At 31.2% G+C, this 72,089-nt stretch overlaps 1 protein-coding gene across 1 annotated transcript; it reads right to left on the reverse strand.

Annotated features, from left to right (window-relative positions):
• Positions 1 to 16,579: 16,579 nt before the first annotated feature.
• Positions 16,580 to 47,594, reverse strand: LOC148277480 (uncharacterized). The gene is made up of 2 exons (XM_088232837.1): positions 45,839 to 47,594; positions 16,580 to 17,885 (listed from the first exon to the last, which is right to left on the reverse strand). Exons 1-2 carry the CDS (start codon positions 46,936 to 46,938, stop codon positions 17,492 to 17,494), a joined length of 1,494 nt encoding a protein of 497 aa, XP_088088963.1. The 5' UTR covers positions 46,939 to 47,594; the 3' UTR covers positions 16,580 to 17,491.
• Positions 47,595 to 72,089: the final 24,495 nt, after the last annotated feature.

Here is a 72,089-nt window from a genome sequence, read left to right on the forward strand (position 1 = left end):
AACTTATATAATTACTGCATAATATTTTTTGTTAAACAGTATATAAAACAGTTATTAAAACTGGATGTTTTTTTTGTATTACTTAATGTGTTTTGGAAGCATGTTGCGAAGGTAGGTGCCCAATCGCTAATTAGTTAGGTAGACATGAATTGATCCCCAGCAAAAAATCGATCAAGGTTGCAAGGATGCAAATTTGTGCATCGTTGAAATTGATTTAGGTTTAGGAATGAGTGACATAACCAAATTACTAATGAGAAATAAAAATACCACCCTTGAATTCGACTCGATAAACACTAAGATTCTTCAATTAGCATATAACATTATGATCGATTTAAAAAGGTTGTTTGGTTACTAATTATAATAATTATAAGAAATACAACCATTATTAAAATGGAAAAATCGTGTATCTTTTTGCATGATTTTTTTATTGTTGATTCAGTGACAGCCTACCCCAGTGTGGGATGACAGGAGAAAACTATGTCGATGCTTTACGGAAACCGAAACTAGATTTTACCCTTTATTGTAGTTTAAACATAGGCTTTAATTATTTTAAGTGACTGTTACATAGTGTGAAAGGGGCCACTTAAACCAGCCGATGACAGATCACAAGCCATGTAAAGGTAAATGCTTTAGTAATTTGTTTATATTTTTATAATATCATATCAATTAATATCGTGTTTTTTGTTGTTTTATTACAATATTTATGTATATTATTAGATTTCAAAAAGTGCACACACATGCCTACATTCAAAATATATTAAGTTTTAAGTTATTCGATTTTTGAAAATGTTTAACTCTGATTCCTGAATATAGACTTAGTAGAGATTTCGAAATTATAATTTCTGAATAATGTTATTTTTAAGTTGAAAGCAATTACGTTATAATAAGAATAATCTTGTTTTTTTTTCTCCATTTCTAAAAAAACAGTGGTACAAGATTGTACCGTCAGAAAAAAGTAACATAAAAAAGTTGTATTTTTTTCAATATCTACGATAAATTTACAAAAACAAACGAAAAATCAACACAACAATCAATCAATAGAAATACTGGGAAAAAAAGAGCTTGCTGGCTATCACCATAATAATATTGAAGTTTGTAAAGTAGTAATTTTATACAACCAAACGGGTGACAGCTCTGCGCAAAACTGATCCCCAGGTGTCATTTTTTTAAATTAATTTCTTTGAAATTGCCGAAACTCTCCAAAAACGTCCATATATGTACCAACAGTAGTTACATCAAATTCAATCTCATATATGAGTTAGTTTGCACCAGGAAAAATTCGTACCGTCAGAGAGCAAAGGGTTAATCCACATTTTTTTTTATCAGACGTTTTTAAATCTCTAACAATTCAAAACATTCAAACCGTCAAATCGGTTTAATTAAACAGTCACATCAGACCGTATCAATAAGTTCCTTGTCCGCCGACTGGGCGGGGCCTATCCCGTCTCGACCAATCAAAAGCCTGCCTACCAAATGGGCGGGGGGCGGGATGAAAATAGGCGGGACAGTGATTCTTCATGAGACTCCTCTCCTAAATGTCAACTGAATAATAGAAGATCTATCGCCGATCAAATGCGAAGCTGTCTGGTTCTATTTTTGAATTTACGGTGCTCAAAGAGCGGGCTAATCTACGGACGGGAGAGTAAAATAAGCCTCGGCGTAGAAAGGAACACATTTGTGAAGGGATTTGAAATGTGATTCGATATAAATGAAACGTTTCTATTTTGTAAGTCAAACCGGTTTCCGAGTTTTTGTCGTGAGATATAAATAATGATTACGCATAAAAACCCGAATTAACAATGCAAAGAAAAAGGTTTAAAGATTAAATTCTGTCTTGAAAAAAATATATCTTATGGTCGCTTAAGTGTATTCATTTTTGTTATAGATGAACAAAAGTGAACAAGCATGTGCTTGCACATATATTAAGCTTTATCTATCAGTGGCGAGCCGTGATTTATTTTATGGGTAATCTAAAAAAATGATAATTTATTTATACCTACATATAAGTGCCTACATAATATATTGAGTTTTTCTACTGACATTTCTTGGTGGAACTGCATTTTAATTATAATGATAAAAATACGTAGATAGATTTATTCCAATTTTATTTATAATTTTTTACCAGTGAACGGGTTTCGTCGTGACCGACATCGTCAGACTAGTAGAAGACTAAACAAATACATTTTCATTATTATATTAAAACATCATAAAAATTATATAATTTTCACCAGTTTTTATTATATACATTCAAACAAAACTTATATTCTTATAATTCTTTTAACCTTATATTTAAATGATTTTAATTTCAATTCTTTTATTTCCATAATTATCTAAAATCATGATTTACAACCCCCGCTTGCTCTTGTATATAACATGGAAATTCGTTTAGTCTCCTACCAGTCCGACGATGTCATTCACGACGAAACTCGGTCACTGGTAAAAATTTATAAATAAAAGTGGAATAAAACTGTATACGTATTTTTATTATTATAATTGATATAAAAAAGTAATATAATTATAAATGGCTATTTTTTTCGTTGGTTCTGTGAAAACCAACTCAAATAACAATTAATATTTTAATATATACTTGTACAAAAGTTAATTAAAAATACCATAATGACATTCAGCAGATATTTCAATTATGATTTCAATGTCAACACTGAGCACTGGTCAATTACTTTTAAAATGAATGATGCCAAAAACGACCACTGCAAACGCCACATGTCCTATGTGAAACATGCCAACGGTATCCTATCAAAGAAAAATAGTCATTCGGAAATAATGTTTGAAATACTTGTTTCCAAATAGAGATTTATATATTTTAGACATTAAAATTTTTGAATAGTTTTAAATACAAATTTAAAATACACATTAGGTCTTACATAGCCTAAAATACACATTAAGTCTTAGGGTTTAATCCAGCATTTATCGTGGCAGTACCTAGATGTTAAGGACTTGCGCATCTAAAGGTTCAATCTCCGCTCTGCCACAACTTTTTTGTTATATTATGTAAATAAGTTATTGACAAGTCATAAATCCGAAATCACAAAAAAACTTTTTAATAAGATACAAATTCCCGTTATGTCATTTTCAGACATTAATGTTTCATATTAATTTGACGCCTCAACGTAACCGAGACATTAATAAGTCCTTTATGAATCTCTCGGGATCAAAGTATACACAGCTTCATATATTATGATACCCTGATCCACGGGATCATACGGGGTCTAATTTATCAAGCCCCAGCCACAATGGAGTGGGTTATTAGTCTCCATCAGTAGTCATCTTTGTGAAGATCCTCGTTCCTTTCTGCCTTCTGAACTCCTGATAGCATGACATTAGTCAGATTGTCTTTCTAGCGGGGTCGAGAGCGTATTAGTGCGAGGGTCGCGGGTTCTACACCCAGGCTAGGAATAAATTAATTAACAATACGAACATTTTCACAATAAAATAAATATCTGTTACTTTTGCTGAGATACAATATGTTAACCCATGCTCCGTCTCATTTTATTAAATTTTTCGCTAAGATATTTATTTATTACGTGTTTCATAGTTATAAACGTTTGTATCATTGGGATATTTTTTTCTCTGTGTCAAAACGAATAAAAATTACAGTTCTGCTAGTGAAACAGAATCAAAACCCTGGACGGTCGATTTTGACTCGATGGCAACTCTGAGGTTAAAATTCAGAAAAAGGAAATTGAGTGGAGATACGTTTGCCTCTTACTGTAGCGGTTGCTTGAGGTCCCAGATTCGATTCCAGGCAGGGTCAATGTGTTATACTTATTATAAAAGTATTGCTTTATGCACCAATACGAATGTATTGGAATACCAAATCATTTGCCCCATGCATCATTAGGTAAGTATAAGATTTAAAAAATATTTATTGAAATGCATATTATTGAAATATATCCATTAAAGTTATTTTCAAAATGCCGAAAGTCTCATGTCCAAGTTGTATGAATGTTTTTTGTAAATAATCCTATGCAAATTACATTTTTTAGTATTTGAAATAACAGTCTTTGATGAGCAAAAACGTTTCTTTTATTTATATTTACGCTAACTTTCTTTTCAAACACTGTTGACAAACAAACTGATTTGAAAGGTCCTTAATGTGACATTGAAAAGGATACCCCTTATAATATTTTAAAAGGATGCTCATCTTTCAATGTTCGCGCTAATCCCAGCATCCTTGCTACCATCTACTGCCTTGTGAGAAGTGAGTTACCATGCTTATCCATTGGACCGGAGAAATTCCAGAGCGAGCCAGACACTAAAAGAAAATACGGGGGACAAAAAAGACACGCTGAGATAATCTGCACAATGTGAATATATTTAATTAGTTTTCGTTGAAAACGCTGCACAAGAAACTCGCCAATATTGTGACATTGTATTTTTTTTCTCAAAACACTCGTTCGTAACTTACCTAACTAGGAAGTTGAATTGTGGTTTCGTGGTACTGTCGCTGTGTTCGAATCAGGACTACGAAGATCACGTCCCATAACAAAAACAAACAAACCATTCCAAAAAAAAACCAACGCAGCACTATATTCTTAATTTTGTTTAATCCTGGCAGAGTGGACGTGAAATATTGACCCTAATCGTGCGACTGATCAAATTACCTTTCATGCGACATTTCAGCGCCCTTAAGGAGATTTTCACAGAACTGGCGCTTTATAAATTATCTAACTATAATATATTATATAAATAAAAGATGAGTGATACTATAATCGACAAATTTGGAAGTATCACTCGTCTTTTATTCATATAATAAATTACAATGAACTTCCATCAAGAATTTTCACTTACAAACTTAAATGTTTTTTTTTCTAACTATTATAATAATAAGCGATCCAGATTTCGCTGCATTTGGTACACCGATGCAGTGTCCTATACACTTTTAGATGCCAAAAGGGTGGTGGTAATAAAAAGGCGATAAAAAAATCATTTAGGGGTATGGTAATTGAATAATTAAATGAAAACTGATAAGTATACAAATCTCCCTAATGAATGAAAAACTATTACAACTAATGTAAGATCAGTAAATGAATACAAAATAAATTGAAAAATTTTTTTTGATCCTAAGTAAAAATAGTTTTCTATTTTAATTAGTATTACTTTATTACTATTTTCTTTTTATTTCGTGTAATTTTAATTATTTTCTCATGTGTATTCGAAAATGTATAATTTCAAATTACTAAATAAATATAACAGTGTAAGGCACAGTCCGCGCACAAGAGTTAGTCTCTTTTTTGAAAAGTAACAGCTAAAACATTAAATAATAAAATGAGATTGTAAAAAAAAACATGTATCAGTTGTTTAATTATATTAATCAATAAAAAAAATTTAAAAAAACATTAATTATACTTAAAACTAGCATATGTTTGTGTAATAAAATGTAAAACTAAAAATAAAATATAATTTTCAATTTGGATTCAGAAAATAACTATAAATGAGCTAAATAAAATGAAAAATACAAATGAAAACACAATGAAACTAAAGAAAAAAAAGATTACCAACAAGGTAAACATAATCTCACCGACACGGGGTTACATTTGTATTATTGATTGATTTGGTGTTTATTTTGTAGAACTCTATGTAAAACTTATAATTTAAGAAATCAAACACTGATTTGAGTCTACTGAACACTTTCAATTATACAAAGATAGAAAACTATGAAGCTTCATAAAATATCTCACAATACATACAAGTATGTCAATAAATACTAACTTTGTTATAATTTTTTTCTCGAAATTAAAATATAAATACCTAATTTCCCCATTACCTTTTTAACTCTGAGCCTTGCCCTTAACTATTGGTTTTTCCCACAATTATGATTAATGTTCGTAAGATTGTTTTTATTTTTGACTTAAGTACTTTTAATTAAATAACAAAATAAGGACATTCAATCCATATAATCTTCATATTCGTTTGAAAATGTCCTAACAATGCGAAACAATTGTCACGAAATTTTCGTTTTTATATTTGTAAAAATTAAATAAAGTTTTTAATATACTCAAATCGTGTTTGATTTCTTATATTATGAGTTTAAAATTGTACAATGAGTTACATAAAGAAATAAGAATGTTAAATTTTTATATTAATTTCTATGTAATTAAACATATTTTTATGTACCCACGTATGAAAATATATTAGTAACTTTAGTCTTAGAAAACATTGAAACTAAAGCTCATTTTTTTTTTGTTTTTTTTTGGTATTCAAATTGTTTGCATCTTATCTGCGACCAATATAAATGAACGTGTCTAACAATACCTTTCTTGTGTACCTGTATATTGTATCGGATGTATTGTATTGTATTTTGGCGAATAAAGCTGTGTTACCATGAGACCACACGCGTGAGACAGCATGGCGTCTGTATACCATCACCATGGGGAATTAACACCATAGACTTTTCTTTTATTTATGAGGATTTAATTTCTCTCTCGTCGGGTGATAATGCCATCATGGTTATTTTACTTTCCAACTTCACCCTACCTTTGGGACTAAGATGGTGACACTATTGAGGTCTCGATGGATTCAATTCTTCTACAAGAGTAATTTGTGCAATCCGTCAGAAAATTTGCGAATACATTTTTTAGACTCCCATTTTAAGGGGCATTATTGTTACGAGTATTTAGCTCTTTATATGAATTTGGGAGGAATTTCTTAGAAAAAGTTTATTGAATTCATAATAATAATTTATTACGAGTAAACGCGTTTTTTGATTATTATTTATGTTTAAATTCAAGAAAAATATCAAATTAAATTCTGAATAACATATCAATTTTTCTAACTTAATATAAAAAAATACGTAAACTGCAAAAAATACTTTCAAAAATTCAGTAACATAAAAATAAGTTACCTAAGTATTAGTTAGAGTTACTTTTACAATAGTATTTTTCTTTTCTAGTATATATAGGTAATTGAATAAAAAATTAAAAAAAACTTTTACATAATTATGTGAAGTTTTACAAATGGAAAAAATAATAAAACCATTTCGAATGGTAAATCAAAGTCAAAGTCAAATATACTTTTTTATTTGATTTAACATTACACATGTTCAAAAGTTTCAATAAATCACTTTTGAGTTATAAGTTAGATAATGTTAAAATAATTCTTAAATACTGCTATAAATATATGAATAAAAAAATTATATTAAACAATATATATAAAAAATGATCTAGATACACTGCGATTGGTTGACCAATGTCGTAGTCTATGCATCATTAGATGCGAAAAGGGAATGATGATGATATAATTACGTTGTAAATTGCCCTTGAGGTATTGTATTATGAAAATGGCGATACATAAGTTATGTTTATAATAATAATTATATCGTAGACAAATTTTATTGAAATTAAAAATCACCTGATGATTCCTTTAACCACACAAGATAATATAGTACATTTTAACAAAATACTTATATTATCTTATACTCTTACTACAATATACTTTAAAAATATATTTTCAAACCATATTTTAAAATTTTACTTAAAAAAACAAATTTTATATTGTATTTTGTATTTCACCATTTTGTAATAAGACAAAAAAATTTTTTTTTCAAAAAATATTTTGTCTTTTTTGTTTACTTATAATTTCATTTTTAAGTTTTTTTTTTTATAGTTAACATTTTTTTCACTCTTTTTTAAAAAACATTGAATTTCACATTTTATTTGCACTATCCTCTGCATCTTGGTTCCTACACATATTTTAAAATTATTACTTACTGTATTTGTACTTAGCTTATATTAAAAAAAAAATAAATTCAGGCCTTTTTTCTTAAATAAAATAAATAAACAAATAATACGTGCATATAAATTAAAACGTTTTTTTTTTAAACTTTGAAATACCAAAATGTGCAACATTGCCGATAACATCTGCCATTTCCTTAATCCTCTGAGTGGCAAAAGCTCTGATGTGATTGTGATATCATTATTGCCTCTATCCAAGCACATCAGGCTTACGCCGAATCCCTCTTCAGACGATCACTTCTCTTGCGATTCAGGTAGGAGCCAAATGGGGTGTGAAGAACGTTTACCTTGCTGAAATTACTACAGCCTTCAAAGGCTTAATCCCTTAGCCCACCGTAATGTAAGTGCGAATAATACGTGTGACTGAATTTTACGGAGGTAGATTAGTAGTTGGTAAGTGACACATTGGAAGTTATGTCACTTGACAGTTGTCGTAAACCGTGGTTTAAAACGAAGCATTCTGGGAAATAATATTTTGTTAATTTACTCATTTAAACCGAAGATTTCAAGAAACTAACATTTGATTCACTAACTTTGTTTTTAAGTCCTAATTTTTTTTTTCTACTTACAAGTTTCAAAGCTATTCATCATTCTTTATCATGGTGAAATTAACTCATGAAATTTATCCTATTTTATTTGTAAAGTCACAGGGACAATGAAATATTCGAGTGTAAAAACACCTTAGTAAATAAATATTTCATGTCAACCATGTCTGGAATAGAACCATGCCTCATGCAAGGCAATTTCGCTTTTCATTCACTTAATTACGAAGCGGACGTTTTCGATACTTATGTACATAATGCTTTTCTAATGAATGAAGAACTCTCGTTGAATCTTTCATTATCATTATTTATTGATTTGAAAGATAATAAAAGAATACATCTTATAATGCAAATAAGAAGCACTACTTGAGAAACTTACAATCTCAAAGGACAAAATCACATTAAAACTATTAATAAAAATAATCATATTTGGCTGATTTATCAAACGCTATTTTTGTAAAAAATCACCTCAAGGACGTTTTACAATTTTATACGTAAGCTTACATTCTAATTAAGCAAAAATTTCAAATGATATTTTCTAGTTTTAAAATTGATGGACGAAATAAGTAAGACTTCAGTTGAGATTTGAACTGACTGGGACTGTTGACGGTTTGCAAGTATGAAGGCAATGAGGCAGTTCAGCCCTACGGGAAATCGGATACAAAAAATGTTTTCTCGCGCGTGGTAAAAATTAGAGCCCTAAATTGTTTGTAAGTTTCTTTAAAATGTATGAAAAAAATTATAGAAAATATTTTGATTAAAACGCATGACTTTGAATAATGTCACTGATTCATATGAATCAAGCAATGATAAGAGAGCTGCGAAGGATATCCGGTTTACTTACCGTTAACTGAACTGACATAAAAAAACCTCTGATGTCACTCACAGAGTTATTTCAGAAATGCGAAACTTTAAAAAATCAAAGCGCTGATAATACGATGTATAAAATAAAATGAACAAATTTTGGCTTATTTAAATAATCTATTAACTAATAACAAAAGCTGATCTTCCTCATTGGTTCCAGGCAGAGGAGCCGATCTCCGATCCTGACATGTATTTTCCCTAATACGAGTACAGAGTTCCGATAGGCATCTTGGAGTCATTTCATGAAGATATGCTACTTAATAAGTACGTGTATATAATTTAAATTTTAGAAATAGAGAGTTGTGAGAGAAACATGAGTTTAACATGATTGATCACCACTGAAAAAGTGCAATGCAAATACGCACATTTTACGTTGCAGCTCTTTAGAGTCTGAATGAAACTCTTCCATTTTAGGTTCAAACGAAAAAGACCACCCAGACATAAATTCATTTTACCAATAAATAAATGAAAATTTGTCGATAAAACCATATGGATATACAAATAAAAGCCCACTATTATGTTCATAATTAGTCAATTATTATACTTTTCGCTATTAAAATTTGATTACTGAGTATTTTTACATGATTTTCTTTCTCGATTCGTTAATTAGTTATTTTATTTTAATCACAGTAATACTTTCAAAGTGCGTTTTTGTTATTTATCGGTCATAATACAAGTGTTTAAGTCGGAAAATAATAATTAATTTGGCTCTATTGAATGGCTGGCAGGAATGCGGGGTCAGATGGCAACGCCTACAACTTCTTTGCTCATTAAACTCTTTTTTTCTCTTCCTTTTTTCTTAAATAATACTTACATCATCACCTCTTCTTCTTGGTCGTAAATCTGCCTCGACGCTTACATATTATTAAAATATTAAGTATGTATCCACACGGTGGAGAAAAAAACATGGCAACGAACAATTTTTTTATGTTTCAAAAATCGTCCGATTAAGACGATTAGAACAAGACTGTAGAATCATCTCCCACCCACCATCAAAGATGTTACTACGGTATCTCTGTTTAAATCATGTCTGTAAAAACATCTCTTTTCTTCTCTTAAAAAAGTCTTACGAAATATGACCACATTTCCAATTATCGTAGGCAACTGAAATAGCTTAAAATTAGACAGCGGACAGCATCACTCCTTCTCACTTCTGTTCAATGAACTTCATAGTCCTAACGCTCCTATATACATATATGTTCTTGAATAAATTCAACGCTTATCAGTTCACGGTTTACCTCTTCGTTCTAATTCTAAAAGCATTCTCTTAATACTCATTCACAATTCCTCTTTCTTCTCTAAATCACATATTATCTATGCGACTCGACTGTGCAATCTCCCATCCACCATCAAAGATGTTACTACAGTATCTCTCTTTAAATCACATCTGAAAAAATATCCCTTTCTCTTCCTTAATCTCTCTTTTTTTCCTGTTTCCTTTTTTTCCTTTTTCTCATTGAGTAATGGTATTGGTTTAAGATAGTTTTTCATGTATTTATTTATTTTTATTTTTATGTACGTATCTGTAGCTTTTTTTTCTAGTAAATATGTTTTGTAACTTGACTTAAAAAAAAACTTTTATTTTATTGGTTAGTTGGAAGAAATTGGCATTAAGCAATAAGCTTGCTAATTAAAAATTTATGTTTTGTACAAATTGTTAAATAAAAATAAAAATAAAACGTTAAAAAAGAATTATCCATTGCATTTCCGAATACAGACTCAATCTTCCATTACAGTTGTAAAATTAATAATTTATATTTTAATGAAAATATTAAATGGTGCAGAGAAAATTTTATCACGAAACCAAAAATATTTCTGTTGACTAACAATTTATTTATTTTATTTTATATACAATATATTTATAATAAACACTGTCGCAAAAAGAAACAAATTGCTTGAGAACATTTTTTTTTCATAGAAAATTTTAATCAATAATGATAAAAAATAACGACCGTACGGTGGTCTCAGTATTTAAATTGCTCTATCCATCATTGGGTGTAGAAGAGGTGATGAGAATATATGAGCATTTAACTATTGTTTCTTTTTGATGGTGATACTTTCTTTCATAAATTTCACCCAGTGGTGCAAAGGCACTGAATTGGTACTCGCAGTGTTTAAGCGATCTTTTGAATTCTATATAAAGGCAAGATGATCAGTCTCATGCGTCAGGTGGAATGCTCTAGTCCAGGAAATACGAAATATTAAATTAAGGCATGGCAGGCAAAAAACCGGGTTGTGGTCCTGTGACTAGTGTCTCGGATTCACAGACCAAAGGTCTGTGGTTCGAATCCCACTCTATCCCAACTCGATTTCCATTTTCTAATAGTGAGTTATTTACAACTCATTGACAATGGCCCTCAAAATGAAATATTTGGGTAAATTATAAGAACGCAAATATTTATTTTTTAAAAAAAGCCAAGTACACTCAGTTTCACTTTTATGAATTTAAGTTGTTATCAAGTCAAAAACATTCGTCCAAGATTATTTTTTATGTATTTATTAAAAGAAAACAACAGCTATTACAACAACAAAAAAATTACAAATAAACCAAAATTATAGGCCAATTATAGTTTCCTATACATTACTAAATACAATGTCAAAAATAGAAGAACAAAAGCGTACATTGAAATAGCCACTCCGCATCATTCCACACGTAAAAAATAAATAAAACATAAGAATAATAATGAAATAATAAAAAAAAATAAAAGAAAATTTTTTTGTTTACTCTGGCTTAAAAATCCTTTTGCCGGCGGATCCATACGGAGCTTTTAGTCCTCCCTTCTTTCAAATAAGAGAAAATAATTACAATATTCAAGTTATGGTTTTATTTCAAAAAGAATTGTATTCTTCTTTTGTTAATAATGCTTGAAATCTAAATATAACAATATGTCATCAAAACATAAGATTTTTACTATCTTTGAATTTCATGGCACCGTGTATACATATGTCCAACTCATTACCACTCCTTATTTAGCCTTTGGCGTTTCTGATCCAAATAGTGCCAACACAACATAACATTACAGACCATAAGTTTGTGACTAATTCTATAAGATTACAAGTCTTAATACATCAGGGGACCGGATGCATTTAGTTTGTGTGTTGTGTAAATTATTACTTACTATAAAACCATTCATTCAAGTCATTGAAAGGAAAAGTGCACCGTTATCCACGCGATAGCAATAAATATTATTCGAATGTATCAAAGCAATTATTTTTGCAATCTTAATGTTAGGAAACTACTACAACCATCAACACATTTCTTTATAAAAATAGGCAGAAAAGATGGAACGCCACACGCTTCTGTCAAATCCATCCTCAAACATGCTCCTTTGCGTCTGATTTTGGCATAACCAGACTTGAGATTTGGTTTACCTGAACGTACCATATCTTCCTTGGTCTCCCTTGTCCTACGTTGCTATTCGTTTTTGATACATATATCTTAACCATTCTTTCATCACACTTTTTTTTACGAATAACTGTAAAACCATAACATATACATAAAAAAAAACACCGTTAGAAACCCTTAAAAATCACGTATCCAACGATGTATAACACTTGTACACTAACAAAAAAAAATTATCGTTGTTTTAATTTTTTGAACGTACGGAGCTCACAAAGTGTGACCTCCTTAGGGAAATATTTAACTGTAACTCCGGAATCTAGCCTAGTCTTCACACTTTTAGACGTGTTCGAAATCTTTTCGTAAATATTTTTTGCAATGTGGTGAATTGCAGCATAAAGCAACCAGGCTTGAGAAAACATAGCATTCGATTTTTGTGATCTCAGCGGGAATCAAACCCAGATCCATATGTGTATGAGGCCCCGTGATTTGCATGAGCTATTATACCACAGGGGTAACCAATTATTACCTTTTCATTTATTCTTTATTTTTAAGGCGGGTAGGAAAGACGGGATATGGAAGGAATTGATGAAAAACACACCACTCAGAGACTGTCTTATTTAGATCCAAAATAACTGTCTCAACATATTACAACATAAGCAAAGAACTCTTTAGGGAAGGGAATGTAGAAGTCTAGGCATCCACAGGGCTTATGACCTGTCATTGGCTGGTTTATGTGGCCACTTTACACGTTGTGTAACATTCACCATTCTGCCTATATTTGACATCTATATTCCCTCGATTCTTCCATCTGTTGACATTTATGAAATAAGAGAGTTGAAACCTTTATTGTTGCGGGTGTGATTCATATGATTGAATTATTTTACCTACATACTAGGCAACGCCTGAAAATATTTTTAATTTTTATATTACTTCTTGGACCAGGTGAATTTATCAGCAATGTTTTGATTTTGTACAAATTTTTGTATTCAAGGACTGGATTCAACCCCCCTGGGAGCTGTTAAAATTAACATATTACAACAGAGATGAAAAAATCTTTAGAGAAGATAATATAGATGTCTAGGCATCCACATGGCTTATGATCCATCATTGGGTGGTTTAAGTGGGCAATTTACACACTGTGTTAATATTAACAGCTCTCTTGGGAGTTGAATCCAGTCCTTGTCAACAAAAAAATATACAAACTCAAAACATTGTTGATAACTGTCTCAGATTTGCAATTCCGTCTTATTTTATTATTCGTAACCCCACCAAACATCGATTTCTCACGACCGCATTTTAAAAGAGTTCATTTTTCCTCTGCTGATTCAACGTTTCACTTTAATAAATGTATGTCGGAACTTATTCTGTTTTGTGCTGAGCTTAGTTTAAAGGTTACAAATAAAAATAATGGTATGAGAATATGCATTATTCAACGTGATCAAAATAAAATATGAAATATTTGAACATACTCCTTTTATGGAATTAAAAATAATGGTATTTTATCGTCACAATTATTCCATATCTGTCCCTAACTGGATCTTACAGCGCTCACAAATAGCCTCCGGCGATTTTGTGCCAAAGCCTAGTGTTGCTGTATTGAAAAAAACTTTTCTTGAGCTCACATGCAGCAATATTTGCCAGAGTGCAATGGTTTTTTTCTGTGTCCGGGTAGAATAAATAATACACTTCTGTGTGTAAAACAAAAGCACACATTTTTGACTCGATGGCAATTAAATATAAGGTAAAAATCCTAAATAAGGAAATTGAGCGGATATTTGAGATAAATTCGCCCCATAGTGTTCTGGTTAGTGCATTTGCCAGCCATGCCTGGAGTTCCGAATTAGTTTTCCGGTAAGATTGACGGTGAATACATTTTTTACCAATTTTTTTATTTATTTAACTTCATAGTCTTCGGACTTGAAATAAGTTGATTCACTGCAATATTTAATAGTTTCGTATATTTTTAACAAATAACTAACTATCTTTTTTGAGTCGATATAAAAACTTTCGGCATCAAATTATGCCCCCCTAAAACTATAAGCACTATTATGCACCCATATTATTAAACAGAAATTACTGTTACTATTTTTAGGAACGTTTGTAAATATTTAAGTTAATTTAATAATGTCACAACAAGACGAAACGTGTCACATTATACACTCTTGTATATTTAAAATATACAAGTAAAATAAAATTCAATAAAAGTATATTATTTTATTAACCTTACAAAACTTCAATAATATTGTGTTTAATTTAATTAAATTAGAATTAAATCAGTATTTAATTTTTATATTAAAATAATCGTTTTATTAATCATTTTAAAAGTAAAGGCATACAGTTTGAAATAAAAAAACCATAATATTTTATAAACTTCTTTATTTTTCAAGGACGGAATGTTTTCAATGAATAAATTTAAAAGCTACACTTAATTGCGAACAGTAAATTTATATCAAAATACAGATTTTCTTATGTTAAATATTAACATTTCAATAAAAATTCAAACTTTTCTTCTAAAATTTACATATAATAAAGATTTAAAGTGAACATAATCAGATCACAGAATTATAATTCTTACTTAAATTTTGTACAACTTTTTACAAAACGTACACAATAATATTTCAAACAAAACGTGTTATACAGAAAATCAATACAGTTTTTGACAGCGATGACGGTTCTTCTTAAAAATTTGTAAAATTAAGAAATGAAAACAATGTTTATTTCCTGACAATATGGCTATGTGGATAAAAATGTGTATAACCATTAAATGATTCTTCAAATTTTGAAGTTGAGTCATTGTTGCGTTTATGTCTATGGACAAAAACAATTTGAAATAATACGATTTTACCATTTAGACGTATCTAAACGTTACTACTTATTTCATTTTTTACGATTCGATTCATCCGACTCTTGGAGGCCCGCCATTTTAAATAGTAATAAATTCTTATATTATAACACAAGGCGAGAGAAAAATTATATTTATTAAAAAAATGGACAAAACAATAACACTTTGAATTACTAATTTTGTAAAAATTTCAATTTTAATGTCGCTAATTTATTCAAATAAAATAAATTGAGAATTTGATAAAAAGCACAGAAAAGGAACTTGTTAAAAATAAAATAGCTGTACATTTGTTGCCACAGAGTAGGATTTTTTTTTTAAGAGGTAATAAGGAAGTCTAGGCATTTACATGACTTATGACCTGTCATTGGCTGGTTTGAGTGGCCACTTTACAGACTGTGTAACATTCACCATTCTGACACCAATAAAAGGTCATAAGTCCTGTAAATGCCTGGACTTTTCTCTATTCCCTTCTCAAAAATATTTTTCCTCTCGGAAGAAATCCAGCCAGTCTGCAAACATTTGGGCATATTCAAAACATTGTTGAATTAACTAACTGGTAAAAGAAGATGTACAAAAACTGGAAAATTGTTTCCAGGCGTTGCCTAGTGGGTAAATTGGTTCAGCCGGATGAATCTCATCAACAGGATAAAGGTTTCGGCTCTTTTACTTCATAAAAGTTAACGGATGGAAGATTTGAAGAGATGTGGATATTCAAACATAGGCAGAATGGTGAATGTTACACCCCTTGAACCAGCCAATGACAGGTCATAAGCCTTGTAAATGCTTAGACTTCCATATTCCCTTCTCAAAAATGTTTTCCCTCTCTGTTGCAACAAATGTTGATCTAAATTACTCCTTAGGGAGGAAATCCAGCCAGTCTGTAAACATTTAGACATACTCAAAACATTGTTTTAAATAGGTGTTACCATTGGACCTGTTAACTGTCAGTAGCTGGTGTAAGCATTTACACATCGTGCAACATTATTGTTATGTTTGTACGAGAAAAAGGTACACCACTATTATTTTCTGTTTTTTTTTTTATTATTAACAAAAAAAATTAATAAAAAACAATCCGACTGCAATTATTTAAAATGAATATGCAGTAGAAGACCACTAATAATAAATTATGAAGTGAATTAAATATGTACTTGCAAAATGTAAATGCAACATATTGATAATATCTATTTACGTTTGTATTTTTAAAAATACGATTTTTCATGCGAAATGTTAGTGAATATTTATTTTTTTAATTGTTGATAAAAATGTTTTTCTTTCTTAATTTTTGACCAATATTTTTTTACAGTTTCACAAAAAACATGTTTGGAAAAAATCCTATGCTGGGGTATTAAACCCTCATTTTAGAGACTTGCAAATATTGAAAATTAATTTGATATGAACATGTTTGAGATCCTGACTTCGATTCCTGAGAAGGTGGAGAAATATTGGTTTTAAAGCTAGTAATACTCCGCAACATTTTATTATTTTTCGCTGGCACACTGATAGCCTTATTTTACTTGTTGCAAAAGGGATACAGATACGCTACAATGAGGAAGTTCAGTGATTTTTAATTGAAAAATTGTCAATCAACTATTACTAAGCAAAAAAAAATTTTTTTTTATGTATCGTTTAAGAAGGATTATTTTTCAAAGGGACGTTTCAAGTTCTTTCCACCTCTTCTCGGTCAGTTTTACCGATTGGTCCGTTTACGGTAAGTTAATCGAAAATCTTCACTCTCTTATGATTGGTTGATTCATATGAACTAGTGGCGTCGTCAAAAGTAGTTAGTTTTCGATAAAATATTTTTTAATATATTTTTGAACATTTTCAAAAAACTTTTCTGCATAATTAAATGCTCTACTTTTTACCATGAGTTAGAAAACATTTTTTATAATCAGATTTCCTGTAGGGCTAAAGTTTCCCATTGGAATGTCAATGCAGTGCCCTATGCATTACAAGGTGCAGATAGGAAAATTGTGATGATTTTGATATTAAAATAATAGAGAGATCAAGAAAAATACAATTAGGTCTAAAATTAGCGGAGTTACCATAAAAATTGCTTAAGTATTAAAAACATATATATTTTACATCGTAAAATATTAACCATAAATCACAGAATAAAAAACTAAAAGGAATACAATTGTTCACTTGTTTATTTGTCCAGATCATTTCTGCTTGCAAGGGTGTCTATAGGGTAGTTAGAACTTATAATGTCGTGAATGGAACTGACAGTATTCACGTTCACTATTCCAGTACCGGAGATAGGGAGAGACCCCCCGAGGTTATGGGTCAAGCTGTGTCTCCTGAGGTCGCAGTTTCTCCGGAAGACCTTGCCGCACGAGGAGCAGTTGTACGGTTTGATGTCCGTGTGGGTGAGGAGGTGCGTCTTGAGGTTGGAGCGCTGGTTGAAGCTGCGGCTGCAGACTGGACACTTGTGGGGAGATTCTTCCATATGGAGGATCTTGTGGACCGCTAGGGTTCTGGACTGGCAGAAACCTTTGCCGCATTCTGTACACTTGAACGGCTTTTCCTTCGAGTGAATATATCTGTGAAATAAAAAAAAACTCAAATTAGTTTTTTGAACAGAACCAACCTCTCATTAACCTAATACATTTTTAATTATATTTTAGAATTCGTTCAATAATGGTTAGTTGACAATTGATTCACTGCGCTTAAAAAGGACTTATTTTACTTTATTTTGACTAAATTTATCATATTCATATTATAAATGATGGTAAAATTAATTTTCTTAAATTTTCTAAAAATTTTGTGTAAGCCATTTTTTTTTCTTCTTAATTCAGAGAATAAAATTATTCAACAACTATTTAAATATTAAGGCCTTCTAAGAAAAATAGGTGCGTAAATCAAAGTAATTATAATGTAAACATTTTCTCGTGTCCATATTTTTTTTGTATTATCCAACTTTTAGTCCATAGAATTATTATTTATTTTGGATAAGTTGAGCTTTGTGAATATAATATTTTTTAAATGTGAAATGCAGTCATTCAAAAATGTTTATAGATGTGAACTTCCTAGTTTATATAAAAAAGAATAAGTCGTGATACGCTTTATGCACAAACTTATTTTTAATATAATCCAATTTTAGAAAATATGAAACTCGGTTGATGTGATTTGGTAATGTAATTTTAGAAAAATTAATTTGATTGACTTAATTTTCATTTTATTTAGAAATAATGAAACATTTTTTTACTGAGTATTAGAACATTTAAGTTACAAAAACAAAAATCGACTAAGTCATAAACTTAACGGAATTACAACGTGCACACATAAAAATCTATATTTTATTACTTCATTGTGCACGGAGATCATAACATATTAAGTCATAATATTCTGTACCTTTCAAGAGAAGGATGTGCATAAAATAAAGAAGATATCGCTGAAGAAATACCAGGGTCAAAGAATGTAACAAGAGGTCAACTAGCGGTGATGGATTGACACGACCGTCAATAAACACATCAGTAAAAATAGACACAATGAAAGCGTTCAGATGAATTACGAGCGTTCAGAGCTCATTCGAAGAATTAGATATGGTTTTGTAAACGTCACTTATAATTTAGAATCAGATATTATTACTATATCATAAATTAAACCTACCTATGGATGTAACTACTTCAAACTTTTTTGTAGATTCGTTTGCATATTTAACTGGTATTTTTTTTATTTGCATAATTTATTTTCCAGTATGCATCTTAATTTTCTTAATAACGCTCACTCACGCCCTTTTTGCACAAAAAAGGGGTTTTAGTATCATTATTGTGCAATTATTTATACTTGTTATTTGTATGCAGTATTAAGAATGTAAATCATTTTAAAAAAATGTTTTTTTTTAATTTTGAAATTAATTTTATTAGAAGTTTATTTCTTTTCTTTTTCAAAGATTTGCAGCATTTAAAATTGTTTTTATATGATTAATAAGCATAAAATTGTGTGATTAATTAAAGGTATACAAAATAATAATAACAAACAGTAATTATTATAAAAAACCAAAATATATATTTTTTTAAAAACAGAATAAAACAGAGTAAAAACAATTTGATTTTAAAAAAAACGACAAAATTTATAATATGAAATGATTATTATAAAAATTGGAACTGAAATAAAAGTGGGATACTTGCTTTATCGAGACAGATCGATATATCGTCGTTTCAATTCATTTTTATACAACAGACCAAAACACAAATCTTACGAAAATGAGCTTTAAAGTTTTTTTTAAGAAAACAGGCATAAATAATGACTACAACTAAAGAAAGAAACTCGTTTAAAAAACCCCTAAGTTTAACAAAAATAATATTTCCCTTATTTGAATTTTATAAATAAAAGTTTTCTCAAAATTTCGGTACACTTAACTCAATTTCTATAATATGGCCTGTTGGACAAAAACGAATTAAAGCGACGATATTCCAACAAAATATGATAGATGTTATTTCGTTCCGCAATGTGTCCATCACGGATATGTGGGGTAGGTGTATAATACGTAAAAAAAGCATATTTTATTTGACTCAGACCTACGTTTTTTATTTAAAATAAAATATTTATGATTTACTCAAATATTTTAATTTTTGAGGCAATTTTTAACGAGTCCCACTTAAATAACTCTTAGAAACTAGCCACAGGACCACAACGCGGCTCTATTTCTGATTATGATTACGTCTTTTTATCGTTAAAGTTTAACTTTTGATTCTACCAGGTAAGTATTTATAAATTTGTATTTTTAGTGAGTATAATATATCAACTAATAAATTTAAACTGCCGTTTGAGAATTTTATGTTAGGTATTTCTATTTATTTATGTTGACATTGATACTTGCCAAAAAAAAAAGATATCCCATTTTTTATGAGTACGGATGGCTTTAGAGGCATCTAACCCTTAAAATATTGGCATTGAATTTTATTTTTCTTCTGTCCCGTAATGAGTGGGCAGAATAATCTGTAACAGATCATTATCATTCCACGTCTATTTCCGAGTTGGAGTAAATGGTGTCCACAAGAAGCTTCCAGTCATCTCTCTCGGCTGCCAGCTCCAATGCGCCTAAACGGGTTCGCGTCCCGTAGTTCTGACATAAACTGCCCAAGAACAGTAACAGAACACAGAACCTGATGTTTCGTAAAGTAGGCAAGCGGGGCGAACTTCCAAGAGATTGTTTCATGGACATCGAGAAAAATGTACAATGCAGTAAATAATTATCACGACGATACAGGATTTCATCAAGAATTCTTAGGAGATTGTAAGCAAAGAAATATAACCAAAAATTAAAAATTAATGTTTTCAGCTAATCCAAAGGTTTGAAATTAGAATCAGAAATAAGAAAAATGCACATGAAAAAGATTTTAGACGTATCTAGAGTTATACTTGCCAGCTTATATTATAATTATTTGAATCAGATGATAAACCAGAAAATAACTACGTTTATACGGAGTGTTTGAAGACGTATCAGAAAACAAAATGGAAAATCGATCTGGTACAATACATCATGTGCAAAAATTAGGTGATCAAATATTGTATTATTTATGGAAATTATTGCAATAAATGGGAACGTGAAAAAATATTTGGTAAAAAAAATGTAATTCATACCAAACAATGACAGAGTCATTTATGCCCAAGAATAACTATCCCAAATAGTAAAATTAAACAGGGTCAACTATTCCACACAGTAGGCATCTACTGTCGCAAATACAACTTGTTTTTAAAACGTATGGAGCCTTACTCATAAACTTGGTGCAAAGTTAAGCCCTGGCAAAGTGGTAGAATATGGATGGGAATACCATTCTTGATATACTGATAGAATAAGGATAATATTCCTATCCTTTATCTGTCACTATGCCTAAGATTAATTTTAAACCAGGTTTATAAGTAATGCCAATCGTAAAATAAATCAAATAGGTAAGATCGATATGTTTTATTTGATACTATGGTATATAGTACTATGGTATAGTAGTAAATTAATACATTATTCATATAAAAAATGGGGTTTTAACTTATTGCTTTCTCTAACCAAATATAAAATTCAGAAAGTGGAGCAACTATCTCACTTTTACCCAAGTAAAAAGATGTAGATCAATAATTTTAACGTTGATAAGTCGGAAACTAGAAATAATAATAAAAAAATATAAATATAAATATGTTTCGTTTCGTTAAAATTCATAAAATATTTCAACAAATATTCTGAACGCTTGCGGCCAAAACACAAATTGAAATGAACGACTTGTTTGTTGAGTCTTAGAAAGATAAAAATAGAACAAAGTAGTGGTATTATCGTGGGGTTGATAGAAAAAGTAAAACAGAAAGGCCATTTAAATTCTTATTTGCTGGAAGGAAAATCACACTTTATTAAGGTGCCGTTATATTGTGTTCATTTTACGAATACTTTCGTGTTTTAACACGTGACTGGCCTTATTTCCGTGGGAGGTTTGAGTTCGAAGAGGAATGAGAAACCTTTGTAAAATAAAAGTGATTATTAATTTTTATACCAAAAAATATTTGCTTCCTTACGATTTACCAAATATTTGAATTTGTTTGCCATTTTCTGTTAATTATTATAAATGACCATAAAATAAAATGGATTATATTTTTTAGAGCGGGGTTCAAACCTCAGACCTCTTTATTCGGAGTCAACGACACTATCAATAGACCGCAACCCGGCTATAAAATTATAATCCGATACAATGTATTATTCTATACTTTCCTTATGTGCTCTCAGTAATATACAATAAACATGCTACCAAATCAAAATATATATGTTTTATCTAAATGTCACAAAAAAGTTTAATCATGATCAGACGAAGAAGAAAGATTTCTTAGAGAAGGAAATACATTGTAAATTCAATTATAAAATGTATTCTGGTGAAGTATTTGATTTATAAATTTTAACAAAAAAGGAAATACGCTAACATCTTAAGAGGAAACGCGATCTGAATTTTCTTTATCCAAACGTTTTCTCGTTTTTTCTCCATTAATTATGGCACTAGATGGATGATTTTTTTTACACGCTATAGATGTTTATTACCAGCGTGTTTCAATTGTTTTTTTGTTTGTTGATAAATTGTTTCTAACGGGAGCTAGGAGCATTTGACAACCCTTAAAAGCGCACAGTTTAATCTGCCATCTTCGAATGTACGATATATATGTATGTTAAATATTTTTGAAGAACTCCAAAAATACTGAAAGATTTTTAAAAAATACTTTTTTAAAATAAAAAAATCGGTTTAGATTTGAAGTGCGGACATCGGGAATACGAGACCTCGAACTGCTCTGTTACCGCATATTTACCTCTTAAGTTAGAAGAGTAACTACTTGCATACCAGCGGTGGCGTAGAGTTTCGATTTAACCATGCGGTTATATTTTAAGCTGTGCAAAGTTTAAAATAATATTCGATTCCTCTCAAATCAGTTATTTGGTAATTAAATTGTTTAGAACCCCTTACGGTATGAAACATGACACCTCGTGGCTAGACCACAACTTCATGTTATGTTAAAGAGCCCCTTAAATTATTGGGTGAAGATAACAAGTGTCATTCTTCAAGAAAGACAATCTTAACTAGTGTAATTATGTAAGCTTCAATAAGCTTTCCATGGGAGAAAGAAACCATAGAACTTGTGAAGAAACGGAAGTGTTGTTTTTAGAAATAATGACAGTGGATGCTTTTATAAATACTCGTAGTTCGTTGGGACCAAAGTGCAAAACGATGACAGTAAATTGTTGTCTAAGCGGCACGTTCGTTAAATGGTAGGAAATACCTGATGTGGATAGTGTTTTTTCTGTGTCCAAGCAGAAGACGAATTCAGTTCTTTGTGTGAAAAATAACCAAAAGCCGAAATTGATTTCGACTCGATGGCTGCTTTCAGGTCAAAATTTTGAAATAAGAAATCGAATTGAGATACGTTCGCTTCGTAGTGTTGTGATTGCCACATTTGCCTACCACGCTTGAAATCCTGGGTTTGATTCCTGACACGGTGAACGTGAAATATTGTTTCAAAAGTGTTTTTGCACTGCAATATTTCATTTTTTCTGCACTCGCACCGGAAGCCGACTGATCACCGAACCTTCCTGTAATAAAAATGATCCGAATACTATGCTATTCGAGTACTAATGCAGTACCCTGTGCACCACGGGTGCGCGTAAGAAATAATAATGAAAGTAAGTGGATGCGTTTGCTAACTAATGCGCCGATATTAGTGCATACAGCACGTCACTGGCCCATCTCTGCCTCCGCCATTATTCCTGCTAACAACTTATATCCCAGGCAAATTGGACCAAAAGAAGTGATCTCGGGTGGCGGGTCCGCTAATGAGGAGGGGTGAGGGGGAGGGTGGAGGGGAGTTTAATGGTTGCTTTTGGCGGTTTTCTACAAAAATCTCCGAAACTATTACTCTTACCGAAAAATATTATTTTATTTATTTTTTTATTTTATTTTATTTGAGATTTTTACAGGTATTACATAAACAAAATTAGTAGAAAAATCTTAACAATGCTAAAGCCAATTAAAAAAATCCACTGTAAATATAATGACACATAATATATAAGAAAAGACGTTAGTAATTGTATTTGTGTGACGTTTGTATTTATGTGTATGTGAATGTGTGTATGCGTGAATGAATGAGGGAGAGGATACATGTGCGTGTGGGAATGAATGAGGGAGAGGATGCGTGTGTGTGGGTGCGTAAGTATAAAAAAATAATTGTTTAAAACTTGTAAATTGTATTAAAAATGGTACAATAAAGAGCTTAGTAAAAAGATAGAAACCTTTTTGTTAAAATTCAAATGACGAAATGATATAAATTGTATTTTTTCTTTTTTTAAAGTATGTTAAATTTCAAAACCGTATTCTGAAAAAAAAAGCATTTTATTTTAAAATTTAACTGATACACATCGAATGAATAATGTGCGACGAGTCCTATACAATACGGTAGGTAACCACAAAATGCAGTAAATACGAAATAATGACAACAATAAAATAAGGTTTGATAATACGCGAACGTTGATTCAAAACGAACACACAAATGCATATTATATGCACCTACATAATATATAAATAAGAATAACATATAAGTTTAATAGAAATGATTCGGATTATAAAAATCAGGTGTCACAAACAGTTGGCCCAATACTTTTTATATTTTATACTTTTATTGTTATTATTGGCATTTCAATACCTCTCCATTGCAACAAATAAAGATCTAAATTACTCTCTAGGCATGAAATCTAGCCAGTCTGCAAACATTTTGAGAAACTCAACTTCGGTTGATTGAAATCGTAAGTAATATATGAACATAAACCTTTTTTAGATCCTCTGCCATAAAATTCTATTGAAAGTACGCAGTATTGCAGAATCACCGACGATATATTTTTTTGAATTATTTTTGAAAGTGAAACATGGAACTGGCAGAAGAAGGATGAAAGCCGAGTGAACGCGGTTGAAATGAGATCTCTTAGACGAATGTGTGAGAAATCAATGTACGACAGAGTTTCGAATGATGAAATCAGGCAAGAGTGTAAATCTGAGTCAGGTTTAAATGATAAGATTAAGAAAGGTTCTCTGAGATGGTTTGGTCATGTAGAACAAATGGACGACGAAAGAATGGTCAAACAAGTAAATATGGTAAAAATTAACGCTAACGTGAGACGAGGACGACCAAGGACGACCTAGCATGATTAGATAAACCAAAATCGAAAGTATGATCAAGTCAAAAACAGGCAGAACCGAAGGGCATGTACGACAAGATGTATGAATGTGGAGGAAGCTAGAAATGTATGCCAGGACAGACGTGTGTGGCAGTTTTTTCTTTCTGCCTACCCCTACGGGGAAATGGCGTGATGGTGGTAGTAGTAGTAGTTATAGACATTAAGTTTATGAATAATATGTTAGATCAATAACGATGCAAAAAATAAGTGGACATAGTAAAAAAATTCCAAATGTCTATTTTTTAGTTTTTTTTTGTACAAAACGTGTTTATAACACGATTCAACTTGTATCTACGTTAGTTTTGCATTCATCAAATTAAATATAAAAATGTTTAAAAGCTTTTAACAGTTTATTGTTACTTAATCTTTTTAAATATTCGTAAATAACCACTTACCGACTATTCTTTGTCTACCAGTTTCGAGACGTACCCGTCTCTTCTTCAGAACGCCAATTAAACCATCGTGCAAAACTCACTTACCACCTTCATCATAGTTGTGAATCAAAAATATGGAACCAACACGACGCGCATTTTAAGAAGGGTACGTCTCGAAACCGGTAGACATAGAAAAGTCGGTAAGTGCTGATAAACAAATATTTAATAACGTTTGGTAAAATGTTTGACCACAACGTTAATGCCTAAAATATTAATAATAATTTATTGTTATTTTAAAATATTTTTTTAAAGCTTTTTGTTTCTTATTTACTTATTGGGTGTTGACATAAAAAACATAAGTTACGTCTTTTTTTTTCCAAATTTAAAAAAATGGTAAGGGTTTTACGTTATTCGTAAGAAATTTTTCTATTTTACAAGATATTGTGTTTGCTTTTACGTTACATATACTATTTTATTTGATAACAAGCCTTCAAAATAAAATGTCAAGTAGACGGAAGTGCGCATTTTCGACACATTCTACTGTTCGCGTTGCTGCCAAAGCTGCTCGCGATATATGCACAGTGCATGGAGAGTATGCTATGAACTATTGAATTATTTGCTGTTTACTTAGTGAAGGAGAATACATTATCGACTGATTTGTAGTATTTTTTTGCTGTGTCCTCTAGTTACATTTATTTGGAAAAAAACAGACAGAAAAATGTGGAAAACGCGAACAGAAAGACATGTTAAAAAAGGTTTAATTAATATTTTCAACTTTTGGAGCACATTTTTAAGATTGGTAAAAAAACCGACCGAACTTATGTTAACACCTTAAACACATTGAAATTATAATTGAAAATATATTAACTTACTTTTCAAAATATGCCAATGTGCTAAAGATTTATTTCATATGTTTATCAAAATTACATACAACACTCTAATCTTTACTTTTTGTAAGTGTCATTAAATAATAAATTTTTAAACAAATAAATAAGGAACATAATATTCACAGATCAGAGATAAATGTAATATGCTCGTATATTAAACAAATAAAGTGACCAAGTGTTTCATTTATCTTGACGAAAAATTGCGCCAAAAATATTTTCAGAAATACAGAAACAAACATGTTAAACTGATGGAACATTCTAAATTTAAATTAGCACCTATTAGTCATTTGAAATCAATATGGCAGTGGTTAATAACTACAAACAAAACCAAATATATTTCATCTTAAGCAATCGTAACCTTTAATTAAACGAACCAGCTATTAAATTTATTAACAGCTATAATTATAACCTTACTTGTGTAACCCCCTCGGCCCCGAGATATTTATTCAGGTTTATTTCCAAAGAATAATTAGCATTTTATTAATTGCTGGTTATGGGGGCTAATGTGTTGAACTAATACCCGCTATTTGGTTAAGTGGGTTAAGTAATCCATGCTTGGAAGGGTGAGGAAGTAAACAAATAAAGAAATTGATATTTAATAATAAACAGAGGCTTATTAGATAAGAGAATATAGAATTGTACGAAAAACGTATTTATTTTATTTTAATCATCAAGTACAAAGAATACGTACTTTAGCACACTTAGTGCTGAAAGCAGTACCTCCCGGCTGGCCAAAAACAGACTGTGACAGTCAAAAGAATTGTTGGTCAAAAATATGTACTAAAAAATAAAACAGATATCGAAAGATACTCGTACATACATGAAAAAACCTAAATAAGTAAAAACAACCGCTGTTTTTAAATGGAAAGATAAGGTTTACACACAATAACTTAAATTAAACAACTTTGTTTTTAACTACTAACTTTTTGTTTTTAAAATTTAAAAATTTTATAATTTAATTTTTAAATTTTTAAAATTTTAAATTTTTAAAATTAAAATAAAAATTCTACGAAAAATGTTTTTTTTCTATTTTTTACTGAATGTATACTTAAAGATTTTTACATTTATGTAAAGTCTACATGGCCGGTTTTCTTTTTTACAATCCAAAATCTCGTTTATTTATCGTAGCTGCTCCAAATCAAACCTACTTTGTCCCCGTAGGTATTTTTAATATAAAATTTTGTGGCTGCAAAAAAAAACTTTTTGAAACACTGTTTACAGTTTTAATGAAACATTTGTCAGTGTGTAGGTAATATGTTTATGTACCTTTTATTAATATTCATATTGTGTTAGTATCGTATCAAAATTTTGAATCGGTCAACTTTATTATGAAAATCCCTCTTTCACTCCTACACTCTACAAATAATTAAAAAAAAAAAAAAGGTTTCGCCTATATACAGTGGTAGAATACGGATAGGAATACAGTCTGTATTATTGTGGTAGAATAGGGATGGTATTTCCATCCTTATTCTACCACTAAGTCTAGGCGTAACTTTATACCCGGTTTTAAAGTAAGGACCATATAATATGTGCAACATACTAATTAGAACTGTCTAGATTACCCTTTGAACAGTGAAACAATGAGTGATAGTGGCTCGGCGTATAATCATAATACTAATAGTCGTAGAAATGCTAAAAAAATAATATTTTTAATTCAATTAAACAAATTTATTTCACAAAAACACCAACGGTGATTTGAAGTATTAGAAATATTTGAAAAAAGCGACTGTCTGGACTCATGGTTGCTCTGATTGCGAAAGGGTAATTATTCCTATTTTGAAATAAAGCAGTCTGTTGATCTGTCTTTATTGAAGAAACGAAGAACTGAGGTGGACTTAATATGTATTTTTAAAATACTTAATGCTTTAAGTGATGTCCCATCTCCGTTGCAATCAATGTTATTTCATCTTCACAACCGTGTCCCCAGAAGTCAAATCTGCTATTTATCAAATCTTCTAAGAGCAACTTTTGTTTTTATGCCCCAATGTTCGGAATGTGTAGATTAGTCAATTTGTTACACAACTTGGAATTCTTCGGGATAGATAATCAGGTTTTTTGTAGATCTCTTTGCTATTAACACAGTGAGGGATGAAGATGGATCAGCATGGGTAAGCTCGAAGTCTAACATGTTGATCCTGTTTAAGAATATATTGTATACCAATATTTTACTGCCCTTGTTTATGTTACAAAGTTACGTGTTTTTTTGTTTTTGCACATGTTTCTTGTACATGTGCTTATTCATACAACTGTTTTAATTGGCTTTAACCGTATATTTAATAAATAAAAAGTCAGAATAATGAAATCCGATAATATCATTTCGGAAATATTTAAACATTGATTTGATATTTTTAGAACGAGGTTCTTTAATTTCGTACTAGCATTTTTTTACACTATTTTAAATATCAAAGAACTACAAAAAACAGACATGTCAATTATTTTAAAAAATTGGGTAGGTATTCAAGTATTTCATCTTTTCAATTTAAATTTAGATTCCAAATAGAAAAAACGTCGTTTTTATCGACACGCAATTTATCACGGAAACTACCAATCTACTATTAGAACAATATTGTTCGATATTCAAATTCAAGCTGATCAGCGCGCGCGCCAATACATTTCCCGCTCTAGGCCTAAAAAGCCGCAGCGAATCGCAGCGCGAAAATCACGACTTTAAGCGCCCGTCTCAGTCCAACACACGTTCTATCGTATAAGGCCATCCTTGTCCCGTGCCTGATGGAGGGTTTCGTTATTTACGATAACCAGTAATTCTCCGACTGAGCAAGATTTACAGGGCAATTATAAAATGACTCATAAAAATTGATTCATGAATATAATATATTTTAATTTTTTAATGTTAATTATTTCAATGAGCAATGGATACGCTTCAAGTCAATTTTCGAAAACAATCGTAAGATTGTTATAATTTTTAATGGCAGATGAAGAATATAGTTTGATGCGTGAAATAACATCAGAACCCTGGACGAGTGTATTCGACTCGTTGGCTACTCAGGTGATTTTGAACAAGAAAATAAAGTGGGAATAAATCCACTGTAGTAAATAGGTTAGTGTGAGGTCCTGCTAGGTGTGACTCCTGGCAGGGTAGATGAATTTATTTTTTTGAGTTGGATCTACAGAGCAATTATTCTTTCTTCCTAGAAAGAGGCTTAAGACCGATCACACAAACTTCAATGCAAAAAAAATATTGAGGTACGCTGCAACAGAAGTTCCAATGAAGTGCAATGTGCTCCACTGGTCATAACAAAATTACGTGATTTGAAAAATAATGGATATATTATGATCGCCCTGTACTTCTGGCTTAAGAATGATGTAATTACATTGAATGTCGATCGAGCAGCGATTTAAAGTTATTGTACCATTGTTAATGTTATAATCAATAATAATTAAATTAATTAATTAAAAGCGTTCGCTGTAACGATCTTTAAATAGCTAAAAGTGAGCTTTTAAAAGATACTTGTACGAACTTGCGAGCTTCGTGTGGTATACGTGCCAACTTAGATAAGTTACGTGGTTATATAGGATATAGGAATGGCACATGGTATTTTGTGATAATTAAGAATTATCATCCCGCAATGGAGAAAATGTAATTTTCCCTTTTGCAAAAATGACAACAATTAGTAGTTTCAATGTGTTTTTCAGTTTTTAAAAGCGTTTTATAGAATTTCACTCACATAATTAACGGTTTCTGTTCATTTGATTCACAAAAATCAACGGATGGAGAAGTTAGAGAACGATAAAGGAAAAAAAAACAGTATATTTAATATGTCCATTTTGTAAGCAGACAACACCGGATTTCACTCGCCAAGGAGTTGAAATTGAACCGAATACAAACAGATGTACAGAATCTGATAAAGAAAAAGAAAATGATAATAAAAACAAAACGAAGTGACAGTTCAAATAATATAAACGATTAAATGATAAGTAATTAAAACAATGCTCATGACACAAATTAAAATAAAAGGGGAGATAGTAGAAAGGGAATATACGGAAAGTGATAAGGAGTGGTGGAGGATGAAAAAAGTAAAGTGGGAGTTTAAAATTGCATTTGATTTGGTGACGAAAAACAAAGAGCAAAAAAAAGACAAAACGTCCATTCACCATTATTCTGAATTAAGCTTATGAGTTATTTTCTGTTCATATTTTATGGAGTGTTGAATATACCTAGACTATCGAAATTCTTGTTAAATGTTTCACAAACATGAGAGATAGTAGAATGTTTCCGATGATTGATAATAATAATAATAATAATAATCATAGTTTATTAACAAAATAACAATTACTTTATCAACTACATATACATTTAGGTAATAGATTTCTCTGGATCATGTCTAGTCTGCCTCACTAGGTACAACCTATTTTAAGGCAGATATTTTAATGCAAAAATAAACAATAACATTACTACCTACTAGTTAATTTACTAAACAATTATACAATATTAATGTATACCATTTATTATTTAATAATGTATTTCGAGTAAATTTTCTTCTAGCTTAAGCGGCCACTTTACACACCGTATAACATTTTTTCTTTGTTTTTGATGTATATTATTTTGTAGTCGTACTGCAATATTTTTTTGTTTTTTTTTTTTTTAATATGTGTAAATAGAACTGTCTGTAGAATTCGTCATTCTGTACTCTTTGACATACCACGCTCATAGACTAATTGTATGAAAAACAGTACCCTAGATGGATACAGAATACCATATTTTTATTTTATTTTTATGTATTAATTTTTTTCAGATTATAAAGAAAAATATATATTAAAAAGAATGTGACCTCACTGGGGTGCCGAGAACACTTAAAAATATTATATTTTTTTACATGTTAGAATATACAAATTATAATATATAATGAAATATATAAAGATATAATAAAGCCTGTATTTAGGCACAACATTATTGTAAATATAAATAAATATGTAACTTTGACTCATTCATAATAAATGAAAGTTTTATAATTTATTAATTTAAAACATTATTCAATAAAATACCAATGTATAGTTTCAACTATTTTTCAAAATAAAACGTCTTACATTAAATCAAAATTAAAATAAAATTCTTACAATTACCCCTACAAATATTTTTAAATAAGGGAAGGCTTTCCCAATACACCTATAAAGTACATAATAATATGTACTCAGCATACCTTATTTGATTATTAATTACATTACCATAGTTTATATAGAAATCCCCTATACTTGCTAAATACCCTCATGAAGTTTAAACACTATTAAGCACTTTTATAACTAAACTTAAATTATTGTTAGAATGCAAGGAAACTTTGTAAATATAGCAGTTAGTTTGACAATGTCATAACAAAACGAAACGCGTCACATTATACACTCTTGTACATAAAAAATAAAAGTAGAATTAAATCCAATAAAGGTATTTTATTATGGATACCTTACCAAATTTAACCATTTATACTGTTATCTAAACTCAAAGCGTAATTTCATTAATTTTTTTTATTTTTAATGGTAATCATATTTTTTTTTATTAATATTTATAATTCCCTTTTTATTTCGTACGTTTTTTTTAATTTTACATATCTGTTTAAAAGAAACATTAAAAAAAAAAATTTTGTTCAAAACAAATAATGTTCTTTCATTTACTTATCAATCTCATATTCTATTACGCTTAGTTTTACTTTTTATTTGAATTGCGCGATGACTTTTTGATTCCTATATACCTTTTAAAAAGTTTATTACGCTGTTTTTTTTTAAATTTTACTTATGTTATTTTTGCGAATGACATTTGTGCGCATTGAGAAATTAAATAAATAAATAAAATTGCCATTTTGCCCAAGTATCAAAACCCATATTTCTTTCATTCGTAAGCACTATAAATGTCTAGACTTCTGTTTTCCATTTTCAAAATACAATGTTCTTCATCTCTGCCGTGATACATATATTACATAAAAAACTAAAAAAATGCCCGTTACGCAGTATGTAAATTATCCAATTTAAACTGTTAACGAAACGTCAGATATCTTGTAAATTTTTAGATTTTCATATTGCTTCTAAACAATATTTCACACAACTGAAAACTTTTAAGAAATGAAACTAATATTTGAATTACATGTATACTATATAAATAACAATTTGAAAACAGTACAGTCCTCCTTGGAACTGGTTATCCAAGTGAGGACTCTTAAATGAATTTCGTTTGCAAAATGAAAAAAAAAATAAAAAAGAAATAATATTTATGATTAATGCCTTATTTATTTTGTAATTGTCTTATTTATTTGATTGAAAATGTATTCAAATACACGTTTCAGTTATCTCAAATAATGCCACTCAAAATCAGAAGTGCAAACTTTATTGCACTTTCAATACACGAAATCAGCACTCTGTAAGTGTTTATTGAAGCACTTAATGCCTTGAATTTTGCACTTGAATAATGTGCATTGAATGATTTTAACCCATTTCAAAGAACATCTTATACTAATTTGAATAAACAGACATAACTTGTTCAAATAACATTGATTTTGATTTCTTTCTTAACAGTGTTGGATATGATGAGATTTGTTATTCACCGACCTTAGAAGGTAATAACAATTTACAGCCTTTGGAAATTAGACAGAACGTATTCACTGAGACCTATCGGGTATGGAAAAGAGACCGATCTGCCTGGTATTCTTTGTTTTATAATATTTGACAGTGCTCTCTGATGGCTGGCCGAGATTTCGTGAGACTTTCAGTAACAACTCAGCTCAGTTATTCAAATGTCATATTACATTTTTAAAAAAACATATGTTATTTAAATGTACAAGTAAAGGTCAAGCCACACGTTGAAACTTTAAAAAAAATCTAACATCATGAATGTTTTTACAATTCAAGCAAGTTATTGTGTGTCCTGATGATGTGTTAACAAACAAAAACTAAAAGGAGGATCAAAATAATTCATTCAGCTGTGTAAATTTATTAAATTATATCATAAACAAATCATAGCGATAAAATCTAAGTATTAATTTGAAATAATTTGCAAAAAAACTAAACAGATTGAAAAGATATTGTTTTTCTATGAGAAAACTTTTTTTTGAAATTTCATAAGGTAACCAAAACACTTTTATTGGATTTTATTCTACTTTAAAAAAATAAATACATGTGACGCGTTTTGTCTTGTTAGGACATTATCAAACCAACTTAAATATTTACAATGTTTTCTTATGTACTAAGAATAATTGCTGTTCAATAATATATGTAGGTATTTACTGTTTAATGATATGTATTTTATTTTTTGCACAACAACAGGCCAGGAGGCCCAATTACAGTTATTAATTACACCACAGAACACCCAGGCTTGAGAAAAATCACATTTAAAGCTTTGTGTTCTAACCGGGAATCGAACCCGGAGCCTACCGTGTGTGAGTCAAGCGTCTTGACCACTACACCACGGAGGCCGCCCTATACAAGTATTTAGAATTTTATGAAACCCCGTAAGGGTCGTATAAGCATATTAAAAGGTCCACTTATGTTATATTTCATTTGAATGGTGTAGTCATTACGGTTTGTCAAATTTTTTGGCCGATTCAAGCTTAATTCTGTACATAGTTTTAAAATAGGATTTTCTATTTTAAAACTGAATATTCATATTATATTATTATTCATTGTTTTATCTGGTTTTGTTGCCATCTTTTTATAATTTGTAAATAAGCAACTTGTTTTCACCCAATAATATCATGTCTTGATAGAAAAAAATGAAAGAGGTTACCAATTTTCATAATACAAATTTTCGTATAGGAAATTACATTTTACTTTGCAGACATTTAAAAGTGATGTTTTATTGTAATCGAGGGCCAGGACACTGGTGATATTAGTGTGATATTAATTTATCCTTAAAAGGGTTAAGCTAATCCTTGAAGGCCCGTAAATAGCCGATGATTAATGCCTGATTTGATCCGGACAGGTGTACAGTGGGTAAATGAGATGTCCGCCAGCCGCGGCCGTTAGAGGCCACACGCCTACGGACGAGTTTATTTGGCCGGGTATACACGGATACGATATAACATTACTTATTTGGGGGTTCATTACGCCTTTTTAGTATTTATTATATTTAATCAAAAAAACATTAAACAAGTATACGTTTTATATTATCCGTGTTAAGGCAAAAAAATAATACAATTCTGTGTGTAAAATAGATTCAAAACAAATAAAAATCCCTAAACAGGAAATCGAGCGGAAATAAGTCCCTCGTAATGAAGTGGTTGGTATACTCTTGCGTTCAATTTCTGGCAGGATGTTAGACGTTTTATACGTGGTTTTAAATTTTAAATTTCATTGTTAGTAGACTACCACTTAAAGCGTAAGACTGATTACGTTACCTCTAAGGTAAGATTTATAAAAATGTTTTTTTGGTTTTAAATTCATTCAATAAATTGCAATAATTAAGGTATTTTTTTACACTTTTATTACATATTACGTTAATACATAAAGATAAAATAAATAGTAGTATTTCTAGGTCTCAAAACGTAAGTACTCGACCTAAAACAGGTGGTTATACGAGTATCTTAATTCTTAAATTTAAAACAACTACTGCACAACATCATTATACTTACCGAGGAATATTTTTTTTAATGAATTGAACAAAGATAGTAAAAAGTACAGTCAGGAATACAATATATTTAAGAAAAAAGTTAAAAACTACATCGATAATTCTTCTTTATGTAACACTGATTAAAAACATTTTTTACATCTTTTTTTGTAATTTATTTATGTTATTCTAAATATATTGATTAAAATAAAATAATCTATTGTAAGACGTCACTCCCCATTATGTACACAAGAATTGTTTATTTCTTTTATGTAATGGGAAACGTTAATGTAAATATATGTATTTGATTAATGAAAAAAATTGTATTTAGATGTAATATTGTATTTTTATTTGTTATTAAATTTTTTTTTTTTAATATTTTGTTTTTTAATAATGCCGTTCTTCTCCAAATAAGAGACAAGCTTTTGTGTATGAATATGGATGTATAAACATAGGTGAAATGGTGAATGTTACACAGTGAGTAAAGTGGCCACTTAAACCAGCCAATGACAGGTCATAAGCCCTGTAAATGCCTAGACTTCCATTTTCCCTTATTTAAGGTATTCTCCATCCCTGTTGTTATTTGTTAATATGAAGAGGGACTTAAACTGAGTTATTATAAATTTATAAAATAAAAGTAAAAAACATTGTCATTTTTCCTAGGTTATTTATAAATAATCCAGTTGTTTTTTTGCAAGATGTTTCTTTAACTTTATTTTCAATTTATTTATATCCCTTTACTTCTTGATTTCTTTTGGGAGGGCATTCAAGATTTTTTATGCCTAAAAAACGTAATTTTGCTGAAATAATTTAGTACAACATTTTGGTAAGTTGAAATTTTTTAGAAATCGCTAAGATGTGGTTGTGCAAAATTGTTTTCTTTGATTAACGAAATAATCTAATTATTCCTGTAAATATTGTCTACGTAAAGAACTTGGAATAATGAACAGGTCCAAAGCCCTGTAAATGCCTAGACTTCTATATACCCTCACGAACATATTTACCCTCTCTGTTGCAACAAATTTCGAATGAATAAAATGTTTTTGTTGAGACAGTTGATCTTTTTTAGTATTACTTAATGAATTGTCCTCTGTTCTGCATTTAAATTATTCATTTTGTCATTATACGCTCCTCCTCATTCAATAATCCCATACTAAAGTTATAAGAAACAGAAAATTAGTACACTTTTTTAATGCTGTCTTTGCTCAAATACGTACGTATATTTTTTGTTGGTTTTACTAATTCGGTATTATGATTATGCCGTTTCATGTTGTGATCAATTTTTGCACCGAGATACTTAATTTATTTTTTAGGATTTAATATTGAGCACAGATCATGAAATGGAAATCATTCGAATACATGGCAATCGGAATGCTTATTTAGAACATCTGTTATTTCAGTGTCCATTTTTCAGTTTACAACGCCATAATCTTGAAGCAGGATGCAGGAAAAATGGAATATTCTTAACAGATGTCCACACTGTCGTTAAAAGTAGTTATCACGCGCCATTGTTCTTGGACTTTGCAACAATAGTGATTGGACCCATAAAGGTGATAAACCGAAATCAGTGATCGAACATCCCATTTTCAAGACAAACAAAAACGAAATACAGGGGTCCAAATATAAATAAAAAAAAATTAAAAAAGAATGCTTATACGGAGAAAAATTATGACCACTATAAAATGGTCTTTAACGTTTGATTGAAAAAATTTTTTTAAAGCATTTAGTTCAAAGTATTATTGTTTTTAAATAGATACACAAGTATTATTTTTACACACATTTGAAATGAAAATTCGATTAAAATGTTTTCAACGACGGTAAAAAATACTTAATTTGAAGTAAGTTTAACGTCAGATGATTTATTCATTGGACCACTGGTTCATCGTTAAATCTGTTATCTTTACAGGTCTCTACACCTTCTCGTGTGCAATCCCGGAGCAAATTCTTACAAAGGTCCCTTTCTACCTCTACCTACCCAACATTATCACCTCCGCGGAGCGTGGGATTTAATTTATCCCCTCTGGAAGGAGAAATACATAAATACAACACGTTTAGTATACCTATTTGCGGGTTATCCAGTATTTACAGCCGCAATGCGAAAATGTTTCATTTCGAGGGTTTAAACAAGTAGTTAAACTATTTATGACACAATTGGTGCACAGATGTCAAAATCCTACGATCCAAAATCGACTGAGGCATGTATTGACGATGAAATCAAGAAAAAGGTGCTGCGTTGGTTTGGACACGTAGAGTGAACGGGCAGTCAAATAACGGCCAAAAATATTAACAATCCGAATATTAAAAGATGCGGAAAGTGAAAAAGACTGAGAAAGACACAACATGACCAAATTCAACAAGATGGCGTGCGTGCACGAGAAAATGTGTAAATTTAGGTACAGGAAGTGAGTTCTGTATGCAGACAGTGTTGTAACGATCTTCTTTGCCTACCCCTACGGGGAAACCTAGATGGTTTGTTTGAATTTTATTATTAATATTTAAGAACGAGTTTCACAGCAAAAAAATAGTTTAAATAACATTTAATAGTAGTTATTTTAATGAGCCCTATTTCATTATTTCTTTTTACCAAGGTTATATTTTTTTTAACGAAGAAAGATGACTTTTACAAAAAATAAAAAAAAACCTTATCAAATGGATTCTCCGTTTCTATTGAAACTTCAAACAAGCATTTAAAACATCTCGGATAAATCAAGTACTCATATTTGTCTAACTAAAATATTCGTGGCAAACCCAGCTACCATCATCATTGCCTTTATGCACTAAATGGTGCATAGGGCACTGCATTGGTACACCAATCGCAGTGAATCTTGATCGTTTTTGTTACATGAAGGTACGATGGTCAATCTTACGCTTCAGGTACCAGTCCAGGGACTATGAAATATTTTAGTTGAAAACACCCTTTTTAAAAAATATTTCAAATCAACCATGTCGAGAATCGAACCCGGGACCTTTTGCATGGTGGGTAAATGCGCTGACCATTACACTAGGAAGGCGACAGTTATTCTATAAAGTATTATTTTTTAAAAGTATTTTTAGGCATTTTCAGGAAGTAGAAATAATTTGGTAGAATTTCCCCAGCATCAATAAAAGCTTCATCTATTATCAACTAATGGAAGAATTTACGAAATACGAAAATTCAAATAGGCGGGGCGGTATGGTGAATGTTACACAGTGTGTTGAGTCATCATTTAAACCTGCCAACAGGTCACTAGCTTACAGTGACTGGACAACCATATCCTCTTTCAAAAAAGTACTTTATTTCCCTAAAAAAAGAAGAAAGAAGGAAAAGTGTATTTCAAAACTTTTGAGATTAATTTAACTTCATCATTATTTTTTATCACAGTGGTGCATTAGGCACTGCGTACGAACACCAACCACAGCATATCTTAAAATTTAACGTTGGATTTTTAAAAATATGTTTTGTTTGTATTATTCTTATAAGGACTGGACTGAAACATTTACAATTTAGGGCCATAACTTTTAATTGCCTAACTGCAGACGCTCTTTTCTGCAGGGTTTTTTTATTTATTTAAAGAAACAATTAATATCAAATAAAAACAACAAATGAAAGTACTATAAAAACAGGGAATCCGTTTTACGCAATGAAATATAAAACTAATAACACTGTTTTTAACAACAAAAACAAAATATGAATATCATTTTTCGCATACTGAAATAAAAATTATTAAAAATAATTTTCACTTTATTTTAATTGACATGAAGGTGAGATGATCAGACTTACGCTTTAGGTGCCAGTCTAGTACTATGAAATATTATAGTGTAAAAAATATCCGGTACATAACATTATCAAGAGAGAAACAGTTTCAAAATTAAAAGCAAAAACTCACAAAGATTTTCTTGTACGTGTTCATTATTTTATACTTGTTGATTATCACAATTTGTCAAGTGAGAATAATTTATTTAAATAGTTGACGTTTGTTAGCATCTTTATTTGCATAATCTCAGATATGTCGCTTGATGAATCGCGGAAGAATTATAAAAGTTGATGAACGTAAGTATTAATTTAGTTTGAAAATTTACACCTGTCTTAAGATCCTTCTAACTTATATAATATCTGTAGGAAAATTTATTATACGTCGTCTTGCATAAAGAATGCACTATCCCCAAAGAACACCCAGGAATTGCGCGGATATTGTAAAGCATTTTTTTAAAGGAATAGCTTGCTAAGCTTCTAATGTAGAGGCATTTCAGTAGGGGAGAATGAGAGGGTTTAGAAGGAAGTTATGAAAAACACACCACAACACCGTGTGACCAATTGAGAAAAAAAATATTTTAGGGAATTCTTTCTCGTAACTGACGAGAAACGAACCCGTGGTGCTAGTCTTATTTATTTTAAGAATGCTCAAATCGTCAATTAAGTAGGTTCTAAATTTGCTCTAACAGGAAGATTGTCATTATTAACAGACAAACTCGTAAGTTCTACCAGAAAATGCACTTCCACAGCTATTTCCTTCATAAAAACTTTCTCTATTTCTATTTAAATATCTGTCGATCACATCAGCTCCTTAGCTATCTTTACAAATTTGAATACCTTATATGACACGTTTATGCAAAGTAATGAGTTTAAAAGACTTAATTAAATAGTATTTTATATAAATCAACTCTATTAAATTATTTAAAAAATGGTTAACGGTAACTTTTGTTAGGTTATTTTTATGTACCTATAATATACATTTAAATTTTTATTTTGCTGTCTACTTACTTGTTCTTTACTTTTTGAATATTTTTGCGTAGATATAGGTACATTATGTTTATAATACAGTTTTAGGGTTGATATTTTTAACAAAAAAAAAATGTATATTTTAATTTGTTTTTTTTTTTATTTACCTTTAATTAAAAATATACCTACTTGTCCTTTTTTAAAAAACATTATTCTAACCTTCATTTTTTTACGTCCATATTTTTTTTGCACAATATGTTAGCGTGTTTATTGTATGAAACCACTGACTCTGTTATAATATTTACATTTGTCCATAGTCCATATAAACTTTTTGATAAATATTTTTTCGTTTTCCTACTATAAAGATATTATTTGAAGTATTGATTTCTACACACCATGTATTTTTTGTATGGTAAAAGGCACTTTGTGCCATTTTCATTAAAATATAAATAAGTTTAAATATTCATATTTTACATTAATGTGTAAACTAATCTCAAATTCAAATATGGATACCTACTATTTTGGTGTGACTGGCAAATATTGTCGAAAATAATTATTTAAAATCTCTGTTTTTGGTATGTTCGGGTAAAGATAATCTCATATAGATATGTAAGGAAGATAGAAAACGTGCGGAAACTGAATACCGTAACATAAAAGATGAATATTTTTCGTAATAGCGCCGCGCCATCTCGCTCCGCGGGGCGTACGCTTAATACGCGGCATCTCTATCACCTTCCTAACGTGTTTATTGCGCGATATGATACTGTCGCTCACAGTCACCGTAAATTGTCGACAAAATTATCGACTCTTTACCCTAAAACATTTTTATTCAGAAAAGGAGATATAAGAATCTGAATCGTAAGGCGATACGGCCGTATCGGGTTACCTGGCGATATCGAGACGTTGTGACAAGGTGCCACCTATCGAAGTATCAATAAAAACATTAGTTATGCATTAACACTGACAGGTGATGGCCTTTGTGGATAATTTCGGCCAGTGATGCGTTTAGATTTGAATTTAAGCAATAAATATCCAACGAAAAGATAGGAATAAGATAAGTTCTGTTTCAGGAATATGGGCGTCCGGTTTTATAAAAAATAACGTGTTCGTTAATGCGACCACCGATTTCGAAACCCGATTTTTTTACAATAAAGAAACTATAATGGCGTGTATAGATAGGTGTATTGATTGACTTTATGTTTTTATTGAAAATGACGATATTTATCCATTTATTTGGTTTACAAACAATAGTACACAATGTACAGAAATATTTTAATTTTAAAAACGACACTTATGTTTCATCAATTATATGTCAACACTAATAATATAAAATTGACAATACAAACGGCTAAAATTTAAATAAAATAATTGTAAAAAATTATTCATAAATATAAAACACATCTTACGTGTACATAAAAAATACACGTTAATACAAATGAAATACGCATTTAAACGCAACGAACAATGTAAATTTTCAAAATTAAATTACAGTAAAAAATTGGTCAATTAATATAAAACTTATAAAAACAAAAAATAAAATACTAATAACATTTGCAACGAAATAATCCAAGCAATGTAAGTTATCAAAATTAAATTATTGGATAAATGAAAATATTCATATGAAAACGCATCTTGTATATACTTTTTATCCCTAAACAATTTATGTTCATTGTACTATACGACGTTTCTTAGGCATCCAGAGATGGATATGTTCTCATCATCACTATGGCAGCATCATCTGCATGGCATGTGATGTTAATGACCTTATCTCCCTTAGTAGATTCATTACTTTTTATTTTATTCTTAAAGGCGTTTTTTATATATTTATTCTGCTTGTGTAAGAAAAGGTTTTCGGCGTATATATTGTTGTGTTATATTTAGTTATAAAGGTGCTAAACTTGCTTTGTTTCTTTGTTGTTCTCAATATGTGTTATTTTCTAAATGTTAATATTATTTATGTCCCGAATTGAGTTGTTGTAACTCCTGGGAATGTAATTTAACGTATTATACTTGTAAAATACTTTGTGCTGTATTAAATTATAAAAAATATTAAAAAATGTGGAAAATGTCGATCTCTACATTTTCAATGCGGTTGTATAATCTGCATATTCTTGTTGAATTGAAGAAAGGCACATTATTTTTAAACAAATCTATGTAGAATGTTTTTGGGTTCCTTAAGGGATGACCATTACAAACAATAATTTTTATATAGCTTGAACTTTCCATCTAATATAAATAAAAGTCAGTTACCTTTCTTCTAGTTTTGGACGATGTACAATATACAAAATACATTCATTTCTGAACACAGGTATGTAAATTAAGTTATATGTAAGTACATCTTAGGTACATTTAATATATGTATGTATAACTACCTAAAATTTTGAATACCTACCTACGTTATATTATATTGTAAAGTATGTTCGTATAATTTTTTTTATCAACAAACATAACTTTAACAACATAATATAGTTTTTATTTAAGTTTATTTATGCGAACCCCATTTACCCATTAAAAAAATAAATGTTATTTTAAATGAAGAATGTTTTTCATGTGCGTATCTTTTGATTTATATTTTATTCTTCAGTGCAAAAGATATTGATTTTAGTTTTAGTCCGCAAAAGTACTATTTTTTTTTCTAGAAGGTGTAAATAAATAAACGGATGGCTAAATGTTATTAAATATTTGTAAAAAACCAGTATAAATATTTGTCGCAAGAGGCAAAATTAGCAGTTCACAAAGGAGTCCTGGTCCCGACCCTGATGTATGGGAGCGAAGTATGGGCTTGTAAAAATAGGAATGAAAGAAGGCGGAATGCTGTCGAAATGCGGTATCTCAGTCGAATGTGTGGTAAAACTATGTACGATAGATGCATAAATGTCGAGATCCGTACATTATGTAAGGCTGAGATAGGCATTATCGATAAAATTAAGAAATGAGCTCTTCGTTGGTTTGAACAACAATGGCTAGTGAAATAACGGATAAAAATATCAACAATAAGAATGTTGATGGATGCAGAAATAGAGGAAGACCGAGAAAGACATGGCATGACCAAATTCAACAAATATTTGAAGACGGAGATGTCAAAAGTCGGATTAATCGGTGCTTGTGCATGAGAAGATGTATAAATGTAAAGGAAGCAAGATATGTATGCAAAGATAGAGTGACGTGGCGTTCTATCCTCTCTGCCTACCCTTACGGTGAAATGGCGTGATGACGAAGAGACGGGTACGTCTCGAAACCGGTAGACATAGAAAAGTCGGTAAGTGGTTACATAAAAATATTACGGATAGCTCTTTAAAAATATTTACATGTCGCGTATTTATAACAATAGTGTCACTAAACAATGCAACTTTGTTTTTCGAGTTACCAAATAACGTGATAATCAATAAAAACATCATAAAAATATACAAATATAATATTCCGCATAATTAATGTATCTATGTAAATATTACTTAAATGATTGCGTATATATTCCTGTCTTAATACAAAATCATGACAAATCGTATCGTACCTATATTCATATACTTGAAAAATTAAAAATATAAATATATTTTGCGCATGTTTTTGAACTAATTCATTTTCTAAAAAAGTACTTTTAATTTTAAGTTATAACGACATTGCAGTGTAGGTATACGGATCATCCGTTGCATGAAGGAAAGGTGATCAGCTTTACTCTTCAGGTGCCAATCCAGGGAAAGTAATTTATCGCAGCGAACCGCCATGTAACAAATGTTTCATGTTGACCCTGGCAGAAATCGAGCCCGGAATCTCAAGCGTTGTTGGCGAACGCGCCAACCACAAGACTAGTAGGGGGACTTATTGCCACTCGATCATTTTTAATGATTTTTACCTGAGAGTAGCAATTGAGTCGAAAATGCTCGTCCAGGGTTTTGGTTCTATTTCACACACATAACTTTATCTGCCCTGACACAGAACCGAAATATCATAATCATCATTCTTATTTTTTTGACATGCAGGTAATATGGTCAGTCGTACGCTTCAAGGACCCAGTTTTTGGACTAAGAAGTATTCTAGAGTAAAAAACACCCTTTTAAACAAATATTTCATATCAATCATGTCGGGAATCGAACCCGAGACACCTTGCGTGGAAGGCAAACGCGCTGACCATTACACCACGAGGCCGAAATATTAATTATATAATGTCATTTGATTAATAAATATGTAACTCGTATTTCAGCCAATATAAAAATGTTTGGGAAAAAATGCCTCGATAAAAGGACAAAACAATATTTAATTTTGTATTAGCTCTGTGTCCAGGCCAATACAGTTCTGTGTGTGAAACAAAACCCTGGACAAGTGTTTTCGACTCGACGACTGCTCTTCGGTAAGCATCTTGAATAAAGAAATCGAGTAGAGGTTATTCCGCCTCATTGTATAGTGATTGGCGCGTTCATTTACCATTCTTGAGATTTTGGGTTTGATTTCTGGCAGGGTGAACGCGAAATATTGACTTTAAAGTTTGTTACAGCAACATATCATTGTTCTTGAACTGGCACCTGAAGAGTAGGACTGATCACATTACCTTCATCTAACTGATGATCGAAAAACGCTGCATTTGGTTTACCAATACAGTGCTCTATGCAACACTGGGTGTGGAAAGAGAAATGATGATGAAGAGATTTATTTACTCTTTAGATGTACTTCAAAGACCCAGAACTGGAGCTTAAAGCGTAAGATTTATCTGTTTATGCTTACTTATGAATGCATCTATTCGTTGAGGTTAGGTGAGTTACAAAGAAAAAACTTCATCTTCATGTGAATCCTCGTAATACCTTTTTTAAAAGATTGTGTTACAAAGTTTTCACTCGCAAACGAGTGGAGGCATATAAAAAAAAAAAAAAAAAAAAAAAGTGGGTGTTAGTTTATTCAATAAAAACTTGGAATAGAAAAATAGCAGTTATAAAAAAATTTGATATAAATGTATTACGCAAGAAAAACATATTAAGTGAACAAATATAATCATCTTACAATCGGGCTGTGGTCCCGTGGTTAGTGTCTCGGACTCACGGATTTATCTTATTATTATTATTTTTTAAATCTTACCATTTTTCAACCGATTTTTATTAACGCATCATCGTTTGGACTTAATGATGCATAAGGTACAGCAAATGCAGGTTATCTAGTTACATGAATATGAGATGATGATTCTCACGCTTCAGGTACAACCACAATACGGCAAAAAAGATGGCAGTGTAAAGTTGTTTTTTAAAAATACTTTCACAGGTTATCTGGAATTGATACACTTTGACCGAGTCTAAGATTTTAACCCCGTTCTACCACAACTAGTTTCCTATTTTCTTTTACGTTATTTGCGTACTTAAAATGCCCTCAAAATCAAAATTATTGGGACCATTCTCTGTTTCATAAAAACGCAAATAGTGCATTTTTAAGGAGATTTTATATATATTTTTTTTGAATATTTTTTTAGTGATAATAAGCTTTCCAAAAGAAAACTACAAAAACCTTTTATTTTGGATTGTTTAAAAACGCTAAAAAATAAGTAGTCTTACGCAAAAAACCACGCAGTATTTTTATATTTTTTAAATTATTTTTACATCAGATCGTGATCGTGAATATTTTAGAGATTCCAATGTAAAATTTTATTATTCATTTTCGCTGGAATAGAATGAGCTAGTGTCTACTTCTTAGAATGTGAAAATTATGAACACTTTTTTATGTGAGCGTTATCAATGTTTTCCTTAATGTATGTTAATATGGTACTTTAACATCAGCTCAGTCAATAATGCTGCTCACCCCAGGAGGTACCTTATAATTTCATTGCCCGCTTTTGTATTTCATTCTTTATACGTCTAAAATATACACACAACCAGTAAAATAAGCAATAAAAATATCTCGGAATACTAAATCTGCTACAAAAATTAGAATATTTTTAACGTTTTTCAAACAAATTAAATTAAACAGATCCAATGAACAGCGCAAATGATTAAAATGGCAGTAAATTATCAATTTAATGGTGATATTAACTTCTTGGTTTCATTGCGATTAAAAGCTGTTTTCAGCGCAGTTAAAAGCAATTATTATCTCATTTAGTGTGTTAATTTAGTAGGCAATCATATAATTAGTTAGGTACATATAATTTCATTCAGTAAAGCAAATGAAGAAAACTTTTTGTTTCCACATTATTATATTGTAACCTGCTATCAATAAAATTGAGCAATGTTATGCTAGAACTGCCGTATGCTAGGTACAAGTCAAAGAATGGTAATAAAGAAATGATAGTTATAATTTTGATGAAGATATTTATTGATTTACCTGTGATCTCTAAGATGATCTTGTCTTCTAAAGGCTTTGCCGCAGATGTCGCAGGAGTAAGGTCGTTCGTCTGTGTGAGTTCTTTCGTGGATCAGCAAGTTGTAGGACTTGGTAAACTGCCGGTTGCAAAACTTGCAGATGAACTGTTTCTTCGGTCTAGGAGTTCCGGGAACCGCTTTCTGCCTAACTCCATTACTGGCGTGTGATGCTGGAGGACTAGGAACTGGAGTCGTTTTACTGATGCTGGTGGAGGTCGATTGAGGAGGTGATGCGGCGGCAGAAGACGAACTACCCGACAGCTGTTGATGGTACATCGCGTTCATAAGTAAACTTGGATAACTCGTGTCTATAGGTGACGTCGAAAGTCCGAAACTCGGTAACGATTTAACATTGTCTAAATGATTGTCCAACGAGAAATCATCATCATTGTCTAAAAGCGCTAAGTCTTCTTCTACTTCCTCGGAAAGGTCTACGTCTTCAGCTGTCAGAGCGACTGACTCGGGGGTGGAAATGTGATCCGCAACGTTAGGAGAAAATGATCTAGCTTGCATTTCTAATGTATCGGATTCTGATATTTTGGCTCCAGATGCCGCAAGTTTAAGAATGTCTAATTTTCTAGGCGGCGATGGCGCTAAGATATTTGGCACAGGTGCTGCAAGTCGCTGGAGAGTTAAATACGATTCTAGCGCTTGCAGGTTGAGCGCCGCTGCTGCTGCCGACGAGGGCGGGAGGAGAGCCGCCCTCTGTAGCGAGCTGACCATGGCACTCTGCAGAGACAAAACGACGCCTTGAAGTAAGCTCTCTTGTAGGCGTGCAGCCGCGTCCATGCCACCCGCTTCGTTCTTCATCGCGGTGTCGTTCACTTCTAAAGTCATCGCGGAGTTCGTCTCTTGATTCTTTCCGTCCAGGATCTGGAGATTGTTCTTGAGCTTGATGATGGCGCTCTCGAGCTGGTTGGTGGACTTCTTGGGGACGTCTTCTTGCATGCCTGGTCTGTTCATCTCTCGCGCCTTGCCTGTCCCGGGCCCCCGCCCCGGTCTCCCATGGAGGGCCGTAAACTTCCCGGCGCACTTTATGGTGGTCGGCGATAAGAGAGGCATAAATCGTAATAAAATCCAAATAAAGCGACGCGATATTGATTTAATGCTCTGGAAAGGGCAAACAGTTAACGATCGGGCGAAGAGCCGGCTGGTCAGTTAGACGGATGGATGTTTATGGCCGATTTGGGTTTAGTTATAAATTACTCTAGAATATGCTTCTAACGTGTCATCTCCGATATAATCAAAGTTAAATCAATGTCAGAAAAGTGTTTTTGATCGCGTACCTTTTACAATCTATTGAACAGCATCGACGGTATTTATTTTTTCACTTGTTTCGAAATGTCAACTTTCGTGAGTATCACCACAAGACATGAATGTTTATGTTTGAACACTGTCCGTATTATATGATGAAGTCCGGGTATGGGTGCACTGTTTACGATTCACTGGGAAAGGCGCAGATTAGGTTTCGTAGTTCGCAGCGCAGGTAGGTTCGAGAGGAAAACTGACGTACGTCCAACGCGCAAGCGTGACGCCGGGTGACTGAGCGGGCGAGTGCGCACGCGCCCCCCGCCAACCGCCATTACACATTTTCAAATCGTTTCATATCCATTTCAAATTCGAATGCAGCAATGAAAATGTTGATTTTACGGCATCCATGGATCTTCCATAATTACCCGTGAATGTAATCTGGTTTCAGATTATCTCTGGTTACAATAATTGCCGGAGAACGGAGTGCTTATACTTGTTTCTGTCCCACTATTTTATATTCTTTTGTGTACGATTCATCGGGAAACTTTAATGGTTTAATTGAGCGTAATGATTGGATTCTTGTTAGAAACTGAACATTTCATTATTGGTGTATATATTATACAAATATATCGTCGGGTCAATACTTAAGTCGCGAATGTGCAAAAACACCATATTGAGATATTGGGATTTGACGTTTAGAACTGGTGTCATAAATCTATTTATATTGTTACTTAACTAACCTCGTATGGTTAAATATCCAAAAGAAAATATTAATTAAGAAGATTTATATGAAAATTAAAATATTTGAAATTTGACTCTTTTTTTTTCGCATTTCTGAATTTGGGATTGCAAGATTTATTGGAAATACATTATTTGTATTTTTTGTTGAGCTTTTGTTTGGTGTTATAAATAATTTTCCAAAAATTTTTTTTTCTAAATTTTATTAACAACTATTGAATAAATTTGGCTTCGTAGTGTAGTGGTCAGTGCGTTTACCTACCATGCAAGAGATCTCGGGTTCGATTCACGATATGATTGATATGAAATATTTATTTAGAAGTGTGTTTTCACACTAGAATAAATATTTAGAAATAATATTTAATATTTATAAATATTAAGAAGAGTACCTTCATGTAAAAAATGAAACCATTAGGTAAAGAAAGGAAATGACGATTATGGTGATTTTATAAGTTTACAAATTTTGTTTTATACCCCTTGATTTATTTAAAAATAAACTAAGACTTATTATTTCTGGTTGCGATACGATCTCACTTACTATTTAATGATGCACACTCCTGAACACTTACTCCCACACTAATACACATAAACACACATCTACACCTACTCTCATACAAATACACATAAACACATCCCTTTCTTGTAACACAATTTAATAATATGTATGATTTTTATTTAGAAACCTTGCTGATCTGTCTTTAAACTGTATTTTAAAAAAAAATGTTATTGTATCATTGTCGACTGTTTGTTTCTTTAAAATAAATAAATAATTAAATTTAATAAAATTTAAATAATTTAAATCTATATTTTCAAACTAAAAAAGAAGGACAAAGAATTAAAAAAAAAAAAACACGTCATATGGACAGGGACACTGAAATCGAGAATTGACCAAATTCGGAATATAGCGTAGTAAATTAGATGAACAAGTAAAAATGTATTCAACGCCAAAGTCCCGAAAAAAAATCATATTCGCGAATTTGGCATTGCATAATAGGGAGAGGGTACTCGGTGAGGTTGGTGAAATGATAGGTGGTCAGATCTCGGTTCTATGACCCAATTTCAAATTTGTTGTTTTGGAAGTGTGAATTCAAAACAAACTTTTGCACTATATTTAACTCATAACTTACGAAAATGCAGATTCGCGACATTGGCATTGGCACGACGATATTTTATTGAAATAAAAAAGTATTCACAAAAATACCTTATTCTGCTCATGGGCGAAATAAAACTTACGTTTTTTTCCTGTAGCGCAATCACAAATAACGATCGACGTGCTTAAAAAACATGCTAAGCATTTGAGCGATCACAATGAACAATAATGAACATGCTTAATTTATCGCAGTTATAATTCAAAGCGTGTGTAATCTCTAAGTCATCCCTCGTGTCGGTTTGTTTTTTGTTTTTCTCGTAAATAAATGCAGTCCATTGGCGAAAAGTCGACGAAAAAATTGCATTTACAAAATAGTAAGGAGAATCTTATAAAAAAAAAGTGAAAATTATAATTGTGACTGCTTTTTTGGGCTGCAGTTTTGGAATATCTTCCATATTTACACCGGTAATATTCAAATATGTGATTGCGCAGCAGGATTACACGTCGCAAAACGTAAATATTTTGACATTTAATATTAGGTGTTCACGGATGTTCTATTGTGATCGCGAATACGATAAACAACCATGGTGAGAAATTGTTATCACGTCGCTTATTAGCACGTCGATAGTTATTTGTGATTGAGCTACTAGCACTGTCCCAATTCATTGCCTGGATAGGCTGTTGGGGTGGCTGTTCCCGCTCTTAGGCTGTATAATCTTCGGTTCTGGGTGTCACTTTCATCTAGGACGTTTCTCTCCAGGATTTTGAAATATTGAGATTTTGGAATATATATACGAAGGCGGGTATATTGCCTTAAGGTAATTTCTTCCAACCGTTTAGTTTGAAAAAATTACAAGTACATGGACATATTCTAGGTAATTATGCAGTCTTACAATTTTTTTCAAAAAAATAAAGCAAAAAATAACTAAAGAAATGCATATTATCGCCCTTACTTTTTAACTTATACTCGGACAAGATATTTAAGAATGCTCTCTTTGATGTCAGAAAGGGAATAAGAATTGACGGCGAAATTATCAATAACATCTGATATGCTGACGATACCGTTATCCTGGCTGACAACGCATGTGTCCTTCAGGAACTTCTTAATAAAATTGACGAAGCTGGTAGAGTAATGGGCTTGTACATCAATGTGGCCAAAACAAAGATGATAGTGTTTAGCCGAAACCCTCACAATAACGCTGTATTGCGAATAAATGGTCAAACAATCGTGAGAGTGACTAACTTTTAATACCTCGGCAGTCGAATAACTTCTGATCTGGATCCGGATAAGGAAATTAGATGCAGAATAGAAATAGCACGATCAGCATTCAATGGCATGAAATCATTATTCTGCAGTGATAGTCTTAATTTAAAACTGAGACAGACGATGGTCAAGTGCTATGTGTGGTCAATACTGCTCTACGGGGTTAAAACATGGACTCTCAAGGTGAACTCCATGAACCGATTAGAGGCTTTTGAAATGTGGCTTCACCGGAGAATGCTGAGAATCCCTTGGACAGATTTAGTGACCAACGTGGAGGTGTTGAGACGAGCCAGTGCCGAAAAAGAACTACTGTCCTCAATAAAACAGAGAAAACTCGCATATCTGGGCCATATCATGCGCGGAAGCAAATATATGCTTCTACAGCTTATTATGATGGGAAAGATCGAAGGAAAGCGTGGGGTTGGAAGGCGACAGATGTCCTGGCTGAGAAACATCCGCGACTGGACGGGAGTGCACGGGGTCGAGGCGCTGTTCCAGTTGGCGCAGGACCGGAATGCCTACTCTAGAGTGATCGCCAACGTCGGGGAGACCTGATATGGCACAGAAAGAAGAACTAAAAAAAAGTAATTTACACTTTTCTATGAAGATAGCAGAGAGGATGGGAAGGAAAGAAGAAGGTGAAAGGAACATCTCGAATATTTAGATAGTGACATTTCATATTGATTGTTAAATAAATAAATACTTCAATTCAAGCAAGTCACCTTAAAAGAATTGCAAGTAGATAAGGTGATCAGTATTGCTTCAGATGCCTGTCAAGGAACAATAAAATATAGTCGAGCCCAGGGCCTCTGGCATGGTAGGCGAACGCGCCAATCATTACAATATGAGGTGGACTTATCTTTACTCGGTTTCTTTTTTCAAGATTTTTACACGAGATTAGCCATCGAGTCAAAATACTCTTTTGTTCATGTTATTTTTCACATACAGAATAGTATTTTCTGTAATTAGGAGGACGAAAAGTAGTGTAGTAATTTTTAAAATATGTTTTTAGTTAACTTCTTGTACACAACTTTTACATTGGCGGGCTTATTGCCAAATGAAAATTTCTGCCAATAAACCTTTTATTGGTTAAATACCTTTCACAGACCACACATCGCACTGGATAATGTCGCCCTATTGGTCATCCCGTTTTGTCGCCCGGACAGACGGACACGGCTGAGTAATATGCGACAAGCTCGGTGTGGGCGGGACACGAACCCAGGACACGGGGAGTTTGTCATGAGCGCTGACATCGCGACACGGATAAGCCAAGTGTCTCTCTGCATTCCCTATTCTACGTTTAACTACGGTATTTATCATCAGTATTTTTAGCGCAGCCATAATATTAATTTTAGTCCGTGTCCGGGCGGATGGAAAATTCAGTTATGTGCGTAGAATAGAATCACAACCCTGGATGAGTATTTTCGAATTGATGGTAAAAATCTTTAATAAGCAAATCGAGTGAAGATTAGTTTAGTGGTAGTTACGACAACTTAAACACCATACAATACAAAGACAAGAAGAATAATATATGAATATATGTATGTCTATGTGTATGAGGGAGAGTGGGTGTGTAGGTTTATGTATATCTATGTTTAAATATATATGTATATATGCATGTACACATGTGTATCTATGTGTGTATGTGTACGTATGTTTATATGTGTGCACACGTGTGTGTATGTATTATGTATGGAGATATAAAAATAAACACATATGTTAGTCAGCTTTAGGACGGGTCTTTTCCTACTAGACGTTACCTTTTAATATACTTAAAATAAAAAATAAATAAATGAATACGGAAAAAACCCTTTTTTTACAGTTTTTAAGTAACAAAAGTCTATAAAATACTGTACAGTAAGAAATAAAAATTGGTAATTATTAGTAGCATGAAAAACATTTTTAAATTTGTAATTTTGAATTCCCGCAAAAACGGTCATTCCATTGGCCACGCCTCTAATACGCCATGATTCATGTTTATTTGTTCCTGGCCATTGAAATTAGTTTAGAACATCATTACGAATCTTGACGTCACAGCAACCAAGGCCAAACACGTCGCGTTTTTTGCAACGTATTTTTATTAAATTTGCTTTTTACGTTTATGTCTGAAAACATTTTTCCATAATATCCATATTGATTTTGAAAATAAAATTAATTATTTAAAATCCAATTCATTTATTTTTATCGGGATTCGTATAATGTGATATTTCCCTATTATAATAATAAAATTATTTTTTTTTTTAAAGAAAAAGTTACTTTCGTCTACCATGTGTGAGGTTCTAGGTTCGTTTCCTCGCAGGGATAGTGTAAAACATTTTCAAAGATAGTACATTGCAATATTATTTTCTGTATCCAGGCGGACGAAGAATACATACTTGTGTGTGAAATAAAATTGTTTATGACTCAATGGCTGTTCTCAGGTTTAAAATCCTGAATTAGTTGGTTGACGCATTTACCTACCATTCCTGAGGCCCAGGGTTCAATTTGGGACAGGGTGGAAGTAAAATATTGATTTCGATGGTCGTTTGATCTTTTGCCTGTCCATCAGAGATGACGGTACAAATTCGTTCAGATGTGAAATTAGTCATATCTCTTATACGAGAATGCATTAAAAATAACTAAACAGGGTCGGTAAATATTTATTTAGCTAAGATTTTTGATTTACACAATCTAACACAATATTTTCAACTGGATTATTTATATTTGCAGTAGTTACTGTAATTTTTTTGGTAATTGTTGTTTTTTTTCGTATGGGAGTTGCATTATTTTTTACCTTGCTTATAATACACAAAGTTTATGTTTCAGAAAGATGATTTTTCTGTTATTATATTACCTTATGTTAGCCAAATTGTTGGAATCAGGAAGGATATTCTAATGTGGGCAATCAGGTACTTCTCAGCATTTGCTCATGTGGAGAGGAAACCACTTAAAACTCTTCAGGAGAAGCCGGCCTGTTGACAGTTGTCAACCGGCCTACCGTTCCACTAGAATAGTGTTCGGCATTTTGTTCCCTACTTTGGTTTATTTTACCAATTGCCTGCACTATATTGATCATGTATGATACAACCTCTAGCGTGAGTTTTTTATTACCTATCACCGATGGGATGTCGCAAAGATCTTCACCCTGGCTTCTGCATCGCGCCTCCAGCTGTTGTCTTTGAAAGCTGAAAAAGGGGCAATGCAATTAATTAGTTTACTACTCGTTTACAAACCTCAATATCATATTTATGATAGCAAAGAAGTTCTTGTTTTTGTTTTTTGATTATAATTTGGAGTATTAATTTATTTTTTAAATATTTCTTCTTGGAAAAATAAAAACTTTTAACATTGCAATTCCCGAATGATAAACATACAAAAACAAGGCAAACATGAAATTGTTTTTATATAATAATCAAAAAACAAAAAGTTCAAAAACTCTACTAAATTTCTGTTCAAGGAACTAAGGGTTAAGCTGCAATATTTAATTGTTCCTGGCTTTGCACAAGAAGCGTAGGATTGATCCCAATCATCACCTTACCTTCATGTAACAGACGATCGAAAAACGCTCTGTTTGGTAAAAAAATGCAGACTATTATTCTCCACTTGGTGCGGAAACGCGAATGATGGGAATGACTCTGCATAATTTAATATTAAACAATGGTCCACTGATCACCTTACCTTTCATGTGAGAACACGTTTGTATCAGTAAAAATGCGGTGCAGATAAATATTATATCAAATTAAATTTATTTATAAAATATATACTGCAAATCATTAAGTTTTTTCTTTATAAAATAAGACAAACTGTCACCTGACTTTCGCGACTGACATTTTCACTCTTGAATGCATTCTTAGGGTTGTGATTGAAGGCAGGAAATGCACATTATCCCCAGATAATTATTTTGCATTCTGTTACAATAGCTAAGGTGCAATCATTGCATCACCTGCAAGAATAATAATCATTGCATCGGATGCATTTCTCGAGGTGCGGCCCGCTCAGGTTGTTACCAGACCGGAACGTTAAAACTAGAGAATGACAGTTTCATGGTCGGTAACTCTCGCGGTGAAGGAATGGTATTTTTATTTTAGTTTTTAGTATTTACACGTTAATCATTCGGATTATACTATTGTACTTTTATTAGGCTGGTTACATAGATACGCATAGATTTACAAGTGTCAATCGTATTATTTGTTATGCTTTAATTTAATTAATATGTTATTATTGATCTAAATATTTAAAAACAAAATGTAGTTGCGCCATTTTGAATAAGATAATCATAAGATTTTACCGTCTGAAATTCGAAATGCACAAACCTTACCCTGGGGTGAAAATTTATTATTTTTGCTTCTACGTCCTATTATTATATTATTTTTTCGTTTTAAAGCAATAAACAGGTAAATTTATTTACCTTTATTTAATTTATATGGTGAACATCAATAAAGAGAACAGAGATTGAGAAAATTTTTTAGAGAAAGTTATGCTATGCTGAACAACATCGTTCTGGATGTTGATCTGTTCTGTATCCAAAGGAGTTTTCTGAAATAGGATTCTCTTACTATTTCGACAAGTCTTGTTATGTATTTTTTTGTCTTTTTATAATATGTACGTATTAAATTTTAGTTTGTAAGGTATGTATTATTTAAAATAAATTAATTGAAAAAATTGAAAAAAGTAGTATGGAAGTTAAAGCTAAGACTTATGACCTGTCATTGGCTGGCTTGGCCATATTTTCTTCTTAAAAATGTTTTCCCTCTCTGTTGCAACAAATTTAGATCTAAATCAAAAAGTCACCATCTTCTCTCTCGTGTTTGCTTATCTTCCTTAACAGTGTCACCTGGGGCCGTTCTGGTACTCCAGAGAGTAGATGCTAACATTTTCTATCACTGTTGACATAAAGAGGTTTGAACTAGGTGATGGATTTATTTTTTATTTTTTATACTTAACCTTGTCAGTACCATGTAGACGATGAGGGAGGTTTTAGAATGCCAGTAAAAGGGACATTGAATGTTGTAAATGTAATATCTGTTCGCGGTTTTTCTAACAGAATTTGGTTAGTAGAAGAATATACATAATCAATTCGTAAACCAAAAATATGAAAAAATTGCTTCCTTTTATGAGTGAATCAGAAGAAAGAATTTTATCCTTCAAAACGGGTTCAGGTATATGGTAAATGCTTTCAAATACATAAAAGTGGTATGCGCCAGATATATCCACAGCACACTACTCCACAAAACGTAATTATAGTGTAATTCTGCCTTTATGATTGTGTTTTAGAAGAATTTTGAGTTTATCATTATTGAATTGTTCTGAAACGATACAAAGTCACAGTTATTTATAAACTGGCAGAGTTTTAAATGTCTCAAGAGGCTTTTTATTACTTTTCTTGCTGGAAATCTCTTCGTTTAATTTTTTTTCCAAACGAGTGTTTTAGTGTGTGCATTATTTCAATATTGGTTCGAGTTTCGACGATAGGTTTTATTTATCGAAAAGTGAGCTGTTTTTCCGGAGGAACACATCAACTGAGCTGTCTTTTATTACGTCGCTGTCAAGCTTGCGTATATTATGCGGAAATAAAGTGTCGATGTGATTAATGCGGGATCGAAATCTTTTATTAATTAGATCTTGAGCATCTATGTTATTTGATTAAAAAATATTTAAATGCATCAATTAAGCTGAAATTATGCATAATTATAAATTTTAAAATATGCAAATATTCCAGTCTATCGTATCAATTACCCAGGGTATGGATTAAACCGTTTTAGTAAGCCATTTTTTTAGAAACGTGCTTTGAATGTATTTAAACCGCTTTTTATTGATATCGTACTAGCATTAGAACAAATGGACGACAAGAAAATGGTAAAACAATTATATATGGCAAAAATTAACGGTAACGTGAGACGAAGACGAGCATGGAAGACGTAGCATGATCAGATAAACCAAAATCTTAAGTCTGGTCATGTCAAAATCAGACAGAACCAAAGGGCATGTATGACAAGATGTATGAATGTGGAAGAAGCTAGGAATGTATGCCAGGATAGACGTGTGTGGCGTTCCATTCTCTCTGCCTACCCTTACGAGGAAATGGCGTGATGGTAGTCGTAGTAGTAGTAGTAGTAGTAGTTTAACGATTTTTTGAGCACCATTTCCGAACTAAACCAATAAATGCAACATTATTTTCCTATTCATTTATTAACGTCATGGTTTTTATTTATAACGTATTTATTATCATTGTTTTCCATTAGAAACATATAAATGAACATAAAATAATGTTAAGAGTTGCGAATAGCCTTTTTATAGAATACGTATATCTTATAATTAAAATATTAATGAAAAGTGTCAATGAGCTACGTGAATGGGCTGGATAAACAGGTATCTTTTTTGTAAAATCAATTAATGTTAAAGATATCTGTCTAATGTATAAATGTATCTACCATCGCGGATAATATAATAACGTCTTTAGTCACTGGACACCTGGTTGGAGGTGTTTTTTCATCTACCAGGAATGTATAAGCGTGTCACGAGTAAATACTTGTATTTGAAAAGCTTCATGACAGCTCTACACACTCTTGTTGAATAAAATCTTGTCAAATAGTGATGTAATAGAAATAGGAAACACCTTGAAACCTACGTATTGAGAACGGAAAATTAGTTACTGGTAGATTTTAACACAATTTGATAGAGATGGAGAATGATTTTGATATCAGTATCGAAAAAAATCATATTTAGATTTTAAAATATTTGTAAGACAGTGGCATGCATAAAAAGCTCGCAACCCGTCTAAGAATTGCGGAATCAACTTTTTTTGTCAAGGAAATGGGAGGGATAGTTGTAAATTTTAAATCTACGTCCCCATGTATCATTTTTGGAAAAGTTAAAATACTTTTTCCCCTTATTTTTGGCTTAAATTAATGTTAAGAAATATTTTTTTTATAAGGGAACTGTTTTTGAAACAAGTTTTTTTATATTTACGTCCCTTAATTAAAATTCTCCGAAAGCTTGTGAAAAACAAGTGCTTATGTTTAAACTGTTGTCACTGACTGATGTTTTTTTGATAATACCTACTTAGGTGAAAGGGCTGGTTGTTTTAAAACAAAATAATAAAACTAAAGCTTAATTTTCTTTTCATATTTTTATGAAAATCATTGACTACGGAGTTTCGTCATTAAATATCTAACAAAATATTAACATCGTTAAGAAGCTTTCAAAAAAAATTCTCCTCTTAATTAAATCTAATAGTGAATTTTATTTTATTTTATTTTATTAGGAAAATTAACAGTTCTACATACATATTTTTAGTAAACAAACAGATATAGTGTATAAACTCAGAACTAATAACAGATTTCCACATAGTATACAAAGTTAGCAAAGAAAATATATTACATATCAAATAAATACATACAATTTATACATATCAAAATGTTATTTTCATGTTCTCAATAATCAAAGATTTTTTAAATATTAATTTTAAGAACATTAAGTTACTGTAAATTGGGCGGGATAAGGACAAAAATGCTTGAAGAGAGGATAAAGAGGGGAGGGGAGATGTACATATTTATTATTATAATGTCTACTAAGTTACATAATACATTTTTAGTGTAAATTTTAAATCTGACAGAGTGATGTTTGTGTAATCTATATTTTTAAATTTTGTATTGTACATTGAAAAAGTCCTACGAAAAAAAGCATTTTTAACATACGATGTTTTACTTATTGGTACATGAAACAGGTGGTACCGTCTACAAATCCTGGCTGGCACATGTATTGTAAGACCTATAGATATATTATGTTGTTTTAACAGCTTAACTTTGAAAAGTTCATTTATTCAATTAGTTTAACTTGGATCTAATGTGTTAGACGAGTTTTTTACTAGAAAAAATGGTTAAAATAATCCTGATTGATAATTATTTTACTAAGCAGTAGGAGTCGAGAGATATTTATGATGTAATTTACATATTTATGTTTTTATGTATGTTAATACATATATTAAATTGGAAAATGACAGTTTATATTACAGAATGAACAAATTATTTACCACAAGGTGAAAGTTTGATAAATATTGAGTTATCATGCCAACATATAATATTTAATCTCATTGACCTTTTTTAGAAAATAAAAATAAATTTTAAACGAAACCCCTCTTAACACGAGTTTAAACCCTATTATAGGGTATAGAAATGTTATTATTAATTATGTATCAACATTTCCTATGTATTTTTTATTCTTGTTTTGGAAACCTATAAAAAATTAGATAAAACAGTTAAATAACAGTATAAATTAGAAAATATGCTATTCAAATCAAATGACAATCCGTATTTTTACGAAAAACTTAAAAGAACTCTTTTTAATGTAAGCCTTAAAAAGCTTTGATAGCAATGTGATTATGTTGACTCTCAACTTTCATGGAAATACCAATATGAACATGTTAAATCAAAAATAGTACCCGTAACTGGCGTTTTGCATATACTTCGTGGTCTGCTTCCTCACTCTGTTTTGTTTGCCGTCTATTACGCTATGATACATTCTCACCTATCCTATTTATGCTGTATTTGGGGTTTCGCTAACAAAAACCAGATTTCTGAGATTCAAGTTCTTCAAAACCGAGCTCTGATAAGCATTCTTGGTTTGAAATGGGATTCCCATGTCAAGGATATTTATCGTAACACAAAAATACTTCCTTTCAAGGTAATGGCACTGTATGACATCACTAACACTATTTCAAACATCATAAACTTTTCTGCTCACACAAATTTAAAACTTACATTTAATCATGAAATTCACAACTATAATACACGACATGCAAAAAATCTTCACATTTCTAAATTTTGTTCCACGAAGTTCGGCAAAAGGTCTCTGGAATACATTGGTCGTATACAATTTAATAAACTGCCTGATGACCTTAAAAATGAAATGTCGAGTGGTAAATCTCAAAGACCAGAAATGAAGACCTATTTCTTGAATCTTTTTGAAAGTGATAGTTTTTAGCTCAGTTTCTGTGAATAGTCTATGTATTGTGTTTTAGGTTTAAATGTTTTTCTTTTCTTTTTTTAATATTAAGTTCACAGAATGTTTAAATGTTTTTATTTTCTTTTTTAATATTAATTTCACAGAATGTTTAAATGTTTTTCTTTTCTTTTTTAATATTAAGTTCACAGATTGTTTGAATGTTTTTATTTTCTTCTTTAATATTAAGTTCACAGATTGTTTAAATGTTTTCTTTCCTTTTTTAATATTAAGTTCATAGATTGTTAAAATTTGTTTAAATTTTTATTGTTTAAATGTATACTATGTATTGTTACAAGAAATGTACTATTTTTTTTATGTACCGTCCCAAATGAGTTTTCTCGTACAACTCCTGAGAATATAATATCATGATATTCATGTCTTATATGTTTTATTAATAAATAAAAAAATTAAAAAAATATTTATTGAATGAATAGATCGCAGAATATCATATAATAACTAAATAAAAATGAATTAGTAAGATCTAAATTTCTTGCAATGGATAGGGAAAACATTTTTGAGAAGGGAATTAAGAAGTCTAGGCATTGACAGGGTTTATGACCTGAACAGTTTTCGTTCTATTTTATTTTAATTTAAAAAGAATATTGTTTCTACACAATAAAAGCGGAAAAAACCATTAAAGTTTTATTAAATATTTGTATCCATGTCCAGGCGGATGAAAATAAAGTTCTCTGTGTGAAATATAACTAGAACCCCAGACGAGTGTTTTCGACTCGATGGCTGCTCTCAGGTTAAAGTTGTGAACTAGAAAATCGAGAGGAGATGAGTCCACCTAATTTTGTAGTAGTTGGCGCCTTCGTACCATTTTTGAAGTCCTGAGTCCAATTTCTGTCAAGATGGACGTGAAATATTTATTGAAAATGTTGCTATCACGATATTTCATTGTTCCTGGACTGGTGCCTGAAGTGTGGGACTGATCACTCCCTTCGTGTAACAGATGATCGTAGTACGCCGCACTTGGGTTTAAAATGCAGTGTCCTATGCACATATGAGTGTGAAAAGAGGAATGGTGACAATAACGTCACCTTGACTTATATTTTTAGTCGAAATTTGAACAAAATAAAGTCAAATAGGATATGAAGCTCTCAACCCAATTCGTTGAAACTCGGCGTTCATTTATAATGATGTAGGTACAACTGTGTACATTTTCACCCGTATTAATTATTGTAATAATATTAAAATATGACCAAGGGAAACTATTACGGCTCAATTACTATCGTAAAGTGTGGTTATCTTAATTTGCAGATCATGCATAACTAATAATTATGACTAAAATGGAAAACTATCGCTAATGAAATGTGCAGTAAATATTATTTTGCATTAGCAATTACTTATGCCGATGCATATACTATGGCACGGGGCATTAAGGAGAATGCCGAGATTCTCAAGATGTTTCATAAATCCAACAGCTTATGGAGGAGGTACGTAAGACTTACATGCTGACTAAGAAAAGCATCGTGAACGATAATCCAATCCATGCCCGAGGCTAGGAAGTCCATAACGCACGCTCTAACAAAACTCGAAGGCGCTGTGGGCCGAGAAATATCTATTACACACCAAGAAACCATCGAAACAACTCACAACAACCAGACAAAATAAGACCACCGAACAAAAATGAACAAACTCACAACACACACAAAAATCATTACAATCAAAATGAAAGTATTTACCAACAATTTGTGATCAAACTTGAATATTTTCAATACTGTTACGGCAAACGATACTCAAGAAACAAGTTAGTCGTCCAGTAAAACAATTCAAGTTAATAAAAACGTTCGAATCGTTCTATGTGAACTCAAAAGCGTTGGTCTAAATTTTCTTATGTTTTTTCTACATGGTGCCAAAGTGCTTCAATAATTTATTACACATTTAATATGTTGTTTTCAATACATGGGAACTATCCTATTACTTTGATAAATGATTGCATGTAACGAATTTCGATTCTACACAGTTTCCGTGGTTCGAGAATTGAATGAGTGTGCGCGCAATCTAAATAATCTACATACTGGCCTTAACTTTATTTATTTTTATATTACTATGATCACTTCATTACTGTTTGCCTTTTCTCTATGTTTTATGAGATGTAGACATGAAAAAATTTGAATGTCAAAATTTGTTAACATATTTTATTGGGTGCAGTCAATAATGAACTACGAAAGCAGACATTATCATTTTTTGTAGTTTTTGGACGGAGAAAAAAAAGCAACGATGCGCAATGTATTGATTTTTTAATATTACCTGGATATTTTGTATCCATAATTATCAAACACAATAAAAAATAGTTACAGATGTTTTTTTATTCCGAACTACAATAAATATAAAAGTTAAAGCTTCAAACAACAACAATAAAGGCAATTTAAAGCACACAAAGACTTCAACGTATGAGCGTGGGCTGTTCATTTTCATATTACTGTTTTGAAATTAGTTTAGAAAGTAAAAAAAAAAAAACACATTTTGCATACCTATTATTTGTTTCCATTTGATTATTTCATGCATATATTTTTTGAAAATGATTATTGACTTTTAAAAAAAATTTTATTCTTCATCTTATATTTTGCATTTTGTGGAAAATTATCGCTAACATAAAAATAATAAAAAATTGTTTCAATACTCAGTTTAATTAAAATTAATAATGATCTTTAGAAAATGTTTTGATAACTGTTTCAATAACGGTTTCCATTTTTCTATTAACATTGAAGTAGTTTAAAAAAAATACTGCCTAGCAAAATAATAATATTAAACAGAGCATTATGTAAATATTTTGGTTTATATTTGTGAATTTTATTTACTTAGAATAATTAGGTAAACGATTAAGAAAAAAAAACGTTTTTTTTTTAAACCTACGAGATTTGACATATTCAATAAGCCTTAAATTAAAATAATACACATTTAAAATTAATAATACGCAAAAGACATTAAATATAACTATGCATATAGATTCAAGCAACTATTTATAAATAAAGTATGACCATGAAGAAATAATAAAAAACAAGTTATTAGTATCAGCAATAACTTAAAACTGATAAAATATAGCGTCATGGGTCATTTTAAATGGTTTAAAGTCGGCATTAAAATCTGAAAATGATTTTGGGGATTATAGTTACGTTCAAGTGAAGTAGTGTACAAGCAGATTTTTTATTTTGATTCAGCGATTGTTAATTTTTTTATTAAGGAACAATAATTTGCTACCGGACACATGTAGATTGTTACATACAAAATATATAATATTGCTTCACCCGTCATCTTTGTAATATTGTTTACATAATGGCTATACTAATAGTTATACAATAAAAAAAGTAAAAGGTTCAAAAGCTATGGAAACTAGTTAAAATCAAATTTGAAAGAAGAAAACCATAGAAAATGATAGATTTTAATTCAATTTACAGAACAAATTATTTTTATCTTAACTTTGTGAATTATCAAAAATACATATATTATATCTTTTGCATTATGCTTGCAATCATTGTTATTTTCACTGCCTGCCATTCCAGAAAAAGAATTATAATATTTATTCTTAAAAGACTGCGGTAAATAATTCTTTTGCGCACGGTGACGTAACATTGTGTTACCACAAGCAAAATACATAATATTCTAAAGTTCAGAAATTTGGAAAAAAAATTTGGATACGTACAGTTTAATAAACATATAATTTAGCCTATATTTATTAACATATATATACATATTACATATATTTAGTAACATAAATTGAAAATTATAAATCCGCCGTTCATTTTACATGCGTGCATCCCAAAAACCAGCTGAATCTCCTTCACAGAAACACCGGCCAAAGAACAGCGTTTCTGTCTTCCTTGCTATGAGTTCTATCTTCGTGTTCTTTCTTGAACAGATTTATTGCTGTATTGACCTCAAAGTCATTCTTCGCGTAGCAAGGATAAATATTTTTTGTATTAAAATACAGCGTCGTTTTACAAATATTATTTTCCAAATCCGATGTGAAAATATCCATTTGAAGATTATAAAAATTACAACTTCATTATAAAAAAAATATGAGAGATATATCAAGTCTTGTATCGTATGTAGACTGGTGTGACATCACAGCCACACAAGAGTTTTTTTTTGTAAAAAAAAATATGAACGTTCTTATAATTTGGTGGGCATTTTCAAGGAGTTGTAAAAAGCTCACTATTAGAACATGGAAATCAAGTTCGGGTAGAGTGGAATTCCGACCCTCGGACCCCTGATTCGCGAGTCCGCAGCACTAGCCACTGGACCACAACACAATTCGGTAACGTCGTCGAGTTAATTTGAAGAAAAGTAATCAACTCTTAAAATGTCAGGATAACGAAGTTTATTTGACATTTATTTGACTACGTAAAAAAATCGTACCTACTGATGATTTTTTAATTCTGACGATGACGTTTTTTTGCGGATACTTGATTTTTGTGTTTATTCATTTTTTTGTATTAATCTATTTATTTGTTTATTAACATAAACAATTGATTGAACATTATTTGAGACATAAGTCCCAACTCCATGGGACTAAATGTCCAGTGTTGAGATGGGACGAGCAATTAGTTGACACATACACATGAGTATATTATCAGCACAAATATAGGATCAGAAACATAAGTAATAATTTTGAAATAACATATATATGGCACATCAATATGGTAAACAGTAAACTCAAACATTCGAAAAATCATCAAGGAGTTTCCCACCCAAATCCCTACGGAATCCGTACTAAGGAAAATCCAGTCCTTTACGCCTTTCTTGAAAAGAGTTTTTTTCCTTGAGAGCTTAATATGCTCTTCCAAAATATTCTCTCTCTCGGTGCGATAAATGAGAAATGTCTTTGAGCAAAAGTCGTACGGGTTTAGAGTACGACATAATTCGTGCTCTGGGAAAACCTCGTAAGGACATTTCGCTGAGATCTCTCCTTATTGTTCGATCAGAAGTGTGTAAGTGCTTCTTTTAGGTACAGTTGTCTTTTATCCAGCACCTTCATGTATTGGAACAACTGTTCCTTAGGGTATGTTGGAGGGCACCGGAATATTGTTCTCAATAATAATTTAGGTAAAAGTGGCTTGTAAATGGATGCCCCACAACCCCCCCAGCCAGCTGTTCCATAGGTTGCAGTGGATTGAAACAGAGCAAAGTACACGCTTCCGAGAGTGCCAATATCCAGAATGTCTCTGAGATCAGAATAGATGGCACAGCTTTCTCAACTTAGAGTCTAGTGACTGGACCTGAGCCTCCCATCGCAAATTTCTATCAATGATAACACCAAGGTATTTTATGCAATCTACCCGTTGCAGAAGTTGGTATGTTTTATCAAAGTGAATTCCTAGATTAAGCGTATTGCTTGGCAGTGAACTATTATTTAAACAAAATGTCAGATATTTCGTTTTATCGATATTAAGTGTAAGAAGTATTGTTTTATAAGATATTATTCATAAATTTTAATGAATAAATATAATAATTATAATCGTGTTATTTATTATTAATATTTGAAGCATAATTTTCGTGGTCAAACAGTTTACTAAATGTTATGAAATATTTGTAAATAACCACTTACCGACTTTTTCATGTCTACCGGTTTCGATACGTACCCGTCTCTTTGCCAGGACAATAATTAAAACAACATGCAAACCATCATGCAAAATCCACTATACACCTTCACCATATTTGTTCCACAAAATATGAAACCAACACGACATGCATTTTGATAAGCACATGCACTGATAAGAATAAACATGCACTGATTAAATAATGAAAATATTCTTTGTTGTTTGAGAAACAGTTGAAAAAAGGTAGAGTGGATAGAGAGAGGGGGTGAGCTTAATAGGTATAGGATGATCATTACAGTGAAACATCGTATAAATGACTATATTGAAAGGTTGTTTGATTATTGATCAAAGGAATATTATTTTTTAAGTTTTCCAAATGTGGAATATTTTCATATTTATTTTATTTATTTACTTATTCATATTTTTCGCTTACAAACTATAATTAATAATAAAAATAATGTGACCTCACTGGGGTTTTCCGTGCCGAGGACACTTAACCATTTAGTTTTTTTAAAATTACATTTGAGAATAAACAAAGAAGACTAACTTAAAAAAACAAACATAATTAACAAATATTCAGACAGTTTTAAAAACAAGGTATTTATGTATATCCATATTATTTATATTACAAAACACACAATGAAAACAACAAAAACCTAACATAAGCTATAAAGTTGTGGAGCAGTTGATTCAGCATTGGTATGGGCGAATGAGACAATCCATTTTACTTCTACCTAGCTCCACTATCCATTTTTTTATAGCCTTTTTAAACATTTTCTCATTACTAATTGCTTTAATAGATAGTGGAAGTAGGTTATAGATTTTATTTGAATAATACTCAAAATCCTTTTGTCTGAAAGTGGTATTAGTTTGTATTTGTTTAAATTGTTTATGTGTTGAGGATCTAGTGACTATATTATTTGTATGTGATGTGTTGTGGGGGTTATGTCTTTCATTTGAGTAAGAGTAGTTTTTGAATCTTAAAGTGAGTATTGTTTTAGTGCTTAATTGTTTTGGTGTCATAAGTTGTGATTTATGGAATATTTCTTCAGTAGATGTCTGTATCGAGACTCTGAGTATTATTTTAATGATGGATGGATGATGGATATTATTTACTTTTAACCCTTTATTATTTGTATGTAAGATTTTAACTCCTATATTTTTATTAAAGTCATGTTTTAAGCTGATTAGAGGATTTGCGGACTCTGAGAAATTATTATTGTGAAGACTTCTCATATGTTCTTTAACACGAAAATAAAAAAAATCTTGATGTTCTTCCAACGTAAACTAAAGGACAAGAATTGCTTGTTAATTGGTAAATACCTGAATTATTTGATAAACTATTTTGTCTTTTTCAATAAGTGCAACAACTATAGTGAAGGTGTATAGTGTGTTTTGCATGTTGGTTTGCATGCTGGTTTGCATGTTGGTTTAATTGTTGTTCTGACTAAGTGACGGGTACGTCTCGAAACCGGTAGACATAGAAAAGTCAGTTAGGGGTTATTTACAAATATTTAATAACATTTAGTTTAGTGTTATTTATTTAAATAACTGTTAATCTAAATCTAGGTGTACGAGTACTTTCACATTTAGAACAATAATTATTACAACAACCTCTATCGATTAAAAATAAAATTCAATAAATTACATACGCCTCTCAATGTGGTCACGTAGTATTTAAATACTTCTTAAAAGGTAATGATGTGTTGTGCCCACACACTTGTGTTATTCCGTGTCGTCGGGTCATCAGTCATAGGTTTGGCATATTGAAGTTCCAAACCGTCCGAAGAAGCATCCCGAATGGGATCCATCAAGCAGCAGCTCAGCATTTTCATCAATCATCATTTATTATGCTTGAATAAGTGTCATTGTGAAATAAAATAAAAGCGTGTTGGATTTAATATAATACCACTCAATGTTCTAATCCTGCAATCTTAAAATTGAAAATATTCGAAAATGGATTGTCTTAAAACTTTCTTTTGTTTTGAATGATTTCACTTTTTACATCATCAATGTTGCATAGGGCACTGCATTGGAACACCAATCGCAGCGTATTTGGATCATTTTTGTCACATGCATGTAATTTGAAATATTCAACTATGAAAGCTAATTTAAAAAAATGGGTCTATAACTTAAAAAATCCGGCATTTGACACTAGACGTCAACACTTGTGTATGCGTTGTAGCAAATCATTGACATCAATGACATTTTAAACCTTTTTTTATAAGCTGGCAAAATCAGCCAACAGTGTTTTATTTGTCTGTGCGCATCATATTTTTTTCAATCATGGCAAGTTTTTAAAAATGGAAAAAAAAACAGCATTTGTGGGAAGTTTTGCTGAGTAACTTTTTAGCAAAGAAAATTGCAGCTGAAAGCCATTGTTTGCTCATGGAATCGTATGGCAAACATGTTCTTGCAAAATTACACTGTTTTGAGTGGTTTCAAAGGAAAGTGGCAATTTTGATATCAAAGACAAAGAAGGGCCTGGACAGCCGAAAAAGTTTGAAGAAGAAGACTAGAAGGAAGTTGTGTATTATGAGCTTATGTAACCGGGTGAGACCATTACTTAAGAGCTGTACCGACAACAACTGATTTATTTAAAGGGAACATTGAAAAATGACCAGATTGTAAGACCAGAGACGAGACATTGACATGACAATAAAAAAACTATTTGGAAAATAGCGGATGGGAAGTTCTGCCCCACCCGCCATATAGTCTAGACTTGGCGCCTTCTGACTTCCACTTGTTTTGGTCGTCGCAGAATGTACTCTCCGGAATACGCTTCACTTCAGTCCAAGGCATCAAAAATTGGCTCGATTTGTTCTTTGGTTGAGTAAAGATGATCGGTTTTTGGAATGGAATCCACAAATTGCCAGAAATATACTTTTAATAACAGAATCGTAACAGATTTTTGAAAATAAAATCTCAAATTTCCTAAAAAAATTCCGGTTTTTCAAGTTATAGATCTAATAAATACTTCATGTCAACCATATCGGGAATCGAACCCGAGACCTTTTGCATGGTAGGCAAACACGCTGACTGCTATACCACAGGGCCGACTTTTTACATAACCATTTCCTTTTACGTTTTAAGTGGTGCATAGGGCGCTGCATTGATACTCCTATACGGCGAATCTTTTTCATTTAATACGCACAAAAAATAATTGAACTATCTCACCGTTTCCCAGTAGGATAAACAGAGAGAAAAAAAACGTCATATCACTTCTTTCGATACATATCTCGTTTTCTCTACATTCATATATCTTCTAATAAACGCGCGATTATCCCAGCTTTTGACATGGCCATGTGGATTTTTTCCATGGTGTGAAATGGGCCAATCACGTGATTTCACGCAGTAGGCACGCGGTTTGCACGTGCTCAGCAGTCCAGTCTCCGTGAATTTACTTTTGTTCCTGATTATAAAAAGCAATACAAAATTTTAACAAAAATAAATAAAAATATGAGCAGTTCAAAAACACAAATATAAGCTCCAGCCGGAAATAAGAGGCTAAGTACAAGCAGCCTTTAAATATTGAATATCGACACGAAGTTTTTTCATCTCATTATTCCGAAGATCTCTTCTGATGTAGTTAGCTCCAGGCATTGCGTCCGGCACGCGCTGGCCGTGGGAACTTGAATGGACCACAGCATATCCATCTACTAGGGCCGGGCGCAACATTTAAACAAAAAAAAAATTAAAATTTCAAATATTTGTTTAATTTGAAGCAAGTAAGGTGATCTTAAAGTAACGTTGTAAATTTTTCAGAACACGTGCGAACGGCGTTTTTTTTATGAGTAGGCTACAAAAAAAGTTAAGAAATTTGTACATACATATATTATATATAAAAAAATATATTATAAACGACTACTTTTTATGTGGTTCTGTGAACACCATCTCTCTGCTTTAGCTGATGACAACAGAAAATTATTACCAACAATTTATCAAATCAACTCAAACATTAATGATTATTTAAACATTGTGAAATATGCAGCTTCATTATACGCTATTTTAATTCAGCACTGGTAGAAAAGTTTATTGGCTATACTATACTCGTATATGCGTGATTGACATTTCAACACTAGGCACTAGCCGATTCTTTCTACAAATTAATTTTAGAACGTGGTTTTTTATATTAAGATTTTTTGTGTTTTTCTTTTTTATTAGGACAATTTTTTATTTTCGATGTACATATTTTTCTTTTTTTCCACAGTAATAAGAGTTTTTATATATTTATAGAATTTAAGAGAGATATTATATATATGTATTAGAACCTAACTATAAGCACCTGCTGACAAACTGCATTTTATGCAGTTTAGTAGGACTTGATATTTATATGTTAATTTTTGTATGCTTTTGATAGGTAAATTTAAAAAAAAAAAATACCACGCTGAGCGGCACATGTCTTCAATACAATATTTTTTTGAGATTGTCCAAATGTTTGTAGACAAAAGACTAGATTTCACCCCCTAGGGATTCATTAAGATTAACAAATTACAACAGAGATAGAAAACATTCCAGAGAAGGGAATATGGAAGTCTAGGCATTTATAAGGCTTATGACCTGTCGTCAGCTGATACAAGTGGCCATTGTAAAGTGTAAACACTGTGTAACATTCACTTTTTTTCTATGTTTGAACATCCGCATTTCTACAATTCTTCCATCTGTTGATTTTGGTGAAGATAAAAAGCTGAAACCTTCATTGTTGTAAAGAGATAACGACGGGTTATAAACCCTGTAAATGCCTAGACTTCCATATTCCCTTCTCTAAAATGTTCTCTATTTCTGTTGTAATTCATTAATCTTATGAAGAATATAAGTTAACAATAGTGATAAATAATGTTAGTATAATTATTATTGATGTAAATATTGTATTGTAATCATATTACTGAATAATCAAGAAATAATAATAAGTATCGGTCAGTTACTTCCTTCACCGGGAACGGACTGGGCCCTGGACGTGCTTTATTGATGTTCATAATTATTTTTGGAGTAAGATGTAAACGGTGATGGTAATTTATAATTTAAAAAAATGTTTTATTATGTTTATTTTCCAATAAATATAACTACTATAAAACATTATTATCGATATTTAAATGAAATGGTAAGCTGAGCATAATCGCTTATATGGACGATTCGCCCAACTATCTACTTAACCACAAAGGCAATTTATTTATTCAGTTGGCGTTTGATTTGTTAAACTCCATATTAGAATCCTCCTATTTCAATCTAACACTAATTTGCGTATTGTAGCTTATTTTTATTTATTTATTTACCAAAAATTCTGAAGTTGAAGATTTTTAAAACTGTATATATAGGTCAGTCTACTTAATCTTCACATTTTTTTGAAAATGTCTTAATAAGGTGAAACAATTGGCCGACTATAAAACATAAAAAGTTGTCGACTCAAATTAGTGTTTGAGTTAAATATTCAAAATTCCGATTATTTATAAATGTTTGTTGTTCAATCAGATCATAAAATATTTTTATTTTTTTCTTTCCATGTTCGCATCTCACGATGCATACTGTACTTAATTGGTTATGGGCATTAGTCGTAATAATCATCATGTAATGTCCGCTCCCTACTAAGAGCATATTGTCTACAAAGAGTCTCGTTGTCAGCAGCGAGTTCCAGTAAATTGTTCCAAATCAGGTTCACGTCCTGCAGTTTCGACATGAACCACTGATAAATAGTTAGTAATGACCGTCCCGGGCATCGGGAACCCGTTGCCTCGAACATTTGGCAAGCAGAAGAGGCATCCGTAGTACGTGTCCAGGCATACCGTATTGCTTCCGCTTGATAACGACTGTCACCGGAAGTTGCTGCTTCCATCAACTTATTTATTTGTTTCCCACAGAGTCAAACCATCGCAAACGCAATATTCTACTTAAACACCTACTCTTAAAACTCGGTATTCTGCTGATTTGGACTCAAGTGAGGTTTCACTATTTGCATCCGTATAAGAAAATAGGCGTTATGTTGGCGTTATAAAGGCGGGAATTTTTCCGCTGAAATTTATATCCTGGAAGTGAAAATTACTCGCTAGGAATATTTTTTTTTGCATGCATATTCCATAATAAGATAGGCAAAAAAAAAATAAAGATTCTTTTGCGCAATTTAAAATCTGTTTTTAAATTAGTTAAACCTGTTATAAAAAGTACGGATGTAAACAGTACACCTCGATTAAAATTACAATATTTAAAAAAATATGTTTATTTATTTTTATTTTTACAAAAAGCGCATAAATTTCCTTTGACGTTTATAGAACAAAAATATGAAAAAAATTACACATGTACATATATAAATACAAAACAGAAAATGATTAAATTGCATAACCATAACAATAGTAACAAGTAGGTAAATACACATAAGCAACCAAAAATATTAACGAAATATATATCTAAATATGAAAAAGCAAAAAAAAACACTTTCAAACATAAAGAAAAGTTTAAGAATTATATTGCAAGAGAAAAAAAGAATCTGACTTGTTTTATAACTATCAAATCCAGAACCAAATAAATCAGCCTTGTCTTCATATTGTATCTGTGGAGCCTAGGGGTGTGATAGTTGGTCCTAGAACTTGCAGAACAAAAAGGAGATCTAAGCGGGTACGTCGACCAGGTACACGGAAACACACCAACTCCAGCAAATCTGGACAGTCAATGAATGAATTAATCACTTTATAAAGTAATATTAGGTCAGTTAGGATTCTTCTATCAGAAAGTTTTAAAATATTTGCTGATAATAACAATTTATTATAATTAAATAAAGCAGCTCAAATATGCAGTTAAGAATAAATATATTTTATTTTTTTCTGGATGCGCTCAAGTGAATCAGAATGTACACTAAAATGGGGCGACCAGACTAGAGAAATATATTCTAAACGACTTCTAACCAGGGAGCTATAAAGTGACTTGATTGGTGTGATATTTATAATATGCGGAATACTGTGAAATAAAATTATACAAATCGTTATATATAGACTAATTTATTTGTAAAAAAAATCCTTTTTAAATTTTTTAAAAATAAAAATATTTATTAGCATAAATAAACAATACATTTAGTAAAAAAATGAAACACTTAAGGTTGAACTTGCCAAAAAAGAGTCTGGTTCTTGTGTTTGGCAAGTTTACAAAATAACATAAAATAGAAACAAAAAATGCAAAACAAAATAATAAAATAAATAAAAGATTAAACAATTTTAAAAATTGTGAAAATATAACACAATTTTTTTTTTAATAAAAACACAAAATTTATAAATTTTAATTAATGTTAATTATGTCAAGAAGCTTTTCTTTAATTTATCCTTAAATTTTCCGTAATTTATTTCTTGACGAAGATTTT

This window comes from Micrasema longulum, unplaced genomic scaffold (assembly GCF_059751315.1).
Source record: "Micrasema longulum isolate JH-2025_06_02 unplaced genomic scaffold, ASM5975131v1 h1tg001027l, whole genome shotgun sequence".
Lineage (NCBI taxonomy): Eukaryota > Metazoa > Arthropoda > Insecta > Trichoptera > Brachycentridae > Micrasema > Micrasema longulum.

Bases quoted from the DNA above. Each gene is read 5' to 3' on its own strand.
- LOC148277480 (XM_088232837.1), bottom strand. From the start codon at position 46,938: ATGCCTCTCTTATCGCCGACCACCATAAAGTGCGCCGGGAAGTTTACG. The intron at 17,886-45,838 runs GTAAATCAATAA...TTTATTTCACAG, and splicing joins GATCATCTTAGAGATCACAG to ATATATTCACTCGAAGGAAA.